General features: G+C 42.7%; 1 protein-coding gene and 1 long non-coding RNA gene across 2 annotated transcripts; one reads left to right on the forward strand and one right to left on the reverse strand.

The window, feature by feature from the left end:
• Window positions 1-48650: 48650 nt before the first annotated feature.
• Window positions 48651-55613, forward strand: Osr1 (odd-skipped related transcription factor 1). The gene is made up of 3 exons (XM_021179422.2): window positions 48651-48917; window positions 53251-53949; window positions 54632-55613. Exons 2-3 carry the CDS (start codon window positions 53285-53287, stop codon window positions 54765-54767), a joined length of 801 nt encoding a protein of 266 aa, XP_021035081.1. The 5' UTR covers window positions 48651-48917; window positions 53251-53284; the 3' UTR covers window positions 54768-55613.
• LOC110307155 (uncharacterized) lies at window positions 50808-54111 on the reverse strand. Its single transcript, XR_002379361.3, has 3 exons — window positions 54071-54111; window positions 51146-51289; window positions 50808-50966 (listed from the first exon to the last, which is right to left on the reverse strand). It is a non-coding gene; the product is annotated as an uncharacterized LOC110307155 (long non-coding RNA).
• Window positions 55614-72089: the final 16476 nt, after the last annotated feature.

The raw sequence follows: 72089 nt of genomic DNA on the forward strand, positions 1-72089 counted from the left end.
GCCACTCTACTGTCCTTCCTTCACAGATCAACTTCCCTTAGGCTCTAGGGGAGCTGAGCCTTAGTGTATGACTATGATTTTACTCTCTGCAAGGATTTTGCTATGATTTTATTTTTTCCAAAGAAAAAATATCTGCTCCCATGTCTGTATCTATGACAGCTTCTCTCTGTGCTCATAACTGCAGAACTGTCTAATCCACATGCACAGTTATGTCTGACCTTTGATTGCAGACTGCACACTCACATGACATTCCTTTGTTTCCTGGATTATAATAGTTTCTCATACCCATTGCATCGAATTGACTGTGAGTTTTTCCCACAGCCAACAAATTGTTCTTACAGAAAAATTTTTTCAGGTTCTACTTGAGGTTGTATAGTTCACCAATAGTCCCCATTTTCAATGATTTGCACTTATAAATGAGACAACTCCTTTATTTTTCTTTTGCATGAGTTCTATGCACCATAGGAAATATTTGATTGCATTCAGAATCAGAGATGAACCTGACCTCCATTTATGTCTGTGACTTTCTAGTATCTTTGGCATTAACATTCTTATAAAAAGGCTTCAAATGTTTCTTCTAGTGAAGTCATATTAAGAAGAACAAGCTGTTTTGAAATTTCATTAGGGCAAGGTAGGACATAAGCTACCTTTCACTTCTAAGTCCAAATAAAATGTAGCACAAAACAAAATATAAATAAAGTATTTTATATAAAATATACCCAATGTCTGTATTATGATTTATTGGACTTTGAAATTTCTGCAAGTACTTTACTCTCTGAAAAGTCCCTTTGGGGTTCCAGTGACATTGCTGAAGACAGGTTGTGGCAAGTGTAGTGTTATCTGAGTTCTTTGGAGTTTATGAAACATGAAAATGGATTATAACATCAGATGTGATGCCTGGAGTCAGTCAACAACGTCCAGAGAAGGAAGAGAAGTACATGCTTCCTTCTCTGAGCTGGAGTCTCAGAGTGAAGTGACTTGAAATGTGGAATGGCTGTGGCAGTAGGGATACAGGGACACAAACTACTAACAGAATTGTAAAGGCAGACATGTGTACAGGGAAGGGTACAGGGAGGGGTGACATGTGAAGCAGGAAGGAGGTCAGACCTGCCACCACTTAGACACGCTGTCTTCTACTGAGTCCATTGGTCTAAACCACCAGGACAGTAGTCATCATGCAACACTCCTTAATGAGACAAAGCATTAGAATATTGAGCTGGAAAGTCCTAAGCTAACTAAAGGAGTATGGTGTTAAGAAAACTAGAGGATTATGATGTCTTAATTTAACTTTTCCTAACTGTTAAATTCTTGCTGGCTAGAGAGTGATGGTAGAAGTGAGTAAAGAACCTTGTCACAACAGCCTGGCCACCTGAGTTCAATTCTGGGAACCTATAGGAAGATGGAAGGAGACCACTCACTCCACAGAGTTATCCCCTGACATCAGTCCATGCTGTAGCATGCTTGCTGGCACATGTACATTCTCATGCATACTGCATAAGAAAAATAAATATGAATTTAAACATAAAGGAATAAAAAAGCTGATGAACACAGAAATACAATTCTGAAAATAATTATTAATAACTTTGATGGTATAGCCTGTGAGCATTCACTTCCCCACATCATCATCTATATTAACAGTGTTTGAGAACTTTTAATTCTGAAATTACTAAATGGACGGGTTGTTATATTTTTAAGTCAATAAGGGATGAAGTGTGCCTAATCCTTTTAAAGTGTTTTGGTATTAAGAAAAATTGAATAAGGAAAGATTTAGATGCCATAAGGGCAAAGCTTATAACATATTCTCTTTGATTCTGTTTGTGAACATACAAAGACCTGGACTAGAACAAACTAAGGGAAGACAATGCAGTAGATAGCTATAGAATCCTTTGTGAAAAATAAAAACCATAAATATAGTAGTAGATTGTAAACTACACATGCTAACAGTGGCCTTAAACTTCAACAGCAAGCATGTTACATGAGATTGCATGAATACATCCAAGAACATGGATCTAATTATTATTGCAAATTTAGAAATGGGTATGTTGGCAGACAGATTTTAAAACTCAAGTTGCATAATCGAGTAACAAAAGCTGAAGTCATATCATGTAATGGCCAACCTTTACTTTTAACTTTACTGGATTTATCACTACCTGGAGATGCCTCTAGGCATAAAGATTTAACTGAAGGGAAACCCCACCCTTAGCATCATCCAAGACTGAACAAAAGAAAAGATTGAGAATTTATAATCACCAAGTTCACCTCTTTCTGTTTTCTGACTGGATGCCGGCCACACTTCTGCTGCTGACCCTTCTCACTAAAATGGTGAAATATGTCCTTATTCCCTTAGATTGCTTCTGGTAGGTATATTCACACAGCAACACAAACACTAATGAATTCATTTAAATGTGGTTTTGGTGGCATGCTAGTCAGAATAGTTACTGGCATGTGGGCAGGAACGATATCGAACTCAAATATTGCAGTGTCATAAAAGATTAGATGAGTTCCTGAATTGCTAAAGGTGCAAAATCAAATTTAATCTTGCAATGTCGGCTAAAGCAATGTTAGTAAGGCAGAGTCTGTACTTACATGATCACAGGGTCACTTAGAATTAATAATAGGGCTAGTGACGATGTCTGTTACCCTGCTCAAATAATATGTGATAGTCTAATGTAGCCAGAAAATATAGTTTGTAAGAGCACAGATATTTTCTTTGCATATATATTGGTCCTGGATCTTTTGGCTTATCAATGATAGGATATTGATGTTAGATTTTCTACAAACAGACATTGAGTAAAACAAACATTGAGTTCTGACATTTGTTATTAAAAATAATCTACCTTCAGAACAAATATCAGAACTGAAGACATAAAGCACATATTGTCTCCCGAGTGCTAGGCACTGGGATGGGGTCCTGAGTGGGCTGCCCATCTTCCAGTGCTGATATAGGACTTCCTGGATGGTGTGCCCTTTTTCAGTTAGTGAAACCAGGGGTCAGTTTGAGTTATCAAATGATCATTATTATAAACACCATAAAGCTTCAAATTGTAAAACTGGTTTACAATTTGAAGTTCAATTATTCTTCATTTAAATAGGATATTGATACATCACCAGAAAATTGTCCTTCTGCTTTTTAAGTGGCAGAAGATTATAAGGAATGAATATTGAGTTCAGACTATGTGCTAGGCAACAGACGTGTCAGACTTTCAACTCACTTATTTCTTTTGTGACCTGAAACACTAGACACAAGGACAATTTATTTAATGTTGTAGATGAAGAAATGAAGGTCCTTCACCAAGTCACACAATAAGAATGGCCCAGGGCTCCAGAGCACACATATAGGTACATCAGTGGTTAGCCTTTCTCCCACTCTGCTGCATCCCTGTAACCATCTAAACCCTTGTCAGCTGTGCCCTCTAACACCCTGATATCATTGGAGGAAAGAAAAATAAAAATGTGGTAGACAGAACAGCAATTCTCCAAAGATGTCTGCAGTCTATTTTCTAGAACCTAAGATTGTACTACCTTGCATGGTAAAAGGAGTTTACATATGTGATTGCATTTAGGGTCTTGATTTGGGATATTTTGCTGGATGGCCTGTGTGAAAGTACAATATTCAATGAGGTTCATTTAATGAGAATAAGAACAAGGAAGCTGACCGTCCCCTCCCGCCCCACACTGCTTCCCCGACATGGAGACATAGAAACAGAACAAAATGCTAACATGATGCCTTTGAAGATGGAGGAAGAGGGCAGGAGTATCGGTGCCCCCAGAATCTGAAAAAGTGAAATATTTTCCTTTATAATATTTAAAATAGTTTCCTTTAAAATATCTAGAAAGCTTGCAGCCCCTAATACAGCTTGATCTTGTTCTATAAGACAGTGAATTTCTGACCTCCAGGATATATAAGAAAAATAATGTCATGGCTTTAAACTGCTTAGTCAGTACAATTAGCACTAGGAATAGGAAACAAATGCAGAAAAAAATACGAACTATACAGAACTCCATTGTTTATAATCTAGGAGAAATTTCTACTGGTGGTGTTTTTATGATGACACTCCAAGAAAGACAGGTCTTGAACTTTTCTGGCCAACTTCTTAGAAGTAGTTCAGACAATAAAATGTCCAGAAAAGATTTTGACTGAGCACTGTTCTGTGTTGCCTTGTAGGTATTAATCTAGCCAGAACAAATAAGCCACTGCTAAGTCAGCAAATGTCAGAGTCCTGTGAGCTAGCCTGGACTACTCTCTGTGTCTACATGTGTCTATTGTTTATTCTCCACAAGGGCTCACCTACAGTAATCACATACTCATGTGTCATGGGGGAATGGAGTGGAAGCTATGGGATTTGGGGAAATAATTAGTGTCGTGAACACAAATAATGACCAATTCCAAATACAATGGAAGAAGAACCACATTCACAATAAACAGAAAATGCAAAGAAATGCTGACCTCAGGAATAAGTAGGAGAAGACATTGCTGAAAGGCACAAGAGTAGATTTGAGTGGATGATACTGCTTGATTTTCCTCGGACTATGAGAACACCACCCCAGTGACAGTTCTTCCTCAATCAACTTGCCAAGTTATTGTGACATCAATGGCAAATACCAATAAGCTTTTCCTAAAGCTGGACAAGCACATGCTGAAAATGTATGGAGGGAAAACCATGGAAGAGGGGAATCCCCTCAGTGGACGTTACTGTGGGAGGCCAGTGCCCAGTTACCTAACCATGTTATGTGGCGTTAGTAATTCCAACACCTGGGTAATAGAGTGCGGATAGGTGGATGAACCAATGGCAGGAATATGAGCAGCAAAAGTTGCTGGAACCACATGACGATACAGAATATGACAATGGGTAGAATCTTGTGGGACTACAGGAACTGCTTGAAACATCCAGAAATGGAACTTCACAAAATGTTCTAGAATAGCGCGATAGCTCCCTAGACCACTGAAATGAAGATGTCTCTGTGTGCATGTGTGTTGCATGTGTGTATGTGGAAGACAGATGACAACTTCAGGTGTCACTTCTTGGGCAAGTTATTTACTATTTTCTTTTGAGACAGGGTCTCTCACTGTCTTGGAACACATCAAGTAATCTTAATTGCTGGCTAATGACTACAGGAATCTGCTCATCTCTGTTTTCTTCCTAGAATTGGGACTGGAGGTATGGACTATCATGACAAGTTTTTATTTTTATGTGAGTTCTGGTTGACACATTCAGGTGTTCTTGCAAGAAGAACACTTTACCAACTGAGCCATCATCTCCCAGCTCCAAAAATGAGATTTTAAAATGCTGCTGCTGGATAAACTGAAAACCATCTGGGAAAAGTTAGCATCAGATCCATTTCTCACAGGGACTACAGAAATAAGTTCTGAATCAGAGATCTAAATGTCAAAATAAAGCTATAAAACAAGATGAAATCCCAGGAGAATGTAGTGTGCACATGCTGTGTTTCTGTCCTTGCACTGGTCTTCCATGCTTCACTCATTTATAGCTTCTTTTGTGTTTGAGTATAGTGTTTCTGATCTAATCTATTAAAAAAACCTTTTAATTAATTAGTTTGTCTTATTTATATTTATCAGTATTACAAATAATGCTAGTGTATGGAAATATGTGCCAGTGATATATTAGTACTATACCCATACAAACATGGGCATGCATTTTTACATTTTGCCAAACAACCTTAGGTGGTTGTAGAGCCATCTCAGTTGTTCTGCGCCTCTACGAATTTTGAAGATGGAGCAACTTTTTACTTTTTTAATTTTAAAATTAAAATACAAATGCATCAATTTCCTCTTTATCCTTTCCCTCCTTTGACTCCTCCCTTCTATATTCCAGCTGGTTTTCTCTCAAATTTATGTTCTCTGGACTCTTTTTCTTCTGTTGTTCTATGTTATACATTCATAAATATATAAGTACAATCTGTTCAATCCCTATAGTATTAAGTGCATGTACATGAATGCAGGGCAAATCCTTTGGTATTGGATAACCAATTCTGGAGAAAAAAAATTTTCTTCACATTGCTGTAGTTTATTATCTGAAGGTGGGACCCCATGATATTTTCCCCTTTCATGTTAGAATGTCTGTTGGTGATACCTTGTTCAGGTCATGTTTAGGGAGCCTTGTTGTTGAGACTTCATGGGTATAGCTTCCCTGGCACATTTAGGGGACACAATCTCACAGCAGACATCCTGTTCCTTTAGTTTTTACTGTTGAGATTTGGTCCTGCTGTCTATTGTAATACTAAATGAGGGTCCCCAAGACTTGGAGCCTGTGTGTAGATCTATGACCCTGCCTCCAAGTTATTTTTGATTGGTAAGTAAAGATGCCAACAGCTAATAGCCGGGCAGAAGAGACATAGCTGGGGTTTAAGTTTCCCCATCCTTGGGACCTGAAAGAACCCTGAGGAGAAGGTAGAGGAGAAAGGAGAAACCACTATGGGTCTCTAGGATGAAAACATGGCTCTAAGGGCTGGCCAACTAGAGTTAAGAACAGCCCAAATAAAACATAGTAAGTCATATCTTGAGCTTATCATTAGAAAAGTAAATTCTGCCCTTCTGGTCAGTGCTAGCACTGGGTCACCTTGGGCGCAGAGTCGGCGGACACCCCCAAAGTCCCTAGAGGATTCTCCACGAGATCTTAGGACCACCAGTGAGTGGAAAACAACTTCTGTTCCATTCGAATCTCGAGGGACCGGAGACAGCATTAGGGAAGCGGAAAACCCAGCCTGACCAGGGTCACAAGTCCCTTCCAGTGGACACCAGCACCTGGTCACATGGGGAGCAGAGTCAGCAGACACCCCCAAGATCCCTAGAGGACAGCTTCTGAGGCAGACACCATTTCCGGCTCCAGACATCCAGGCACCTTCCCTGCCAGAGGAGAGGTGTACGACCTGCCCGGGAGGGCTTTGCCAGAGCACCTGGGGGAGCCATCTTTGTTCCTGGATCCCTCTGAGACTAGTCTGCACAGGTGAGAGTGTGGACTACAGAAGCTAACACCATCTGGGACAGGCAGTAGCCACACAGCTTCTGAGGCAGACCCGTTTCGGGCTCCAGATATACGGGCATCTTCCCTGCCAGAGGAGAGGTGACTGCCCCACCCAGGAGGGCTTTGCTGGAGCACCTGGGGGAGTCATCTTGGTTCCAAGATCCCTCTAAGACTTGTTTGCACAGGTGAGAGTGTGGACTAAAGAAGCCAACAGCTTCTGAAACAGGCCAAAGCGATATAGCTTCTGGGACAGGCCTTGTTTCAGGCCTTCAACTTCTGCCAGGAGGCAGGTCTGAACAGCAGATATTTTTGCACCTTCCATGCAAGAAGAGTGCTTACCTGCAGAGAGTGCTCTAACCACTGAAACTCAGGAGAGAGCTAGTCCCCCAGGTCTGCTGATAGAGGCTAACAGAATCATGGGAGGAACAAGCTCTAACCAGAGACAACTATAACAGATTACCAGAGATTACCAGATGGCAAAAGGCAAACTTAAGAATCTTACTAACAGAAACCAAGACCACTCGCAATCATCAGAATGCAGCACTCCCACCTCACCCAGTTCTGAGCACCCCAACACACCCAAAAAGCTAGTCCCGGATTTAAAAGCATATCTCATGATGATGGTAGAGGACATCAAGAAGGACTTTAATAACTCACTTAAAGAAATACAGGAGAACACTGCTAAAGAGTTACAAGTCCTTAAAAAAAACAGGAAAACATATCCAAACAGGTGATAGAAATGAACAAAACCATACTAGACCTAAAAAGGGAAGTAGACACAATAAAGAAAACCCAAACTAAGGCAAGGCTAGAGATAGAAACTCTAGGAAAGAAATCTGGAACCATAGGTTCGAGCATCAGCAACAGAATACAAGAGATATAAGAGAGAATCTCAGGTGCAGAAGATTCCATAGAGAACATCGGCACAACAATCAAAGCAAATACAAAACGCAAAAAGATCCTAACTCAAAACATCCAGGAAATCCAGGACACAATGAGAAGACCATTGTCATCTAGGAGTAGATGACAATGAAGATTTACAACTTAAAGGGCCAGCAAATATCTTCAACAAAATTTTAGAAGAAAACTTCCCAAACGTAAAGAAAGAGATGCCCATGAACATACAAGAAGCCCACAGAACTCCAAATAGACTGGATCAGAAAAGAAATTCTTCCTGACACATAACAATCAGAACAACAAATGCACTAAATAAAGATAGAATATTAAAAGCAGTAAGGGATAAAGGTCAAGTAGCATATAAAGGCAGGCCTATCAGAATTATACCAAACGTTTCACCAGAGACTATGAAAGCCAGAAGATCCTGAACAAATGTTATACAGACCGTAAGAGAACAAAAATGCCAGCACAGGCTACTATACCCAGCCAAACTTTCAATTACCATAGATGGAGAAACCAAAATTTTCCACGACAAAACCAAATTCACACAATATTTTTCCACTAATCTAGCCCTTCAAAGGATAATAACAGAAAAAAAAAACAATAGAAGGACAGAAACCACACCCTAGAAAAAGCAAGAAAGTAATCCTTCAACAAACCTAAAAGAAGATAGCCACAAGAACAGAATGCCATCTCTAACAACAAAAATAATAGGAAGCAACAATTACTTTTCCTTAATATCTCTTAATATCAATGGACTCAATTCCCCAATAAAAAGACATAGACTAACAGAATGAATACAAAAACAGGACCCAACATTTTGCTACTTACAGGAAACCCATCTCAGGGAAAAAGACAGACACTACCTCAGAATGAAAGGCTGGAAAACAATTTTCCAAGCAAATGGTCTGAAGAAACAAGCTGGAGTACCCATTCTCATAGCGAATAAAATCGACTTCCAACCCAAAGTTATCAAAAAAGACAAGGAGAGGCACTTCATATTCATCAAAGGTAAAATCTTCCAAGAGGAACTCTCAATTCTGAATATCTATGCTCCAAATGCAAGGGCAGCCAGATTCATTAAAGAAACTTTAGTAAAGCTCAAAGCACACATTGCACCTCACACAATAATAGTGGGAGACTTCAACACATCACTTTCGTCAATGGACAGATCATGAAAACAGAAACTAAACAGGGGCACAGTGAAACTAACAGAAGTTATGAAACAAATGGATCTAACAGATATCTACAGAACATTTTATCCTAAAACAAAAGGATATACCTTCTTCTCAGCATCTCATGGTACCTTCTCCAAAATTGACCATATAATTGGTCACAAAACAGGCCTCAACAGATACAAAAATATTGAAATTGTCCTATGCATTCTATCAGATCACCATGGACTAAGGCTGATCTTCAATAAAAACATAAATAATAGAAAGTCAACATTCACATGGAAACTGAACAACACTCTTCTCAATGATACCTTGGTCAAGGAAGGAATAAAGAAAGAAATTATAGACTTTAGAGTTTAATGAAAATGAAGCCACAACATACCCAAACTAATGGAACACAATGAAAGCATTTGTAAGAGGAAAACTCATAGCTCTGAGTGCCTCCATAAAGAAAGTAGAAAGAGTACACACTAGCAACTGGACAACACACCTGAAAGCTTTGAACAAAAGGAAGCAAATTCACCCAAGAGGAGTAGACGGCAGGAAATAGTCAAACTCAAGGGTGAAATCAACCAAGTGGAAACAAGAAGAACTATTCAAAGAATCAACCAATCAAGGAGCTGGTTCTTTGAGAAAATCAACAAGATAGATAAACCCTTAGCCAGTCTCACTAGAGGGCACAGGGAAAGTATCCTAATTAACAAAATCAGAAATGAAAAGGGAGACATAACAACAGATCCTGAAGAAATCCAAAACACCATGAGATCCTTCTAAAACAGGCTACACTCAACAAAACTGGAAAACCTGGATGAAATGAACAAATTTCTAGACAGATACCAGATGCCAAAGTTAAATCAGGATCAGGTTAATGATGTAAACAGTCCTATATCCCCTAAAGAAATAGAAGCAGTCATTAATAGTCTCCCAACCAAAAAAAAAACAACAAACAAACAAACAAACAAAAAACAGGACCTGATGGGTTTAGTGCAGAGTTTTATCACACCTTCAAAGAAGATCTAATTCCAGTTCTTCACAAACTATTCCACAAAATAGAAGCAGAAGGTACTCTACAGAATTCATTCTATGAAGCCACAATTACTCTGATACCTAAACTACAGAGAACTTCAGATCAATTTCCCTTATGAATATCGATGCAAAAATACTCAATAAAATTCTAGCTAACCAATTCCAAGAACACATCAAAACAATCATCCATCCTGACCAAGTATGTTTCATTCCAGGGATGCAGGGATGGTTTAATATACGGAAATCCATTAATGTAATCCATTATATAAACAAACTCAAAGACAAAAAGCACATGATCATCTTGTTAGATGCGGAGAAAGCATTGACAAAATCCAACACCCATTCATGATAAGTCTTGGAATGATCAGGAATTCCAGGCCCATACCTAAACATGATAAAAAGCAATCTACAGCAAACCAGTAGCCAACATCAAAGTAAATGGTGAGAACCTGGAAGCAATCCCACTAAAATCAGGGAAGAGACAAGGCTGCCCACTTTCTTCATACCTATTCAACATAGTATTTGAAGTCCTAGCCAGAGGATTTCAACAACAAAAGGAGATCAATGGGATACAAATTGGAAAGGAAGAAGTCAAAATATTACTTTTTGCAGATGATATGATAGTATTTATAAGTGACCCTAAAATTTTCACCAGAGAACTCCTAAACCTGATAAACATCATCAGTGAAGTAGTTGCATATAAAATTAACTCAAACAAGTCAATGGCCTTTCTCTACACAAAGGATAAACAGGCTGAGAAAGATATTAGGGAAACAACACCTTTCACAATAGTCAGGAATATCATAAAATTCCTTGGCATGACTCTACATAAGGAAGTGAAAGATCAGTATGATAAGAACTTCAAGTCTCTGAAGATAAAAATTAAAGAAGATCTCAGAAGATGGCAAGCTCTCCCAAGCTCATGGATTGGCAGGATCAATATAGTAAAAATGGCTGACTTGCCAAAAGCAATCTACAGATTCAATGCATTCCCCATAAAAATTCCAACTCAAATCTCCAACGAATTAGAAAGGGCAATCTGCAAATTCATCTGGAATAACTAAAAACCTATGATAGCAAAAACTCTACTCAATGATAAAAGAACTTCTGGTGGAATCACCATGCTTGACCTAAAGCTGTACTGCAGAGCAATAATAATCAGCTTCCAAAAGCTGACACCAGTGCATACACTAGTAAGATTTTGCTGAAAGGGCCCAGATACAGCTGTCTCTTGTGAGGCTATGCCGGGCCTAGCAAACACAGAAGTGGATGCTCACAGTCAGCTATTGGATGGATCACAGGGCCCCCAATGGAGGAGCTAGAGAACGTACCCAAAGAGCTAAAAGGGTCTGCAACCCTATAGGTGGAACAACAATATGAAGTAACCAGTACCCCCCACTCCAGAGCTATGTCTCTAGATGCATATGTATCAGAAGATGGCCTAGTCGGCCATCAGCGGAAAGAGAGGCCCATTGGTCTTGCAAACTTTATATGCCTCAGTACGGGGGAATGCCAGGGCCAAGAAGTGGGAGTGGGTGGGTAGGGGAGTGGGGGGGCAGGGTATGGGGGACTGTTGGGATAGCATTGGAAATGTAAATGAAGACAATACCTAATTAAAAAAAAGAAAAGTAAATTCTAATAGCATAGAGGATAGGTATCTGTCCAGCTACTCAAGACTTATTGTAAATATAAAGGTTATGTGTGTCTTTTACCAGGACAGACTATTTTGGAAGAGATGCATTTGTGTTAACAGGAAAGAAAAAAAAGGCTTTAGACTCCTTCCAAAATAATAAAGAAACCTAAGAGGATGAACTATATCTTGGGTCTATAGATAAACAATTACTTTCCACTTCCACTCTTTTGTCCCTGCACCTAAGTCTTAGGAATCATTGTAGAAAAATTCTTCTGTTTGGATTTTCAACAGATGTTGTGTTTCCTTTTCTGGGTACCTTTTCCCAGAGACTCACGACCACTGTATGTTGGTGGGCGACTCCCTGCTCTGGACACATTAAGGTTCTGATCTTTTTCTCCATCTCAATTTTGAGTATTTACAGTCTTTCCTACTTGTCATTAATTCCATTTTAAACTGTGCGTATGCCTAGCCATTCTGCCTTTAATTAATTATATTTTTTTGTAGCGTGATACTATAATCCTTGGCTTTCTTTTTGAAATTCTAAGTGTCCTAACACTTGGTACTGTATTCTGTTGTGTTTCTTTGGTACGGTTTGGTTGTTTTTTAATTAATTATTTTATTTGTTTACATCCCAAATGTTGCTCCCTTCCTAGTCTCCCTCTCTAGAGTTCTTCACCCCTTCTCCCCTCCCCTTTACCCCTGAGAGGGTGCCCACCCTCAGCATTCTCCCTCCATGGACATCAAGTCTCTACAGAATTAGGCATATCCTCTCCCATTGAGGCCAGACAAGGCAGTCCTCTGCTACGTATGTGCAGGGGGCCATGGACCATGTATACTCTGGTTGGTGGCTTTGTCTCTGGGTGCTCTGAGGGGTCCAGATAGTTGAGACTGTTGTCATTTCTTTGGAGTTGACATCCCCTTCAGCTCCTTCAATCCTTCCGTTAACTCTTCCATACGGTTCTCTGACCTCAGTCCAATGGTTGGATGTAAATGTCTGCATTAGTCTCAGAAAGCTGCTGGTAGAACCTCTCAGAGGAAAGCCATGCTAGGCTCCTGTCTGCAATATAGCAGACAGTAATACAGCATCAGTAACAGTATCAGAATTTTGTGACCACCCATGGGATGGGCTGGTCACTAGAATGCCTTTCCTTCAGTTTCTGTTCTGGTTTTGTCCATGCATTTCTTTTATACTGCAATAATTCTGGATCAAAAATTTTGAAGGTGGGTTGGTGTCCTCATCCCTCCACTGGGGACCCTGTCTAACTACTAAAGTGGAAACAATGCAGATGTCCCTCAACCAAAGAATGGATATGGAAAATGTAGTTTATTTTTAAACACAGTGGAATACTATTTAGCTATTAAAAATAAATACATCATCAAATCTTCAGGCAAATGGATGGAACTAGAAAATATCATCCTGAGTGAGGTAATCCAGACCCAGAAGAACATCTATGATATGTGATATGTACTCACTGATAAGTGACTACTAGCCAAAAAAATACAGAGTACCCATGATACACCCCACAGATCCTAAGAAGTTAAACAAGAAGGAAGGTCCAAGTGAGGATGCTTCAATCCCACTTAGAAGGGGAAACAAAATAATCACAGGAGGCAGAGGGAGGAGGGACTTGTGTGGCTGAGGAGAGGGGAGGGGAAATGGGGTCAGGACCAGGTATGGGGGTCAGAGAGACAGGAGAGTAACCCAGAAGGCCAGCAGAATGCACAGACATATATGGCCAGGAGTCAGGGGGAACACAGTGGGGGAATCTCTAGAAAGTCCCAGAGATCTGGGATATGATAGGCTCCCGGACTCAATGGGGGTGACCTCAGCAGAAATGTCTAACAGTGGGGAGACAGAACCTGAAGAGGTGTTCTGTTTTTTAAATATCTTATATATAAGGTCCTGCCTGAGGCCTGACTTCATTTTCTCTGTCACTGACATGTGGTGTCTCCTTGATCTCTTGTCATATTTTTGTTTGTCTCTGTTACTTTCAGTTAGTCTCATTATCACCACCACACCACCACTACCACCACCACCACCATCATCATCATCATTTCCTTCTATGATCTATTTGCAAAGGTTTGCTCCAAGCATATTTCATGCTAATGGTAAAAGTATTCTACCCATCCTTTGCTGTGCATTGTTGAGGGCATATTTTGTTTACATCTTTCCCCATCTTGATCTGGAATTGTCTTTCCTTTAGAATGCAGTTCAGATAAGATTTTCTACAGCCCAGAGACTAGCTAGAGGAGCCTTCTGCTAGAGTAAAACTTAAGCCGTGGCCCTATACAACTATAGTTTATGGCTACATTCTGTCCCCTCATCTCATATTTTATTATATTTATTCCACCAATAAACTGTGCAGATAACTTAGTATAGGAGTAGAATATAGAAAATATAATTAATTACCCATTAAATTTTTGATACTTCATACAGGACTGAAGCGTAAAATGACTGCCTAAAGGCCAAAGTAGAAAAAGACACAAGTCATGACTTGTTAGTGGATGAAATCTGTGCCTTTTGTATTCTGAACTTTGTATGTTTGTCTTGTCTGGAAGAATTTCAGGGTGCAGAAAAGACACAAACATCTGCAATAATGGCAGAAGCATTAGCAACAACAGACTTGAAACAGGTCTATGGATACCTTAGAGTATCTGGGCATAAATGGGGTCCTCTTGTGAGAAGTTCAGTGAGGTTGAGTTCTGTTATTGCAGACTGCATGGTAACTGTGGCTTTTCCTCTTTTTTTTAAGATTATTTTATTTACTTACATTTCAAATGTTGTCCCTCTTCTTGGTCCCCCATCTACAAGCTCTCATTCCCTGCCGTTCCCCTTCACCTCTAAGAAGGTGGCCCCACCCATCCTCCCACTTCTACCTCACTGCTCTAACATTCTTCTTCTCTGGGACATTAAACCTCCACAGGACCAAACACATTGTCTCCCTCTGAGGCCAGACAAGGAAGTCTTCTGCAACATATGTAGCAGGGACCTCAGAACAGTCCAGGTGTGCTTTTTGTTTGGTGGCTTTTCCTTTATAACACAACTTTGTACTTACTGCAGCCAGTGTGTCTGGTTGTTCTAAGGTCTCAGCTGCTATGATAAGCACCCCCAGTATGGCTTTAGCTCCTTTGAGTCAAAAAAGGGACAGGCATCATAACTGCTAACAACTACTAAACAACCTCCTTTAGAGTAAAAGAAAATGTTCTAAATGTAGACAGGGCTGATACATGACTGAGCATGGACTAAAAATCATTGAAATGCACACTTTAGCTGATTTATATAAGTTCATACTATGGTAATTGCAGCCAAAGATACAAAATTTAAAGAACATTTAGTTCAATTGTTTTACAGATAAAAAATAAATTTTACTATGTTACCTCGTTGTGGAATTTATTTATCCAAATGACTATCTTTTGTTTATCTAAAATTAAATTTACCCGAGTCTTCTACATTTTCTCTGATAATTGACTCAAGATGTTTGTGATATGCTTATTTCTCCTTCACATTTCTCTTCAAGCAAAAATCTCCAGGATATGTAAGCTCTATTTATTTTTTATTTTTATTTTTCAAATGTCAAGCTTTTGGCAGCACCAAATGATACCATGCGGATTTTTTGAAATGCATGTCTTAGTCTTTATCACTGTCTACCAACCAGTCTTGTCTTGCATAATTGTTGCTATAATTTGGTGAATATATATATATACATATATATACACATATATATCCATATATATGTATATATATATACATATATATCCCCTTATTCATCTCCCTTTTGACTGACTCTTCTCATCATTGTTGGTGAATGCTAACATGCGAGGTTATATTAGAGAAATATTTCATTAATGCACATAATGGCTAATTACTAACCATCAAGATACAGTATTATGAAAATTCCTGCCCATAATATTAGGAATCTTTATGTACAAGGTGGGGAACAATGACAATGATACTTCAAGCACAGGGTGAAAATTATAACATGAAAATGAATGACATGAGTGCCAAGATATCCTCAGGCCTAAGAGAGAGGAAGGCAAACTCCATTCATAGCCCTATTGTCACTTCACCCCAAAATAAGAGTGTTGGAATGGTACTATTCTGGCTATCTTTAAAGAATTCACTTTCTTTGATTGGTGTATCATTTTTTTTTCTATCATGCCTTCTATACCTGAGATCCTCTCTTTTATCTCTTCTATTCTGTTGGTGATGTTTGTTTCTGTTGTTCCCGTTCTTTCCCCTAGGTTTCCTATCTCCAGGATTTCCTTAGTTTGTTTTCTTTATTGCTTCTATTTCCATTTCCAGGTCTTGAACAGTTTTATTCATTTCCTTTACCTGTTTAATTGTATTTACCTGTATTTCTTTAAGGGATTTACTCATTTTCTCTTTAAAGACATCTAATACCTTTATAAGATTGGATGTAAGGTCATTTTCTTATGCTTGAGTTATGTTAGTATATCCAGGGCTTGCTGTAGTAGGATAGCCATGCTCTAAAGGTACCCTATTGCCCTGGCTCTTGTTGATTGTGTTCTTATGCTGGCCTTTAGCCATGTGGTTATCCCTGATTATTCCTGATGTATCAGGTATTGGGAAGGTGGATCTAACCTGAGTGTTCCTGGTAAATCAAGCCTCTGGTGAGTAGACTTGAGCTACACAATGGAAATCAGAGAGCAGTTGGATATGGTCAGGTGGAGCTCAGGAAGTCTTGTGGAAGAGTAACAGATAGAACTGAGCTAGCCAAAGAGGTCAAGGACACTACAAAAAGACCTACAGAGTCAACTAACCTATACCCATGGGGCTCACTGAGACTGAACTACCAACCAAAGAGCATGCATGTTCTGGATCTAGGTCCCCTACACATTTGTAGCAGATGTACAGCTTGGTCTTTATGTGGATCCCTTAAGAATTGGAGCCGAGGCTGTCTATTACCATGTTCCCTGTTATTGAATCCCCCTCCCTTAACTGGACTGCCTGGTTGGGCCTCAGTGAGATAAGATGCACTTATTCCTGCTGTGACTGAATGTCCCAGGGCAGCGTGGTACCCAAGGGGGCCTTCCCCTTCTCTGAGGAGAAAGCAAAGGGGTAATGGGGGGAAGGTTTATAAGGGCGGGACAGGGAGGAGAGAAGGACAGGGCTGGGGGCATGATTGGGATGTAAAGTGATTAATGGAAAAATAGTTACAATGTAATTCAGATGGTAGTGGCACATGCCTTTAATTCCATCACTCAGGAGGCAAAGGCAGGTGGATCTTCCAGTTTGAGGTCAGCCTAGTCTACAGAGTGAGTGCCAGGACAGCCAAGGCTACACAGAGAAACCCTTAAAAGATTCCAATGTAAAAATAAATTTACTCATCAACTTTCCAATATAAAGCAAGGTCACTTAGTTAGATAGGGCTTGATTGATTAATGTGACTTCATTTTGTGTCTTCTACATAAACCAATCTGAAATATGGCCTAATCTTTATGAATTCTTAAAATAGATTGGGAATCTAAAGTTGTCTCATAAATAATTCCTGTTTATAACCATTTGAGTGGGTTTATTTTAACTCTTAATTTATCCTTTCATAATTTCACACTTATATATGCTTTGATCATATTTGCTCCCCATAACCCTTGGGCTCCCTCTGCACTCCATATAGACACCTTCTTCATCCCAATAAGTTCTTTGTCTACTTTCATGATCCATGTATATTTAATGACCCACTAGACTTTATTAGGGCTAGTGGGTCATTACTTACATGAGCATCAGTGTGGGGCTATTTACTAGAGCACAGAAACTTAGCAGTGGTCACACCCCTGTAGCAGAATAACTCTCCCTTTGCAGCCATTGGCTTCCCATAGCTCCTCAGGAAGAGTGGGAGCCCTGACTTTCTCTCCTATCCATGCTACTATGTTAATGGGCTTCATCTTGTGCAGGTCTAACGGAAGTGCATTCATGAGTGCTATGGCTGAGCCCTATCCAGAAAATAAGAAGTCTTCCTCCCCATAATCTAGCTTTTATATTTTTTCTGCTCCTTTTCTCTGTTGTTCCCTTAGCCTTCAAGCGACTGCTATAGATGTCCTGTTTAGTGATGAGAAATCAACAGTCACTTAGTCTCATCACTTTGATCAGTATTAAGTCTCTGCTTTAACACTGCTCACCACAAAACACTGCTGACTGACCTAGGGTGATACCATCACTTACCTGTGAAAATAAAAAATATTTAGAAGGCAACTTGAAAGTACGTCCACTTAGCAAAACAATACTGTGGCCTGGTTGTCTATGACATCCCTAGCCATGAACTTGTTTGCAATGCCAGGCTTAAATTCAGTCATAATATTGGTTATCCCAATAATATCCATGCTACAATTTCACCACTGGATATTCCTTGCATAAAAGATCAGCATGTATTCACTTTCACAATTTTTAAAAAATTTTATTCATTAGTATACATATGTACACTGTAGGTGACTTCAGACACACCAGAAGAGGACATCAGATCTCATTATGGGTGGTTGTGAGCCACCATGTGGTTGCTGGAATTTGAACTTAAGGACCTTTGGAAGAGCAGTCATTGCTCTTACCCTCTGAGCCATCTCGCCAGCCCCCACTTTTATCGAAGATTTTTGTTTGTATTATATGAGATGATCAGTCCCAGCATCCAGCCAGATAAATAAAAATAATATAATATACATGTATCTATATAAAATATTGTATTTCATATGTATATATGCTATATGTAACATTGTATAAATTCATATATGACATAATATTAGTATTTATAATAAATATTTATAACATGATATATGTGATATATTTAGAAAATATATATGACATGTTATACTACATAGAAATATACCTCTGAATAAGTATATAAAAGTATATAATTACAAGATTAGGGATTTTAATTTGTATTTCAAATACAGAAGTCTTGCTGGATGATAAGACATATCACACCAAAAATTAGTAAATATAGAACTACAGAGATGTACACAGAAATGAAAATATTTTATATTCAAAACTGTTAACTTAATAAACTTAAGTTTCAATATTCTTAGCCTTGTGGATTCTAAGAACATAAAAATAAGTTCCAAGCCCAAGTTGGTAGATCTGATAACAGATTCTTCACCATTAAGTTAAAAGTTCCAAGTGCTAAGTGTTACATTCATTATGGAAGGATGAACCCCAAATATATTTGCCTCCAATCTCATAGATCTTCCAGGAATGTTTTCTTTGGTATAGAGACAAGAACCATGGGTCCTGAAACTCTTAACACTAATCGAGGAACTGGTTTGTACCCAAATCTCTACGATGGGATAATGTAAACCATCCATTCTCTTTAACGTGCTCCACAAATAAGCCTTCAACCAAAGGAGATTCCAATCAACCATTGAATTATTTGATTTTATGTGAGGGTTAATTTTGGATGTCAAGTTGACTAGCCCACACACTACATTCAGCCAGATGTTATTCTGAGTACTGCCAGAAGCTACTTAGGGTGGTGCTGATATTGGAATGGATGGACCAGCTAAAGCAAATTGTGTTTCCTAGTGTTGGTGGACTACACCTAGGTCACTGAAGGACAGATTATCACAAAAAGGCAAATTATCCACTTTTTAGTGTCCTTGAACCATGTTATGGGCTTTTTCTTAGTTTTCCAGTTTGTTGGTATTCAGATTTGAACTATACCCCAAGCTCTCTCAAGTCTCCACTTGCTAGTTCATCTTCTAGATATTTGTTTGGGTTTGCGAACCTCCGGAAATGCACAAGTCAATGTATTATTACTCAATCAGTGAACCAATCAATATTCATTGTATTGTTTCTGTTTCTTTAGAGAAGCCTGACTAATATGGCCTACAATTCAACAAAACAAACATAACCCTTGCATACACACACACACACACACACACACACACACACACACTACCAGCAGTAACATAAGCAATGAGATTAGAAACATGTCTAAATAGACTACATTCATGGAAATTATTACACTGGAGTATAAAAGGACTGCAGCTATTTTGCTGATAATGTTTAGAGAAAATGGGGGGCAGATTAAATGGTAAAAATCCTGTCTGAAATCATGAAAAGTCACCCTGGGTTGAATGCCCACAGTCTCAGAAAGAAGTTCACAGACATTCTGTATTAGTCAGGGGTCTCTAGAGCAACAATGTCTAAGCAACAAATACATACTATTAAGGGTGCTTTATTACATTAGTTTCCATGATAGAATGGTAGAGGTTGTCTATGAACAGAAAGGCTGAGAGTCCGTTAGTCTGGAAGCCTCAGAATTCTCATTCTGGCACTTGGGGCCTGAAGGATTGCTGGAGCACTACTGGTCTTTAGTTCGTGTTGGAAGTCTGAAGAAGCTGGATTCTCATGTTGGTAAAGGCTGGGAGAATGATCAGCAGTGAGAAGCACTAAGCTTCATTAAGCACCAAGAATTCACTAGCAAGAATCAACTCGTGGGCAAGCAATAGTGCTTTTTCCTCTGATGTCTTTGTACCCGAGTCACTGCTGCACGTGTTGAACACTGTGGAGAAGAGTCTTCCCTCACTTAATCCTTCTGTTGATGCTTCTGAAGATGTCCTTTTGTTTTGTTTTTTGTTTTATTAAATTATTTCATTTGTTTGCATTCCAAATGTTGCTACCCTTCCCAGTCCCCCTCCCAGAGTTCTTTACCCTCTCCCCTCTCCCCTTTGCCTTGGAGAGGGTGCTACCCCACCCACCTGCCTACCCTCCCCCCATCTCACCCCCCCCACCGGTGGGGCATCAAGTTTCTACTGGATTAGGTACATCCTCTCCCAGTGAGGCCAAACCAGGCAGTCCTTTGCCAAATATGTGCCAGGGACCATGGACCACCCCATGAATGCTCTTTGGTTGGTGGCTCAGTCTCTGGAGCTCCCAGGGATCCAGGTTAGTTGATAATCTTTGTCTTCCTTTGGGGTTACTATCCCCTTCAGTTCTTTCAATTCTTCCCCTAACTCTTCCATAGAGGTCCCTGACCTCCACATGCATGACAGGAGCCTAGCACGGCTGTCCTCTGAGGAGCAATACCAGACTGAGACAGATGCAGATACTTAGAGCCCACCATTGGACCGAGGCATTTGTTTTAATGGATTCCAAATCTAACCTGGTTGATAAGCAAGCTTAATACCACAAATAAACCTACTGCTTCATGTGCGTGTAGTTGTTAACTTTTAGATCCATGTATTTTATTTTATGTGTGAGGTTTTTTTTGCCTACATGTATATGTACAGCCAATGGAAGTGAGAAGGGGGTTCTGGATTTCCCTGGAACTGGAACTACAAATGGCCGTGAGCCACCATGCAGTGCTTGAAATAGAACCAGGCTCCTCTGCACGTGCAACAAGTTCTTTTACCACCTCTTCCAAACCCAGGTACTGAGTAGCCTGCTAAAAAGTAGAGAATGTAAAAGAACTTCTGCAATCTCACAAGTCATAAAGACAAAAATTAGAGTCTAAGTCCTTGAGAGTATCAAGAACTTTAAAAAACTAAGTTCCTAAAGAGAATTAGGTTCCCTGGACCCTAATACCCAGTGACTTTCCTTGGCAAGTACTTGTTATATGGTGAAGATATTCTATTATATGGAGGATAATGAAAGCAACGGGTGTTCTGCCTTCATCCAGGGAGGATGAATTAACTGCTAGGGGAATTGTCATAAACTAGGAGATCAGGCAAAACATATGCAAGTCATACATGTCAGTCCATCAGGTAATGAAATAAAGTTTCCAAAAACAACATAAGAGAGTAACTGCATGACCTTTAAGTAAGAAAAGATTTCTTAAATGGAGCACAAAATGGAACAATAAAAGATATTAGACTCCATTATAGTTAAGAACTATTTATTGAGAGATGCCATTAATAACTCCCCAAAGCAAGCCACATCAGGGGAGAATGTATTTTCAACAAATGTATCTGAAAAAGGACTTGTATTCAAAGTATGTGTGTAATAAATACCTCATACAGTATAAGAGAAATATAGCCAATTAGAAAAAAATGGTCTTGAAAGTTGGATAGGAATGTCATAAAGGAAACCTTCCAAATGGCTAGTTAATGTGCAAGACACTTCTTAGTCATAGTAATTGTCAGAGAGTGCAAGCTAAATCTACAGGGAGATACTACTTATACTAAGTCAAAATAATTAAAAAGACACACAATGCTTTACAGGTTACCATTTAGCAACTCCTGTTCTATGGTAAAAATCTGGGGGTCATTTTAGTGATTTTATGCTGTGCCCAGCTAACTAGTTACAAAGAGTTAAACCACACCTTCCAATGTGTCTTCCTCTGAATGGTTCTGAAAGAAGACTGGGCAAAAGAGACACTTGGTCAAAACTGAAAGGCAGCAAAAGTGTTAAATAGCATGTGTACACATGAGAGATCTGTGGTTCAGGGCTTACAAACGATGACTGTTCTGCTGGCTTACTTTATGATTGTGGCAGTGGGTGGACCCCTAGTATCTTCAGCTCCAATGTGTTCCTTTCTCTAATTTTTCTAAGCCTTATGTCAGATACATGGACATCTGTATAGAAAAGTGACCACATATCCCAAATCACTTGCATCACCATCTGAATGTAGGAAGAAACAGGATCCCAACTTACCATGGCTTTCCCCCATTTATATTCATGTCTTGGTCCTACTGACTTGTGGGTTAAAACTATATCCAGAGACAAAAGTCTTAAGAACATGTAATACCAACCCCCAGGATAGCATAAAATCTGGTTTCTGGAGTAGACCTATGATTCTATACTATTTGTTGTTATTTTGCCTCTCTGATGAAGCCCTAACTAATAGCCCTCTTTCAATGTTGTTGAATAATTTTGTCAGGGACATTCTAAGTGATGGAAATAAGTAGGGAGAGAAAGGAACAAATATCACCCCCATGAAGTCCTTCCACTTATCATGCATGGAAATAATCATGTTTAATGAAGCATCATTTCCAAGTAGTGCTAAATGCCTTCCTAGCTTTCTTCATTTAAGTGTGTGTGTGCAAAAATATTAACCAAAGATTTTAGCAAGTTCTTCTCTTAATATATCTGGAAGGGGAAAGTACAGGGACCTTTGGAATGGTCAAAAATATATGGATAGCTGTGTTGCTAACAACATAGGTCATATCCTTTTAGTGGTCACTAGTGGGTTAAAATGTGTTAAAGTTTCCAATCAGTGGGCCTGACTTCCCTTTATTCTAAGGAAGACTCATTCCAGGTAACTGATCTTGTGTCCTACATCTGAGTTTCAGGAGGTCAGAGAACTTCAAAAGAGAGCCCCTCCTTTCTATGAGTAGTAGTGGGCTAGTTCAGCTTTGGTGGATCTCTTCTCCATAGTGAAAAATAAAGCACTGTTGAGTTAATCTCATGAGTTGGCCTTTCTAAGTAGGGATCTAGTAGGTTGACTGATCTGGGTAGCCCATGATGTGTGAATCAAAAATTTCCTGTGCATCTTACAGAGGCAAAGACCAAATGGAAGCTTTATAAATCCACACTTGCTCATTCTGATCTGACTCAAAACAATTGCAATTTGTGTTCAGATCTGAAAACAGAAGTAAGTTCACTAACAGAAAATACGGGGGAAAGCACACTTGTGTGTTGCTGTTCTATGAGCAAGCTTCTGAGACTGTGAAGAAATCTGGGCCCCCATTCCCTCATCTATAATACGAAGGGTTTGGTGAAGATGACATCGAGGGTTGTTTCCAAGAGTAACAGCTGTGAATTCCATGAAGCTACATCTCTGGAGACCTGGCCTCACATGCATTAGCAGTTGGTGGCTACAGCAAAGGGGGACTGAAAGGAATGCAGAGACAATGTTTGGTAACAACATGCTGTCCCCATCCAGCATCCAGTTAGTGCTCTGAACAGCTCCCATAGTCTTTGAGAGCTTAGATCTGCTCAGCCTTTCTTTTTATGAAGACCATTTGAGTGTTTCTGTTATACATCTTGGTTGCCATGCAAACTTGGCTCACAGAGGCCTGCAACAAACCCCAAACACCTCCTTACATACTTGCTTTATGACATTTTATTTGAATGCCAATATAACAAGTTTATAGTAAATGGAGGATATGGCGGGAGACTAAAATAACACCATAGGCTTTGAACACTCTAATCTGAGCTTAATAATTTTAAGATTTTTAGACATTTGTAACTCAACCTATGGGCATAATCTAGTAGTAATGGTACTTGGTTAAAGATGTACTGGATCAAATAACACAGTGGTTCCAAAGGAAACTAAATCTTTTTAAAACCCTCAAACATCAGTTTAAACTGTTAACTTTAATTTTATTTTAAATTCATGTTAAAGTAATTGCATCAAGCTGGGATTAGGTACTGTCTCTTAACTCTCCTTCTACAGAGTTAACTATTTAAAGCATCAGAAGTACGAGTTAAAGAAGGCTTTGTTTCTCCTCCTGTGTCTTTTCACAAGGATAGATAACATTGGGTACTTTACCTCTAGATCGGGAGATATTCCTTCTCTCTCCATTTGCCAGAAGATCAGGTCAGAGCAAATAACTAAAGGGAGACTAGGAAAGCCTACTCAAGCCCCTAGATCTGTGAGTTGTGACCCCTTTGGCAAACCTGTATCTCCAAAAGTTCACTATCTCAAGCATTTACATTATGTTTGATAACAGCTGCAAAATTACAGTTATGGAGTAACAATGAAAATAATTTTAAGGGTCACCAGAACATAAGAAACTGTATTAAAGGGTGGCAACATTAGACAGGTTGAGAATCACTGCCTTAGATAAGGTAATATTTTGGCTCATGCTTTGTTTATCAAGAATATGTTTTCAAAGTTGACCTGATGGTGTCCTTAAGACAGGAACACTTGCAACAGAACGCATGAGGCAAGAACAAGAGCCCTGCACAGGGGCTCCCTCAGAACTGCAACGTATGCTGACATTATCTACTCTCTCCACATATGGGAAGCATCTCAGAAGTGCTTCCAGTATCCTAAGCTATGAAGCAGAGGATGATAAGTTCCCCAGGGTCCCAACGAAGCCTGATGTTCTAGAAGCGTTCATTTCCCACTATTCCTGAAGAGCATCTAGTAAGGGAGCCGTGCCCCATTATTTCTTCTGTTTTCCCCTCCGAGTGTGGTCAGGAGGTACCCACATATGATGACCTCGGTAGGCTTCGGCTGTTGTGCCATTATGTAGGAAAATCAAAGCCAAACGGGAAAGTCTATGACTTTACTTTCCTCCATTGCTGTCTACAAGGGCACTGCGTTACCAGGAGCACTCAGGATTCTCCAAGGAAAGGGCTGCTGCCAGTGGGTCTGCTGAATTCTGTATGGGAATGGCACAGAAAAGTATAGTAGGGTGGTCAGGGCTGAATTACTAAAGAAAAGGTCAACTTATACGTGAGGGTCAGTTCCAGGCCTTGGCCATTTGAGAGCAGCCCCAATTTAGAAGCTTTAATTAAAGGGCCAGAATCACTGTTCCTTGTATACCCTTCCTGTTGGGTTTGGCAAATCTGAGTAAATGAATGAGCTATCAATGCAGAGATTAGAACACCTGCTACACTTTGTCCTTCCAATTCCAAGTGTGTAATCTACATACCCTATTCCAGTCAGAGAAATCCCCATGTAATATTTTTTTGCATTCTTAAAATTTAAGTCCCTGGATGTGATTTTAGAGCAACTTGGCTTCTGATTCCCCTGCTCCATGCACGACCCAAAGTCTTTAGTTTTCTTTTCAAGAAAAACAATGTCTTGAAGTTAGCTTTTCCCATGCTGCAGACTTCAAGTCCATCATCCCAAATAATCTTTCTTCTGCTAAATAGAAAGTGAAGTCAACTGTTCAGTCATTTCAATTAAAAAATTAGTTATATATGAAATGAACTTAAAAATTATCTCAATTTCTTTGTTGTAAGTAGAGATTACAAAACACATAAGAAAAAATGATGGATGATTATGATTTTTTGGTTTTTTGTTTTTATTTTAATTAGATATTTTCTTCATTTACATTTCAAATGTTATTCTGAAAGTCCCCTATACCCTCTCCCCGCCCTGCTCCCCAACCCACCCACTCACGTTTCCTGGCCCTGGAATTCCCCTGTATTAGGGCATATAATTTTCGCAAGACCAAGGGCCTCTCCTCCCAATGATGGCAGACTAGGCCGTCCCCTGCTACATATGCAGCTAGAGACACAGCTCTGGGGGTACTGGTTAGTTCATATTGTTGTTCCACCTATAGGGTTGCAGACCCCTTTAGCTCCTTGGGTACTTTTTCTAGCTCTTTCATTAGGGGCCCTGTGTTCCATCCAATAGATGACTGTGAGCATCCACTTCTGTATTTGCCAGGCACTGGAGTTGCCTCAAAAAAGACAGCTATATCAGGGTCCTTTCAGCAAAATCTTGCTGGCATATGCAACAGGGTCTGGGTTTGCTGGTTGTTTATGGGATGGATCCACGGGTGGGATAGTCTCTGGGTAGTCATTCCTTCAGGCTCTGCTCTGAAATTTTTCTCTGTAACTCCTTCCATGGGTATTTTGTCCCCCATTCTAAGAAGGAATGGAGTATCCATACTTTGCTCTTCCTTCATCATGAGTTTCATGTGTTTTGCAAATTGTATATTGGGTATTCTAAATTTCTGGGCTAATATCCACTTATCAGTGAGTACATATCATGTGTGTTCTTTTGTGATTGGGTTACCTCACTCAGGATGATATCCTCAAGACCCTTACATTTACCTAAGAATTTCATAAATTCATTGCTTTTAATAGCTGAGTGTAATGTTACTCATTGTGTAAATGTACCACATTTTCTGTATCCATTCCTCTGTTGAAGGACATCTGGGTTCTTTCCAGCTTCTGGCTATCATAAATAAGGCTGATACTATGAACACAGTGGAGCATGTGTCCTTATTACAAGTTGGAACATCATCTGGGTATATGCCCAGGAGAGGTATTGCTGGATCTTCCCGTAGTAATATGTCCAATTTTCTGAGGAACCGCCAGACTGATTCCCACAGTGGTTGTACCAGCTTGTAATCCCACCAGCAATGGAGGAGTGTTCCTTTTTCTCCACATCCTCGCCAGCATCTGCTGTCACCTGAATTTTTTATCTTAGCCACTCTGACTGGTGTGAGGTGGAATCTCAGTGTTGTTTTGATTTGCATTTCTCTGATGATTAAGGATGTTGGACATTTTTTCAGGTGCTTCTCTGCCATTCGGTATTCCTCAGTTGAGAATTCTTTGTTTAGCCCTGTATCCCATTTTTTTTCAGTAGGTATATATATTTTTATTAGGTATTTTATTCATTTACATTTTCAATGCTATTCCAAAAGTCCCCCATACCCTGCCCCCCCACTCCCCTACCCACCTTCTCCCACTTCTTGGCCCTGGCATTCAACTGTACTGAGGCATATAAAGTTTGCACGACCAATGGGCCTCTCTTTCCACTGATGGCCGACTAGGCCGTCTTCTGATACATATGCAGCTAGAGACACGAGCTCTGGGGGGGTACTGGTTAGTTCATATTGTTGTTTTACCTATAGGGTTGCAGACCCCTTTAGCTCCTTGGGTACTTTCTCTAGCTCCTCCATTGGGGGCCCTGTGATTAATCCAATAGCTGACTGTGAGCATCCACTTCTGTGTTTGCTAGGCCCCAGCATAGCCTCACAAGAGATAGTTATATCTGGGTCCTTTCAGCAAAATCTTGTTAGTGTATGCAATGGTGTCAGTGTTTGGAGGCTGATTATGGAATGCATCCCCAGGTATGGCAGTTTCTAGATGGTCAATCCTTTCATCTCAGCTCCAAACTTTGTCTCTGTAACTCCTTCCATGGGTGTTTTGTTCCCAGTTCTAAGAAGGGGCAAAGTGTCCACATTTTGGTATTAGTTCTTCTTGAGCTTTATGTATTTTGCAGATTGTTTCTTGAATCTTGGGTATTCTAAGTTTCTGGGCTAATATCCGCTTATCAGTGAGTACATATCATGTGAGTTCTTTTGTGATTGGGTTACCTCACTCAGGATGATGCCCTCCAGGTCCATCCATTTGCCTAGGAATTTCATAAATTCATTGTTTTTTAATAGCTGAGTAGTACTCCATTGTGTAAATGTATCACATTTTCTGTATCCATTCATCTGTTGAGGGACATCTGGTTTTTTTCCAGCTTCTGGCCATTATAAATAAGGCTGCTATGAACATAATGGAGCATGTGTCCTTCTTATAAAGAACTCAAGAAGGTGGACTCCAGAAAATTAAATAACCCCATTAAAATATGGGGCTCAGAGCTAAACAAAGAATTCTCACTTGAGGAATACGGAATGGCTGAGAAGCACCTAAAAAAATTTTCAGCATCCTTAATCATCAGGGAAATGCAAATCAAAGCAACCCTGAGATTCCACCTCACACCAGTCAGAATGGCTAAGATCCAAAACTCAGATGACAGCAGATGCTGGTGAGGATGTGGAGAAAGAGGAACACTCCTCCATTGTTGGTGGGATTGCAAGCTTGTACAACCACTGTGGGAATCAATCTGGCGGTTCCTCAGAAAATTGGACATAGTACTACTGGAGGATCCAGCAATACCTCTCCTGGGCATATATCCAGAAGATGTATCCCATTTTTTAATAGGGTTATTTGATTTTCTGGAGTCCAGCTTCTTGAGTTCTTTGTATTAAGGAAAAGTAATTGTTGTTTCCTGTTATTTTTGTTGTTAGAGTTGGGATTCTGTTCTTGCATCTATCTTCTTTTACGTTTGTTTAAGGATTGCTTTCTTGCTTTTTCTAGTGCATAATTTCCCTCCCAGATAATAAAGGAAGGTTTCCCTTTATTATCCTTTGAAGGGCTGGATTTGTGGAAAGAGATTGTGTAAATTTGGTTTTGTCATGGAATACTTTAGTTTCTCCATCTATGGTAATTGAGAGTTTTGCTGGGTATAGTAGCCTGAGCTGGCATTTGTGTTCTCTTAGGGTCTGTATAACATCTGTACAGGATCTTCTGGTTTTCATAATCTCTGGTGAAAATCTGGTGTAATTCTTATAGGTCTGCCTTTATATGTTACTTGACATTTTTCCCTTACTGCTTTTAATATTCTATCCTTATCTAGTGCATTTGTTGTTCTGATTATTATGTGTCAGAAGGAATTTCTTTTCTGGTCCAGTCTATTTGGAGTTCTGTAGGCTTCTTGTATGTTCATGGGCAACTCTTTCTTTAGGTTAGGGAAGTTCTTCTATAATTTTGTTGAAGATATTTGCTGGCCCTTTAAGTTGAAAATCTTCATTCTCGTCTATACCTATTATCCGTAGGTCTTCTCATTGTGTCCTGGATTTCCTGGATGTTTTGAGTTAGGATCTTTTTGCATTTTCTTTAATTGTTGTGTCCATGTTTTCTATGGAATCTTCTGCACCTGAGATTCTCTCTTCCATCTCTTTCTTGTATTCTGTTGCTGATGGTTCCTGATTTCTTCCTTAGGATTTCTATCTCCAGAGTTGTCTCCCTATGGATTTCTATATTGTTTCTACTTCCATTTTTAGATCTTGGATGGTTTTGTTCAATTCCATCATCTGTTTGGTTGTGTTTTCTTGTAATTCTTTGAGGGATTTTTGTGCTTCTTTTTTGAGGGCTTCTACCTGTTTAGCAGTTTTCTCCTGTATTTCTTTAAGTGAGTTATTAATGCCCTTCTTAAAATCCTCTACCAGCATCATGAGCTATAATTTTAAATCTGAATCTTGCCTTTTGGGTGTGTTGGGTATCCAGGACTCACTGTGTTGGGCGTACTGGGTTCCGATGATGCCAAGTGGTCTTGGTTTCTTTTGCCATCTTGAAATCTCTGGTGTTAGATGTTCTAGCTTTCTCTGGCTGGAGGTTGTTCCTCCTGCTATTCTGTTAACCTCTGTCAGCACTCCTGGGAGTCCAACTCTGTCCTGATTCCCAGTGGTCAGAGCACTCTCTACAGGCAAGCTCTCCTCTGGCTCGGAAGGTGTGCAGAGGTCTGGGTCTCAATTCTGCCTCCTGGCTGAGGATGAAGGGCCAAAGTGCCCCTGTCCTAGAAGCTTTGTTGCTTCTGAGGCCTGCATGCTCTCCTGGGGTTACTGGTCTCTAAGAAACCTGGGATACAAGATTGATTATGATATTTTTAAAACTGGTATATTTCATTTGTCTACATAAAACATTACTAGTGACAAAAAAGTACTTTCTTGAAAGAAATTCTATAAGGAAGATACTGCCAGACACCAATTATGATATTAATTACTGTCAGTCATGAATTTGTGTATTTATCTATATTTTTCCTCACTGTAGAAACTAATTGTTTTGAGGGTTGTTAAACATTTTAGATCTCCTCTACAGGAGGAGGCTGTTTTTCTGTATAGAACACAACAAAACTTCAGGGCTTGACTGTAAATTACGTAGGGTTTTATAAGCTCAGCCTTTGGTCAATGGTATATATGAGAGGTGCATTTCTTGTCCTTGAGAACTTCAAGTTTATTTATGAATTTAAGGTGCAACCAAGAAACCATGCAAACAACAAGTAGAAGGACAAGTCATAGCAGAAGGCAATGAGGCTAAGAGTGGCCTGTGGCTTGGGGGTAAGAACAGCATCTTAGGTTTTCTTCATTTGAAGCTTTTGAATTTGGACTTAAATGGCAGCCTTAGTTTCCTGGAACTCCAGCTTGGTGACTGCAGGTCTTGGGAGTTTCCAGGCTCTTTAATTTGTGTGAGTCACCCCCTTATTATGAGAAGATGTGTTCTGTTTCTCTCAAAAAAAAAAACCAAAACAAAACAAAACAAAAAAAACCCAAACAAACATGGTCTAAATCTAAAATCTTTGTCTTTCATTAATCAATGCCCAAAGCATATTTTTAGCACTTGTCCAAAAATTTAAAAATGAAATGTGTTAGACATAAAAGCATCTGTGTTTGTAAACAGGCACCCAGTATTGTTATGGACTGAACCTTCCCAACCTTGTATAATAACTCCCACAAACGTTTCTTAAGTGGTACTTCCTAGGTCCAGCTTTTAAGGGTTAGAGGATGTAACCATTCTTCCACACTGTAAGCCCATGCTTGGCATCAGGCAAGATCTCAGGTTCCACTAAGTGCAGCTTATAGCCACTTCCAAGCCATCTGGAGGTGGTTTGGAGCTGTTCAAAAGGTTCCCTCTGTCTAGTTGTGACAAGCTTCCCCCTCACTTCTTCTGTCCCCTTGAGGTCATATACTGTCCACACACCAGTCCTGGGCTTCTCCTTACATTCTGAACCTTACTTGAAGCATGTCACCCCAAACCTCATGAAGCACAATACTGTGGTTTGAATATTTGTGTCCCCTCCAAATTTCAGGTTGAAACTTAATGCAATGGTATTAAGATGAAGGGCTTTTAGAGGCTAATTATGTCATGAGAACTCCTCTTATAAAAGGCCTAGAAGGAACCAGAAAAGCACATTTTTTGCTTCCTGTTACTTCCACTATTTTGAGGACATAATGTTTGGCCCTTCCAAAAGATACAGCCCTGATCACTTTGCAGAGAAAGCAGACTTTCCCCAAACACAAATTTTGTCAGTACCTTCTTCATTCTGGACTTCCCGTAACTGTGAGAAATACGTTTCTATTGTTTATAAAGTACTTCTCCGTGCTATTTTGTTATAAGCACAAATGGATGAAGAAGGAGCATACAGAGGTGGGCAGCCCCAATTCTCATGCACACAAGCTGCCAACATATCAGGCTGCTTATATTTGCATCATCAGATTCTTTAGAGGAGACAGGCATCTACCAGGGAGCAATCTGGGTCCCTCAAGACCTCAAGCATCATTCCTCCTCAAATGCCAATGACTCTGCTTCTGGTCATAAGCCCCATCACTGCATTTACACACGAATCAAGAGTGCAGCCGTTTACGAAGAAATGGGTTGTTGCATGATAGATTAATCCCAGGATAAACACCAAGTTTAGAAGGACTTATTTGTAAAGTCTTCTTTACAAATACAAAACAAAATAACAAAATAAACATTACTCAAAATTGCAAACAAAATTAGCTATGAATTAAGATTGAGGGGGGAAAACATACAAAAAGTACATAATATTCAAAGATGGCAAATATCATATACATCACAAGACAGGAAAAAATACTATTTAAATCATTAATCACCTGATACATCTCCATAACAGACTTCCCCCTATTGCCCGCCGCTTTTGTGTCCCCCTGGTAAGAACACGCTCAGGGCAACCGGAATCTTCTGCAGCACAAGCTTTATTGCTTACCCCATCAGGAGCCAGTGGAGAAGAGAGCCAGAGAGAGCGAGATATGGCGGAGCCCCCTCCCTTTTATGGAGGACTGTCCTCCGCCTCGGACGTGTCACTCCCTGATTGGCTACAGCCCATCAGCCAGAGTTGTCGTCACGGGAAAGGCAGAGCACATGGTGTGGAAAGCTACCCCGGCACATGCGCAGCTTGCTTGTTTACTACTTAGAACACGGGTGTCAGTGCCATCAGCGCCATCTTGTAATGGCAAATGTGAAGGCGGCTCCTTACATCCCCCTACACTCCCAGATGCACATTCTTTGATAAAAAAACTTTTTATTCAAAGAAAAGTAACTTTGTCTTTTTCTGAACATAACTGACTAATTTTTTCATATTTTATTTATAGTTTTGGTAATTTTATTTCATCCTTATACTTGCTATTACTAGTCCTGCAGTTCTTTTTGAGATTTTGAAAACAGCTTCAACAGAAGGTATTTCCTGTTAGAGCTATAAGCTTTGAAAGCATTTTCCATAGAAGAGCTTCTAGTTCCCTAGATGCCACCTCTTCTTTCGTTTACACACTTCCGTTCTCTAGATGCCACCTCTTCCTCTATTTACATACTTCCATTTGTGAGGGCTGAAAACATATTCATATCCCAGTAGCTCCTCTGGTCCTTCCATGCTGTGCTACCTGGCTGCTGTGCAAAGCGGATGTAGGGGTTTTCTAGAAAGCTTAACTCTCTCCCGAAGGATAATTTGGCCCTAGAAAGTAGGAAGAGGTAATGGACTTAACTGATCAGGATAGAATTCTTTTGTTTGTTTGTTAATTTGGTTGTCTTTTGGGGGTTTTGTTTGTTTGTTTCTCCAAGTTTCTTTTTTATTGGATATTTTCGTTATTTATATTTCAAATGTTTTCTCCTTCTCAGGACTCCCCTTCAGAAACCCCCAATCCCATCCCCCCCCCCCCCGCCTGAGTGAAGGTGCTCCCCCACCCACCCATCCACTCCTCTACCCTAGGGCATCAACCCCCATAGGCCCAGAGGCCTCTCCTCCCACTGATGTCCAACAAGGTCATCCTCTGTTACATATGCAGCTGGATCCTTGGGTCTCTCCATGTGTACTCTTTGGTTGGTTGTCCAGTCCCAGGGAGCTCCAGGGATCTGGTTTGTTGACACTGTTGTTCCCCCATGGGGCTGCAAACTCCCTCAGCTCCTTCAATCCCTTCTCCAACTCCTCCATCAGGGACCCTACATTCAGTCCAATGGTTGGCTGCAAGCATATGCCTCTGTATTTGTCAGGCTCTGGCAGAGTCTCTCAGGAGACAGCCATATCAGGCTCCTGTCAGCAAGCACTTTCTGCCATCTGCAATAGCCTCCAGGTTTGGTGACTGCATATGGGATGGATCCCCAGGTGGGGCAGTATAATTCGGTCTAAAATACATGGTATCTGATATTCATACTAATTGTTAACTGTAAATTGAATTGTAATGAACAAATGTTCTGATTATACCTAGAGTTTAGTCATTCCCACTTACTCTTCCTTTGTATTCAGGCAATTGCAATAACTACTCATTTAATTAAAATTTAATTTCTATCTCGGGAGTTTGTTCTTCCCAAATCTCTTAATGTTTTAGTAGCTGCTCCCTGCCTTCTGCTGCCACCACATCTTGAAGGCAGGCAGAGGCGATGGAATAAGGCTTTCTGTTCTACACAGCTTTCTGTCTAACCAAGACCTTTGCTAAGATCTGCTTTATAGTCCTCACAGTATTTTCCCATATATGTCATTTGATCTTTCCCATAAAATTTGACATGAAGCATTAGAGCAGTATTTTGTACAATATAATAGTGGGAGAGACATGCATAAGAGGAGAAGAAAGGGGAGAAGAAAAAGAAGAGAAAGGAGAAAAATCCATTAACTGAAAATTATTTAGCAAATGTCACAAAAAGCCTGAGTAAAGTATGTGAACTTTCAAATCACAGCTGATGGTTTTCCACACTGACCTATCCCTTTAAGGCAAGACAATGGGATGCTACAATGGGCACTGTTGAATCTAATCTTCATTCTCAACTTGTCTAGATATAGACAAGACCTAGGACACATGTCTCTGGGGTTGTCTGGGAGGGTGTTCCCAGAGAAGTTTAACCAAATCACACTAAATGTGATTGGTGCCATCCCATGGGCTAGGTTCCCACACTGAGCGAGAGGGAAAATAAGGTAAGCTGAGTGCCACCGTGGACTGACCTATTTGCTTCCTGATGGGATCATCTGCCTGATGTGTCTGTTACTACTAATAGATTCACACTTTCCCATGTACTTTTTTTTTTATTACAATGGGACATACCCTAAAGTTGAGTTGCAATAAACTTATCCTCCTTAAAGTTGCCTTTGTACTTTTGTTGGGTATTTTATTACAGCAATGAGGAAAGCAAGGAATATAGCCATCATTTGTTTTCAGAATGTCAAGACAAAGGCTTAGAAATTGAAATGTCTGGTGAAGCTTTTTAGAGGAGGTAGGATTAGTTGAGCCTGAAGGTTTAGGCGGGATTTGGGTTTAGACAGGATTTTAGACAGGACACATTCCCTAGACAACAGGGAGAATCAAATCCTTGAAGGATTTTGGAATGCATGGTAAATAAGTATACATGATCTGCCCCCTATACCTCACCTTTCCTCATAGAGGAACTCACAAACATGCCAAATTAGGAAACGACTCCAAGCAAACCATGTACTTTCAAGTGAACAGATGTTCTAACCATCTCTTTGTCTTGTCTTTGCCCCTAAAGGGCAAGTCCATGGTACACTGCATTCTTGTTGTTTTGTGTATATTCACAAATGGGGGAAGAGTAGACTGCTTACTCCCTATCAGAGCACAGCTGTGGCCTGCTCACATTCAAAAGGGATGGAGCAATACAATCTGTAAGAATAGCTGAGGATCCCAGTGGAGCTAAGAATTGCCTTGATGTCAAGGAGCATTTCCACCCCTTTGGGAAATCCTTCTAAACCCCTGCCTCCCTGGTTTCCTGGTACAAGGTCTAATAAATCTGTACACTTGGCTGAAACTTAGTGCCAGGCCTCATAATGGAATGATTACATGTGCTTTGTGTGTCAGAGACCTGACAGTAAGATTATACAGCACAGTGAAGCAATCTTTGGGGTTTTGGCAGGGGAAGAAGGAGATAAATATGTGTTCAGGGGAGAAAAAAATGGCAGCTCACGGAATGTCACTCAGTCATTCAGCACAAACATATTAAGTTTAGATCAACAAACATTTATCAAGGGCTTCTGCTGTGGCAGGCATTGTGCAAGGTACAGTGAGTACTGAGGCACACGAGACACATTATTTATCCTTGGTGCTTAGGAGAAGCCCACTAGAAAGGATGGCCGCATAAGGGATGGTCTCAGCATAATTTGACAAGGGCAATGATAGGGTTTGTGACAGAGGACAATAGTGGTACAAAAGAAGGGTACTTGCCTCAGCCTTGTATCTTAAAAGAGGCATAAGAAGGATGATGTAGAGGAACACTTAGGGTCAACAGGGAGAAGTGAACTCCAAGATGAGAAAACAGCATGAACAATGTAAAGAAGTAGAAAATGTCTCTGCTTGAGTGAGCTTGGGTGGTAAGGAAGGGAAGAGGAGGGCATGGGCGTGAACTCCATGCAGCATGGAAACGTGAGTGAAAAAGAACATTGATGTATTCTGAGAGGCATGCATCATTTGATAGTGTCTAGCAAGGACACTATCAAATAGGCGAATTCAGGCTGCCTTCAAAGGGACTGTAATATAAACCTTCTTTTGAAGACCCTAATAAGTGACAGGTGTCAAAATGAGCTGGGGAAATACCCAGTCTCCTTGGACGTGAGGGGTGGAAGCCAGCTTGTGACAGAGGCAAGTGATGCCTGAGCAGAAGATGGCACAGTGTGAGAAACTAAGAAAAGCACAGAGTATTCTGTCAGTCAAAGAGAACTCTTTGATCAATGGCTCAGTGAGGGTATGGACTCCAGTCACTTTCAGATTGTACAGGAACTAAGACTAACCCACGTATGAAATTACCTTTTTACATATTTTAAAGTATTATAAAAATGCCCGAAATAAAAACTGGAGTCTTTGTACACGATATAATCTAGATTGAAGATGTATTTCCCTCAAAGGTCCATCTGGGACAGGAACATGAATGCGGTAGTCACCTAATGACTGACTGAAAAATTATGAGGAAGATGTGATAGGCGATGTTCCTGCAACCCCAGCAGCAAGCCACTGTCAATGACCTGCCCTTCAAAAAAGGAGAGAAAACAACTGTGGCTCTGAATCCAAGAGGAACTATAGAAAATTACAACAAGAAACCTAGTCTCTTGCACATCAAAGGTCAATGCAGCACCATTTGTAACAGCTACATGTGGAACCAACCTAGATGTCCAACAACAGAGAATGGAGAAAGAAAACATAACTTTTATATACAACAGAAAATTCTCCAGCCATAAAGAAAACTGGAGCCATATCATTTACTGAAAAGTGGATGCAACTGGAGATAATTACATTAAGTAAATTAAACCAGTCTCAGTAAGACAAATATTGTATGTGTTCTTTCATATGTGGTTTCTAGACTATATATATAAAATATTTTATATACATATATGTCAGATATATGTATGTAATTATATATATGACATGAAAGTAGAAATAAAACTGTCTGGAAGAGCAGAGAAGAGACAGAATAGGGGAGAATGGAGAGGGTCCAGGAGCATGGGGGGACTGTGTTCGGTGTCTTTGGAAAAGTCTTTCGGAAGCCCAGTGCCCATTTATAATGGAATTACTCAGTGAAGACTAAAATTTATAAAAGAAAACAATACAATTGAACACGTGTATGAAAATGTCACAGTGACACCCATTATGTTCTATGACAACAGCTAATTTAAAATATGTAAAAAGAAGCCTACTATGCGCAGGCACATAAAGTTCAGCTTCCATAGCCTATTGATTGGGAACAATACACCTCGAGTGGCTTTACAATTGATCATCAAAATCAGGACAGTTTTGTCTGGGACAAATGCTAAATTAGACAAGATGCCAGGAAAACAAGGGTGAATGAGGACAATCACAGCAAACTGGGACATACAGTCCCTGTGACAGTCAGGATATTGCCAGGAAACAAGCCACACTGGGCATCTCAACAGAGAGAAATTGATCTACAAATTGGCTTGTTCAGATGATAGAGTTGTAGCACTGGGAGAGGGGCATGGAGGGCACCAATGTCAGAGTGAGGAACCAACGGTGTGGCTTGGTGTTATCAGAGCCTAAAAGCTCAGAAGGTAGATACTGCAGAAAGCATTAGACTGAGCCTTGAGAGAGGAGGCTTCCAGCACTCAGAGTAAGAAGTCTAGAGTGTCTGGGACTAGGCATTGACCACTAAGTGACAGTAACGTAATGGGGCAAAGAAGTTGCAGACTGGAGCATGTTGGTGATGTTGGGTAAAGGCCCATTGCTATAGCAACCTGGACAGAAATGGGAGCAAACTGCCTTCTAGTCTCCTCCTCATGCCCCCCTCCTGCATGTCTAGGAGTTTCCAGGACTCCAGTTACCAGAGAGCATAACTGATCAGCATTGGTGTGTGTATATATGTGTGTACAATATTAAGATCTGTCTGTCTGTCTATCTATCTATCTATCTATCTATCTATCTATCTATCTATCTATCTATCTATCTATCATCTATCAATCAGTCTATCTACCTATCTGTCTATCTAATAGTATCGGCCTTAAAAACAGTCCTGAATTTGAGAATGGATTCTTCCCTAAACACTGGTTGAAGATGTGAAGAAACTGGCATTGGAAGAGGCAGTTAATCTCTTTATGCCAGAGGCTACAAATGCCAGCACATCAGTCACAAAACCATAGAACATGTGCACTTCCCATTTTACAGATGGGAAATGGAAGTTTCAAGTGGATAAGCAGCTTGTCCAAGACTGAGCAGCAGAAAAAGACAAAGTCAGGATGAGAAACTGTCCTACATGGTCTCAAAACCCAATGTTTTCTGCCATGTGTTGGTCTACAGGGAGGACGTTGCTTCCTCCCTGTGAGGAGACTCTGGACAGAGTGACTATATCTGGGCTAACCCTGGAAGTCCAGGGCTAGTGACTGCTGCTGAGTAGTGGCCTCCTGAAGTGAACACTTAGGTCTAGGAAGACATCCATCCTTTGTTTCCATGCAGCCAGATTCAGCACCTAGTGATTTATTCCTGTTGGAAATGACTTCACTCCCATGGGATGGAACCAGGACTTAGTCTGAATGAACTCGCCATCTCTTGGAGGAAGCATCTTGCTATAGCAACCCACAGCTCCATTGTTTGATGTGAAGGGTGTGTTTGTGTCTGTTTGCTCTTCCATGACTTTTGGTGTCTTATAAAGTCAACCTTTCTTGACAAGGTGACAATTTTTGGATAATGGGCCATTCCAAAAAACTGCAAAGGCAAAATTACTTTTTGGCTGAATCAAGTCTCTGGGTTTAGCTGGCGATGGAAGCAAAATGTACTTGTATTTTCTGGAAATGCTGACACTGAGATAGGACCTTACTGAGGAATTCTTCAAGGCCCAAGGGAGCTGAGAAGATAAATGCTACCAGGCGGCTTTGAGTTGAGTAAAATTCAAAAACAATACAATGTCAACTTGAGATCATAGGAGGCTGCGTTGAGTGTGACAGAATGCAAGGGCAGCGACTTGGTCTCCAGACAAATGAGGATGTGGGTAATGGGTGATGGCACTACAAATGCTTTGAACGAAGCCTGAAGGGAAGGAGTTGGCTCTCCCTGGCCTGCATCCCCAGCTCATCACCAAGGAAGAAGGAAACACAGGCCTGGGTTTGGCAGCATGCCCTCCCCAAACCCCCTATACCAGACTTCACAAGGTTTCCCAAGAAGCTTGGGAGGGCCAGGTATGGGTTTCTTCTGCCATGTCAGTGTTCTTGAACAGACAGCTCTGGGGCCCTTTTGGTAAGTGACTTGGCTGAAGCCACACTCTTGCCAGCATGGCAGCTGTTACCACTTATACCAAGAACATCTGGCCTGAAGATTGCAGTAAAAGCGACACTTGTCTACAGAAGAAAAATGTTGAAGTATACATTTTGGACATGAAGAAATAAGTAATGACATTTAATGTTTTCATAAAGCTGCTACAATGAACAGCAATCATCCAACCCCCAGGCGCAGGCATACTTGCATCTGTGCATCTTTGTGTGCCTACAAGGAGCTCCTCACCAGAAGCATCATTGCAGAATGTGGTCTTGTCCTATTCAAACAGAGTAAACAGAGGCCATTGGTGAGCCAGCCCTCCCTTCAAGATTTAAATCACAAAACTGGGGAGTGTATAGTGAATTCAAAGACCAATCAACCAATTCCAGGGAAAGCTGGTTTCCAGTTGCAGCTTTGTTGCTGGATGAGTCATATTTTGGGCATCAAAATTCTCAACTTTGAAATGGGAATGTCAAAGATGATAAGTGTAAGTCTCCCCCCAGCATTTTATATACAGAGTTTTAATAGTGGGAATTCTACCATTTCTCTGCTTAAACATGATTCTTTCCAGATACGCCTCTTAAAATGCGCAATCCCCTGATGTGTTGATGGCTGCCATCCCCACCTCCCTCAAACTCCAAATAAGAAGGATGGTTAGAGAGATGCAGCTGAATACACCAGGCTCTTAGATGAGAAGATACACCCAGGGAAAGAGAGACAATGCCTTCTGGACCCTACCCAGACCACAATACCCTCAGATGCTTTTCATAGCAAGGCTCTCAGTTCTTTGCCCCAGTTTAGGCACCTTCTACATTTGATTGTAAAAATATGAGGTGAAAGAGATGGAATGCACTCACTGTAACTGACTTCCTTTTTGTTGGTAGAGCATCAACTGGCAATGATATAATAAACACTTTGAGTTTGACAGAGATCTGGAGGATCCAAGAGACAGCACATTTACAAACATGATTTCCAAGGCATCAATCCTTTGCATAATCGTAACACTGCTAATTAGCAATGCCTCTTAAATTTAAAAATGATACTGTGCCAAGATTAGTATGATAGTCTTAACAATGCACAGACATCAATGTCTTACATGTAACTGTGTTAAGTGGGTGCCTCCACCAAGAATCTATGAGCCAGTATGCTAGGATGCCGGAGGGAGTGTGGAGCAGGTCTCGTTACACAATTCCCATTGGGCTCTGGCTCATCTCTGGCTCCTACAAGTTTAGAAGCCTACCATTTCTCACATAGAAGTTTCTGGTCTTTCTCAGGGACTCTTTGCTCCAGCAGCCTGAATTCCAGGTACCAGGGATGGGGGGAGGCCCCTTGGGAGAGAGCCAGTCAGGTTGATGGTCACGTGGCATTGACTTACTGTAGGACAAAGTAGAAGTGTGAGCAGGTTTAGGATACATACTTCTCCAAGAATCTCTGTGTTGGTTTTTTTCCTAAGTGTTAGTATTTTGCTTGATTTCTCCTTCCTATTATACTCTAGAAATGGACAATGAAGCAGGACTAATGCCTGAGCCAAGGGATTGGAACGATGTGTACAGTAATGTCCGTGCGCCTACCTATGGCTTCAACGCTTGTATTAGCATTCAGATTCTGGAAAAGTAGGTCTGAGACAGCACCCATGCTTATGCATCCCTATCATTTTCCAGATAATGCTGAAGTTCCTAACAGACCACTATGAGTCCAGGGTGTTGCCATTAGGAACTTGGCTTTGGTATCAAACATATCTGGTTTGAGTCCTAACTACAGATTTTCCTAGCTATGTAACTTCAGGAAAAGCTGTATACTATTTCTTCTTAGATCCAAAGGGAGAAGAACCACCATGCTGGATTTCTTAATTTGCTTGCTCACCAAGCTCATGTGGGAGTGGAGCGCCTGCCCACCTCCATAGAGAAGAGAGTCCGTGATAGTTCTGTGTCGTTACTGCCCACTGGGGCTCCACCACAGCCACAGCAGGGCCCTGGTTCTCACTTGTTTGCCAGTAAGAAGGGTGACCTCCTGCTGCAAGCAGCACACAGAGCAAACCTGTTTCCTCCAGGGACCTTGTCTCCAAGCTTCATGACCAAAGTCACTCAGCTGGTGTTAGCGACTGGGCTCACAGGCGCGTTTTCTGTCTTACTGGGGTTCCTGGACTGCTGTACCAAAGCCATTCTTATAAACAGTTCCATAACTACTGTGTGTGTGTGTTGTTGTTGTTGTTGTTGTTGTTGCTGCTGCGGCTGCTGCTGCTACTGCTGCTGTTGTTATCTATATATACAACAGTTAACTAAAACAAAAGTTATAGAACAATTTATACTACTTGTAGAATCATAGACATGAAAACTGGGATTTTATTAAAACAAAATTGGAAAGTACTGTCAAAAGAAATGAAAAAAAAAACCCAAACATTTTAAAAGGAAATCAATCTTTTGTTTAGTGCCTGCTATCCTGACCCCTGTTAACACAAGAGTAATTAGCTAGCCTAATGTTTCCATTTGGCTGTCTAGACTGTCTCTGTGTGGAGAACTTTCTACCTTGGAGAAAGTCTAAATTGTGAAGCATGAATGGACATACCTATGGCTCCTCATTCCGCTGGCTGAAATTCTTCCATGCAGCTTCTGGGGATACACAGCAAGCTGCAATGAAAGGGGTGTGGGGGGCAAAATACCTTTTGGATGATTTTAGAGATCAGAGTTTCTCTTGCAAACTGGACACACTTTCTGCTCAGAAAACATGTATCTTCTCTTAGGCAACTATATTTACTGCTAGTCTCCTGATTCTCTGGAATTCTAAGGGAGCTATCTTACTCCTAGGAAAATGACTATTCTATTTTGAACAGAGATATGTATTTCTCTAAGACCTAAGAGAATTATGCATCCAGATAAAGCCTACGTGTTGGTCACCAGAGAGCCTTCTTAGGATGTGGCTAGAAACAAACCTGGGTGACCTGCCTCTAAACAAACACTCTTCCACTAGTAGGCAGTGGAGTTTTCGAGGTGAGGAACTTAAAAACCTTTTTAAGAAATTCATGTTCAACCTTTTTCTTTTATAGTGACAAGATAGTTGGCAAGAGGTATAAGATGTTGCCAGAGACAGCCGTACTTTTGAATGGAGTTAACTTTTCAATACTCAGGACATTCTTTGGGAAGACCTGTGTGCCTGCAGGACTGTGGAGGACCCATTCCAGGAACATCGATGCTTGCTAGTGGACAAAGCTGTGCTTGTGTGCTTGGTGGGCAGACTCTGGGGCCCACTTCTGGCTGCTTGAATCCAAAGTGCTGAAGATGTGACCTGGTGATTGCATTCTGACAAACTCCAAGTGAGTTAGCCACAGGAGATTTTGAGAAGCATCTTCCTAAGTCTTTAACATTAGCTCTCAGAACTCTCACCTCATTGAACTGCTCTTGGCTCAATGGCCAGGTGTTAGCCCATCACTACTTATCCTTAGCTCATGTCTTTGGTGCCAAGCTACTGACGACTGGCATCTCCTGTGTTAGACAGCCTGTGCTGCGGACACCCCCAAACAGTAAGTCTTTGCCACCAGTGCAGCGTGAGCTCTTCTGTCATCCCTGTGAGCCTCGTGGTCTTTTACAACTGTCCCTGACTACCAGAAACTTAACATGAACACTTCCCATTACAAGGCATGGCTCTTTTCCTTTATGTAAATCCCCTAGGACATGTGTTACAGTCTGACTATCTAGAAAATGAAATTGAGACTCCTGTAGCTCTCTTATCTATAAATACCAGTTACAATAGTTAGTTTTAAGGTTTTATTCTCATTTCCTTATTGCTAATTTATCAAGTGCAAACTAATACTTAAATACACCCAAAAGAGCACAACGCATCCTTTTGGATAACACACACACACACACACACACACAATAACATATTATCTTTCTTATATTTTGTATTTGCTCAAAGTGTTTGAGCAGTGGTTTGCTCTCTAGTGAAAAGATTCTCTGTAGGAAACTGGGTTTGCTATAAGCAAATGGATTTTCCTGGAGTCATCAGAGGAAATGTGGCTGTTTGGAGCTGGTACTCTGATACCAGTTTAGACCATAGAGAAGGGATGCTTGGTCTTTGTGGATGGTTAACATACTGAGCTGAGTTTTCTTTATTCAGTGTTCTCAGTTCTAACCTGATGCCCACATCTACCCAAAGTTGGTGTTCAAGTTCAAGTTTCTTGATGGAGGAACACCATACGTAAAACACTGCACCAGAGAGGATGATTTTCAAGTTTCAGAGGGCAGCAGCTTCTCTTTGACCTGGGTCACCACTCTGGTGGCCTGGCACCTCCCGGAATATGGCAGCATGGCCTACAGAGGTCTCCCTGACATAAACACAAAGGAGACCCAGGCACGTGGCCCCCTTCCACTGGATAGGTAATATTGTTGAAGCATCAAGATTAAGCACTTTGAGGTTTTGAGTGACTGAGGCAAGAGATGCACATATGATAGTGTCCTGAATCATCTAGCTGAGGTCAAATCCCTTGGCACCCTTTCCTGAAAGTTGAAGATGAGGAAGACATGGCTACACTCTACTCCTTAGTGGCGAAAAGGTAAGGCTAGATGCCAGGAAGGATGGAATCTTCTTGATCTGGAGCAGGGCAGAGCATTGATCTTTTCCTTTCCAGGGCTTGTCCAGCTCTGCAGTGTTGCTGTTGTTGTTTCTGTTGGTAGTGGTGTGTGTGTGTGTGTGTGTGTGTGTGTGTGTGTGTGTGTGTGTGTGTGTGTGTGTGACTTTCTCAATAATTTGCTCCAAGGAGTAAAGTACCATGATCTTTTAGACCTTATGTTTCTTTTGTAGCTTGGGGACTGTCTAGAGACTTGTTTTCATAGAGAATCTTAGGGTTTCTGCGTCCAGATCTCTGTCAGAGAGCCTGTGTATGGATAACAAGAAAAAGAGAGGGTTCAATTAAAACACTTTTGGAGAACTCAACAATGAAAAGGGATGCAAATAGGAGAGAATAAAGCACAAGTAGCTTCGAGAATATAGGGAAATGGTTCACGGAAACTGATTCTCTTCCAGTTCCTATGCTTCCTCGGAGTCCAAAACAGACCTGTGAGGAGGATAATGTGCTCCAGGGAGTACTGAGCCATGGTGAGAGAGTAAGAGAGAGGTAGCCTCACCTCAGGCTGCCTGGACAGAAGATACACACCCCAGTCCATCCCTGAGAACCACAAATCTTCCCCCAGATCTTGTTCATAGTGGTTCCCAAGATGAGAAGGCACTGGTGGCAGAAAATGCTAAAGACTTCAGATTATTAAAATAAATACAATCAGAAATGTCTGATTTGATGCAAAAAAGCACAAACCGGTGGGGAAGAATTCTCCCTTCTTCTAGAAGAGTAAGAGTGCACATGATTTTAAAAGACTAATGGGAAATTCCGTGAAAACCACTCTGGTAAAATAAAAAAAAAGGGATAGCTGAGTTTTTGACTTTTCTAGGAAAGGAAACTGAGAGATGTCGCTTCCTCGCCAGCAGGGGGAGCGTTTTCTTCATGATTGCGTCGGGGAACTTGGTTTAAAAATTTCGCAGCCAGACGTTGTTTTCAGAGCCCCCCCCCCTCCCCAAGCCGGAAATCGTTGTGCAGGTAACAGCCCTCCAGTGTCTGGAAATGTTTAATTACCTCGATCACTCCTCCCTTCGATGCCCCTTGCAGGTCCAGTATGCAGCGCTGCGGGTGTGGTAGGTGATTCTAATCCAGAGTTCCATCCCAACTGCACACAGCTCACTGAAACAACTTTTCTCCATCTTCTCTTGCTTTGTAAGACACTGGGTCTTTTCTGATGTGCTCACTTCCCACCTTGGAGGAAAGAACATTTCAGTTCCACTAGAGCACAGGTGGTTGTGTGTCAAAAATTATTCTCACCACTCAGTTTTAAAAGCTCTACTATGCCCTTCGCCCATATTTTGTACAAGTCATCATCTTTTCATTTTACCGAAGAGAGTAATGTCAGAGTTCGTGCAATCTCTTGTGAATATTCGTGTTTCCTTTAAAAAGAAACAAAGACAAAGGTATATACCCACGTAGATGTCCTGTTGTGACGTTTAATAATTAGAAGATGCTTACATGTTCACACGGAACTTAGGATGCGGGGAAAGTCTGGGAAAAGGGTGTTCACTTTCCCTTTCAGTTTGGGTATCGTAACTTGCCTGTCGCTGTCACAATAAACATCTACCATAGCCAAGGGCTTCTGTTCTCTGAATCCTGGCTAGCTTGTAGATTTTCAGAGGCTACCGTAAGGTCTCAGACTTGTACATAAGCTGCATTGCCTACCTCCGAAATTTAACCCCTCCTCCTCCGAGCTGGATTTTGACCTGATTGACTATAATGGTTTCAGAGGAACTATTGAGCCATTACAGTTCATCATCTCAATGAACACACCGGTAACGCTAAATCCCCTCCACTAGAGATTTAAAGGTTCCAATCTTGCATATGGGGAGGGGGGTGATGAGAAGACTTCCCTCAAGATGTCCACAAAGTAGTTGCAGAAAAGTTTGCTGTAAAAGCGACACTTCGCAAATATTAAGTAAATTCCACTTAGCAGAATGAGGTCACTTTTGTGTATCTGTGGAGAGATACTGGGTTCAGAAACAAGCGGAGACCACCCAAATCAGTTTTAACTCCAAGACAGGTTGTATCTTTTCTTTCCTAATTGGCAAAAGGGGACGGGTTAGGACAGGAGGGCAAGTAGAGGTCACTATCACCTGGGCTAAGCCTGCGGGGTGCGGGGGAGGGAGCCAGGACTGGCAGCCGCAGTAGTGTCTGCAGGGCTGAAAGGCTGCACTCCCTGTGGTTAAAGTTTGAGAGGAGTTTCCTGCAGAGCTGGGGGTCCCGCTTTGGCTGCACTCTACCAGGACAAGGATGCATCTGGAAGCAAGCACGCAAGGGGCCCAGGGCTAGAACACTTCTTTCTGGAGTAGGGACCCTTTCTCCAGGTGATCAACTCCTGCTGAATCTGGAACTTTTGGGGCGTTCCTCCTGGAGCCAAGCAGCAGGCAGTGGCCAAGGGAGAGACTCAGAGAGGAGCGGTAACCGCTGAATCTGGTTACCCTCTGCAGGCTCTTTGCGAGTCTAAACTATAGTCTCAGTCAGTGGAAGTTCTGAGAGACGGAGTTTGTGGACCCCAGGGATGAGGCGTGGGAGAGATAGGAGTTTCCTCTTCTTCACTGGGCTCTTGGACTGATGTGACCAACAGCACCTCTGGGTACAGGCCGTCTACGTCATGAAATAGGTTCGAAACATGACATCCTGAAGAATTTTAAACGAATCTAACTTCTTCAAAAATGCCCATGTCTTCCTGGGTACTCTGAACCCTGTCCTCCATCCACTAGTTTCTGTCCAACCTAGTCTGGCCAATTTCTCTTAAACAGTTGGGAGAAAGATGCCAGCAGTTGCTCTCCTTAGCACAAAGTACAGAATGGTTGGCAGCTTCCGGGGCTACTGGGGCTTCTTTCCCCAAGTAACACCTAGAAGAAAACAGGACCTTGGATGGCCTCCAGGACATCTGGGAGCCATGCTTTGCAGTTGGGGGTCGCTCACCAAGGGACTCACAGTGGGAGGGAGCACTTCTAGAGGCTGACCCGAGAAGCAACCCCTTAGTAACCAGGGATCCAAGCCCACTGAGGTGACCTCAGTCTTCGGGTACACAGTCATGCACAGTCCTGTCCTGCTTTGTTAACCAACTCCCTGGAAAGATCTGAGAGCCAAAGCCTGAGCTCCCAACCTTGCTTCCTGTGCCTTCTGAGTCCTCTCATTTCCAGGGCTTGCTTGAAGGCCAGGTCAGTTTTTCCAGGTAAAAGCAGAATTAAAATACCTGCTTACACACACACACACACACACACACACACACACACACACACACCTGGTGGAGGAGATGGGAGATGGTAAGGCTCCTTTTTTGAGAAAACCAAAAAGAATGATGAAATAGAGGGCTGTGTTGCATGGACTCCTCGCGGGACAAGGGGATAGTGCATATATGTCTCAGGAGAGTCTGTACTTTTGATGTAGAGCTGTTGCTCTTCTCAAGTGTATATTAGCTAATAAGCAGAGGTTTTATTTTGTTTAACTCCTTTGGGAAATTTTGGCCCTTAGTATGGAAATTATCCAAGCTTTGCCTACTATGGGAACACATTAAGCCGAAGTGGAAGGAAGTCTGTGAAGTCCTGGGATGCCTGACTGGATTTTGTTGGTATGTTGTCCCCAGCTATTGGAATGGGGGTGATCTCAGCTCCCTCTGCTTCCAGGGTCAGCACTCTGGTAAGGATCCTGCTAGTCTGACAGCTGCTAAGATTCCAGGCACATAGGCACACTTATGTGGGTCTCTTACTTGAACAGTAACCAGTGGGGTGCTGGAGGTGGGAGTGGGGCTCCTGAGTAAACTATAGCCCTTTCTCTTGTTCCTTCCCTGCTGTAGCCAAAGTTAGCCAGAGTCTGGAAGCTATGTTCTGTTCTAAAAGTTTGCGAATACCAAGTCTGTTTCAATATGCAGGTGGGAGGAGGGATGTGGCCCATCCTCCATCATCACACCCTATATTAGGAATCAAACTCCTGCTACCTCAAGAGATCACATGGGATCAGTCTTGCACAGTAAAGGTGAGGAGTAGGTGACTCTTCCAAAAGGACTGTTTCAATGTGTGAGAGTGGTACCTAGTCCCCAGGAAGTGTGTGTGTGTGTGTGTGTGTGTGTGTGTGTGTGACACGAGCCACTCTGCAGTAGTAACTTTGGGGCAAAGTCAGGAAGTCAGAAAACCTCACCATCTTCCATGAAAAAGCCAGGTAAGGCATTCCAGAAAGGTGGTAGGGAGGAATGACAGCTGACTGGGGTCAGCAGTAGGTCAGTTCCAGGGTTCAATAGTAAAGAGGTGGTTGGGGCTTGGAGGTGTGTACATAAGAAGCAGACAGCAAGGATGTAGTTGTTCTAGGTCCCAACTCCCTTTACAAACTCCACCCAAACCAGCCCCGCAGGCCCAGGGGTCCCAGTGCCTCTAGCTGCTCTTTAAAACTCCCATCCACTCTAAAAGGAATACGTGACTGGAGCTTTAGAATGGAATTCCGGGGAGATCTGCGGTTCAAGTAACTAGCTCTTCTTCTCCTCATATGCTCTGGCATGGACGTTTCTGTGGAACTCCACACCCCAGAGTCTGTGGTCAGCCATAGGCACTCGGATGTTACGGCTCACGCAGTCAGTAATCTCTGTCCTTCCGCACCAGGAACCAGCCAGCTCTGCTAGAATCGCTGCCCAGGTCTCAAGCACTATTTGGTGTCAGAGCGCTGCTCCACACCAGGAGTCTGTCACTTCTAGGAGGAAATCTTAAGAAGAGCAGCGACTTTGTCAGATTACAAATTGAGTGTATGCCTAAAGTGCTGGTGTGGGGACACCCTAGGCTCCTCTCCGCTTTCATTGGTGCCACCATAGGTCCCAAAGCTCCACAACAGAACTCCGAAATGCTCGGTTCTAGTCCTCTCTTATCCGGTAGGATATGTTTCTTCTATTGCTTGATCTTATGTGTCTTAAAAAAATATATACAGAAAGTGTCCAGTGGGATTATCAGGGAGGGGACACCGGTCAGGAGAAGCAGAAGGCAGGCTAGCACAGCTGCCAAAGTCCGCTGCCCGGGTCAGCAAAACTTTGTTTCCCAATGCGCAGGCGCAGGCAGAGTTGGGGGGCAGGGGAGGGAGGGGAGAAATCGCACGGCAAAGGGAGGGGGGCTAGGGGGAGGTGGATTAAAATAAGTAGGCGGCTCGGTGCTAAGGGATGAGTGAGACGTAACTCGGCCTCTCCCCAGCAAGTTCTCACCGGCACTGGTTCAGATTCAGAAAGGGAGCCAGGAGCGAAGCTCACCAGACCCCGGCGGGTAGAACTCCGGGGCTGTGGAGCGCTCCCGCGTGTCCGACTCTTGGAGTCACCGCAGCTAGTGAAGCGTCAGAAGTCTAGTTCGCCAGGGGTGCCAATCGGCTCCAGAGTCTCTGGTCACTCAAGTCCAGCGCAGCGACCCTCACAGACGCGCTCTGCCCTGGGACCGCGGCGGAACAAGGTAACTGCAGCCCTGGGGCGCCTGGGCTCAGCAAGGCGAAAGCCGGCAAGATTCACTTCTGGTTCCTTGTTGTGGCTGGTGCCTCCTCTTTTCAGTGTCCTCAAAGGCCGTTCTTTTGGCCAAAGGAAGGCTGCAAGATCTCCGTGAAAGTGAGAGCAGTTGCAACATAGAGTTGATGGGGATGCTGGTTCAAAGACTTGTAACTCTGGGTCCTTGTTGGCCTCTGACCTCGGGAGGAAGGAAGGAGACAGAAGGGCCTGAGCCATTGAGTGCAGCCCTGTTTGGCTAGCTAGAATTCCAGTATTCTAGTAAGGTGCCCACAGATTTTATAAGGCACTCTGCAGGCTTCCCTTAAGAAACTAGAGCAACTTCAGCGAACACAAACTTTTTTTTTCTGCAGGGTGCCTTTTAATTCAGACTTATCCCTCCTTAGCTGAGGAAGAGGGGAGAAAGTGTGGATGGTCATAACCTAAGCTTTCAGCATCCTGCACAGGTGCATTGCCCCGACTCTGTTGGGCTTTAAAACGAATTCTTCTTTTGCAGAGTTGTACTTTAGACTCGAAGCCTTCAAACCCCAGGACCACAAGGCTGCTGCGAGTCTGACATCAGCCTCACAATTGGACTCTTTTGGGGATGGTCTTTATTAGAGGGTTTCAGTGTGTCCCCAGGCCTGCAAATCATAACCTTCGATTGTCTCTGGGGTAGGGAGAGCTATGCTGGGGTTGGGGGACACAAGCGAACATTGTTTTCTAACTAGAGAACCGGATGCCCCAGAAGCAGAATAACCAGGAGGCTGCAGATACCTCTAGCGTGGGGATTCTATTTTGCTCCTTTGGTAGTCCAGGTTTAAGGGGGAAAAGATGGGAAGTCAAAATGAGAGAGAAGAGGGCGGCTGCTTGCTGAAGGAATCTTGCCTTCCACCAGCAGTATCCTTGATTAAAAACAAAAAACAAACAAACAAAAATCTCCCGCGTCCTCCCTCAACAGCCCCTGCTGCACAAGCCGGGTGGGCTCCGGAGCAGAGGTTAGCAGCAAAGGTTTCTTTGTCGCAATAATTCGATGAATTTCATTCGGGATGGGACTTGCAAGTTGGCTCTTTGAAAGAGAACCACGTGTAAAGCTATTTTCCTAGTTTCACAGCCTCCCAGGGAAAGAGTGTGCTCGCTGGGAGGGAAGGGGAACCAAAGAGGACTGGTGGGTAGAAGGTCTATCACAGGCTCTCTCGAAAGTAATTGTGGTTTCATTAAGATTGGGAAGCCGGCTCCTGGGGACACAGCGGGCATCCCAGTATAGCAGAATGGCGAAGGAAAGAGGGTTCCTTCGATCTCGTTTGTTGGAAAAAAGGGCAGCTAACATATGTGGTGTTGGTCAGTCCTCTGGACCTGGATTGGGAAATCTGTCATCATTCGAATGGGGATTCTATGTCAAGGATGATATTTGGGTGGGGTGGGGATGCTGCTGAGCTCCTTCAGGCGCAAGCTCGTGGGGCTCGCTCTGTCCTCATTAATGCAAGCAGTTAACTCACTCACGCTCAATTAGCCCCGAATAAACCACTTTAATAGGCTGCACACTTCATTAATGCCCTCCATAGGGAGGGCGGCAGAGGCAGGACGGGCATTCTACTGCAAGAGGGACTCGAATGACTGTGCCGCGCATGGACCCCTGCTCTGAGGCAGGAATTGAGTTCACTGCAGCGAGTCAGGACATTTACTAGTGCTTACCAAGTCTCCAGGCCCGGAGTTCCACGTGGAGTAGATACTGGACCTTAGAAGAAGTAGTAGTCTCTACCAGATTAAATGGTGAAAAGGCTCAGGGTGGAGTGGGGGCGGGAGGTGGCACTGCAGCTGGAGAGGCCCCATGTTCCTCTCTTCTCCTCGGGCCGCAGTGGCTTATCTGCATTGTGTTTTCCTCTTAGTTGGTCGTCTGAAACCAGATTTTGCATGAGGTCCGTTTTTTAGTACTGATGTAAAGATCCACATTTCCAACGAAATTCGTCTGCGGGGAAGGTCGGTGGCATGACCCTTGGAATCCCACGCACGCCTAAGAAAGCTACAGAAAATAAACGGCTTGGTCCACTGAGAAAAAGAAATGGTGTGTTGGAGGAAATAAGATCAGGCAGGGAGGTTGCAAGTATCTCCCCTCCAGGGTCCCAAGGCCTCTCCATACTTTTTGGCTTGGGGGTGGGGGGAGGAGGCAAAGAAGAGTCAGGAGAAGTTTGTGGCTTATACCCAGCCTAGCAGTCCAGCCAGAGTCCTGCTGCCACCATCACTGGTTGACATCCCATAGGCCTAGTAGAAGAGCTGCTAGTGTGGCCTCACCATTGCCCAGGCTGGCTCTAATAGAGCTTAAAATGAGGATATAATTTCCAGTGCCTGGAAGAGAGAGAAACAGGGGTGGCAAATCAAAGGGCGTTCAACTAGCCTATGTCCTGCATAGCTTTGAAGTTGGAGGCCTTCTTTTCTCCCTCCCCATTCCAAAGAGGTTCCCACTTCCTCTTCAGCCCAAGCCCAACTGCACTTTGCTTTTCCTAGTCCCAGAAATCTGAGATGACCCTCATTTGTCTGGCCCAGGTTTTGTGAATTGAGTAGTAGAGAAGGCTGGTGTGTGATGGCTATCCTGCTAGCTAGGCAGGTTGGATCGCAACAGATTTTTGTGCTCCTTATCTGGGAGGCTAAATTAATTGCAGGCACATTTCAGCCAGCCTGCTCTTGTGTTTGTGCAACTAGTCACCCCTTTGGATCAGCAGTATCACCAGCCACCTTCTTACTGGCTGCTAAAGAGGTTTTTCTCAGTAGTGCCCCCAGTTTCTCCCCTCCAAACTTGCACTATGCATCTCTGGGCCAGCCAGACATCTTAGAGCCTCAGGTAGAGAAAAGAAACTGAGCCCATGCTCTCTGCCTTGCCTTTAGCGAGGAGGGTGTTTAGACCTGCTGGGGCTGAGCTGTGAAGACAGAGTCAGAAAAGTAGCTTGTACCAGGGAACACTCTAGACAGAGGAGAGATGTGAGGAAGAGAGGCAGTGGCTGAACGGAATCAGAAGCCAGATACGTCCCCTGGAAAAGGGGAAGGACTCTACAAAGATCCTGCTTTGACAATGACCCCAGCATTGCTAGTGAAGCCCAAGCTTAGAGGCTTCCTAGGGGTCCCTAGTGTTTTTTGGCTTTCCAACCTTTTCCCCTCTACCACTCTATAGACCCAAATTAGAAAAGTCTGGAGGGACAGAGCACCCCCCCTCCCCAATTTCCCATGCATCCTGAGGAACTTAACCAAAGTAGCCAGAAGATGCTGGTTCTGGTGGCCCTGGTTACTTGGGCATGGCAGCTCTTTGATCTTATTCAAGAACCCTGATCTTCTAGTTAGAGAGTAAACAGAGTGCAGCAGTGGAGGCCTGGTGTTGGTGCTACGCATTGACCTTGCCCAAAGTTCTCTTCCTACATAAGAAGACTAACAGCCGGCTCCTCTGCTATGAGCACATGAATTCCTGTCTATGGAATTGTGGTTGTGTGACAGAGCAAATGAAGTGAGCATAGGTGTCAGTACCTTTCTTGAAAGGAAACCCCCAAAAGCTAGGGACTCAGTCAGCAAGCAGCTACAAAGAGGACAAACTCCACAGGATTCACCAATCAGTCTTAAGGTACTTTGCAAACTTAGGTCCAAGTGAGAGTTTTAAAGATGATGACCTGATTCTTTTGGCTTCTGGAAACCAAACCAGTTACCCGATGAAATAGGAATTTCTGGTTTCATTGGCTTAGCATTCAGGAACTGGGCGGTATATATATTTGAAGCCTCCTGCATTTCGTACAGGGTTGTCCCATAAAAACACTGGCTTTTCTTTGTCTCTGGACCTTCTTGTTGAATTTCTGCTTCAGAACAAGATAATCCGAACGTGTAATTGTTCTTCCTCAGGTTCTGATATTGTTGTAGGACAGTGTAATTCTGTGTGGCTCCAGGTTTGTCTGAATGTGGATATCCGGTGTCTGCATGCATGCCATGTTTGCATCGTTCACAGCTGACAGCAGGCTTTTGTTTTAAGTTGGTTGTATCTGTCTTTAAGGACTTAGTTTCCTACTGATTGCTCTGTCAACATGTATGTCTTTGCCAGACACCATTTGGATGGAGTCTAACCATCATGGAGAGTTCTGGTCAGACAGCTTTCCTACATCTTATACTCTCTATGTTGAGAGGGCAGTAGGTTCATGGGTGGAGTCTTTGAGTCTTACCTCCTGCCTGTCCTAAGGGAGGGAGAGGGTAGAACTAGACTGGAATTCTGGAGGAAGGTGACCTACTCTGAACATCTCTTTGGTTCTGTCCCCACCCTCTTCCTGTCTTTGCAGATATTTGAAATCATTGCGGTTCCCAGCGACAGAAATGGGCAGCAAAACCTTGCCAGCACCGGTGCCCATTCACCCGTCCCTGCAGCTTACCAATTACTCTTTCCTTCAGGCAGTGAATGGCCTGCCCACAGTGCCTTCGGACCACCTGCCCAACCTGTATGGTTTCAGCGCTCTTCATGCGGTGCATCTGCACCAATGGACGCTGGGCTACCCAGCCATGCACTTGCCTCGATCCTCTTTTTCTAAAGTGCCAGGTGCGGTGTCCAGCCTGATGGACGCTCGCTTCCAGCTACCAGCCTTCCCCTGGTTTCCCCACGTCATTCACCCTAAGCCAGAGATCACCGCGGGAGGCAGCGGCGCAGCGCTTAAGACCAAGCCTCGCTTTGATTTCGCTAACCTGGCCTTGGCTGCCACACAAGAGGATCCCACCAAGCTTGGCCGAGGGGAGGGCCCTGGCTCCCCTGCTGGTGGGCTGGGCGCCCTCCTGGACGTGACCAAGCTATCCCCAGAAAAGAAGCCAACAAGAGGACGCCTGCCTTCCAAGACCAAGAAGGAATTCGTTTGCAAATTCTGTGGCCGCCACTTCACTAAGTCCTATAACCTACTTATCCACGAGCGGACGCACACTGATGAGCGACCTTACACCTGTGACATCTGCCACAAAGCTTTCCGGAGGCAAGACCACCTACGGGACCACAGGTGCGACACTACAGCACTGCGGGTGGCCCCAGAGAAATCTGTTTCTGCTGCTTTGGCTTGATGCTTCCCCCTCCCCTTTTAGGTTCCCAAGAGTCTCTAGTGGCTGTAAGCATTCCCATACCTCTGGGGAGTCTCTAAAACCATAAATGAACTCCCTTGCCCTGTCCCCCGCTTCAGGAACGGTTTTAAAACGCGGGTGAGCGAAATTCGGTGATGGCGTCTTCACAGGGTCGGGTCTCCTTGCCCCGTTCTCAGTCCCCCGGAAACTGTCCAATAACTGCCCAATAAACTGTTCCTGCAAAGAGTGAGAGATTTAGGAGTGGGCACTTGAAATAGGAACTCAGAAACGTTTTCGTTTTAGTTAATTTCATGCAGTTTTTGGTTTTTAAGAATTTCTTGGGCAGTGCAGATCTAGAAACTGTGTGAAGCCTGGTCTGTTGATGACCTCCAATGTTGACTCAGCCTTTAGGAGGAGGCGCTTGCTACTTCTCCCCAGGAAGGCTGGTGGTCTCTTTGCCCTCTCCTCCCTCCTCTCCCCACTCCCACCCACATCCTCTGCACTTTGCTCGATTGTGCTTGCTTTGCCTGTACCCACAAACACCTTAACAGCAAGGGGGGTGGTGAGATATCGGACAGCCATTCATAAACAACATTGCATTATGTTGTCTGTCTCTACCCTTAGATATATTCACTCCAAAGAGAAGCCTTTCAAGTGTCAAGAGTGTGGGAAAGGATTCTGCCAGTCCCGGACTCTCGCTGTCCACAAGACGCTACACTCACAAGTGAAGGAGCTCAAAACCTCCAAGATCAAATGCTAAATAAACAGAGACTGCGGGGCACCAGGAACCTGGGGCGTGCTGCCGCCTTCTCTACCAGAAGGACCCAAGCTGAAGGCTACTCTGCGGGCAGCGGGAGGGGCTTTCGGGATCTTCCTTCTACAGCAACAAAATCCCCTGGGTCCTTTGCGCTTGCGGCGCTCCTGAGCCTTGGCCCGGGCCGTGACTCCTACAGCCTGGGCGGCTCCCCTAGGACGCGGCTAAAACTCTTGGCCAAAAGGCGGTACTCAACTCACACGCCGGAAGGAAAACTGCATTAAAAAAAAAACAAAAACAACCAACCAACACACACACACACACACACACACACACACACACACACACACCCCGAAAACTCCGCTGAGCCGCAGCGGCGCCTCTCACAGAAGTATTACTTTTTCTATTGTTATTTTATACGTTTTCTTTATTCCCCCTCCCTCCCCTGACCATATAAGCTTGTAAAGTCTTGACTGCGGAGAGGGGGGAAGAAAAGATCTGCGCGCCCTGGCAATTTCCAGTCCCCCTTCCTTTCCCTATTCCTACACCAGGGACCTTGCGAAAATGTAATCCTTGTATCTGCTTCTGCCATCCGGCCCCAGGGGCCGCTGGCTCCGCGCGACTCCCGGGTGTTCCCGCTGACCTACAGCTTCGGGCGCGGAAACCAGGCTGAGAACCAGGCGCCCGGGGCTAAGGGGGCCGGGCCTCCGCTCCTCTGTTCCAACGCTGCGCGCGAGCCAGCAGCCGGCCAGGAGCCGGGCGTTGTATTGCGACTGGCACTTTATGCTGACCATCGGTAACGGACATTTATCACTGGAGTTCTTTTTTTTTAACTATCAAATAAACGGTTATTTTACAGGCACATTGGAATGGATATACCCTCTCGGGTCGCCAGAGAAAAGCTCTTTTATTGATAGAGGAACAGATTTCTCTGTTCAATTTCCACCTGTTAGCTTCTCTCACCTGGTCCTGTTAGGGTGACAGGGATGAGGTGGCAAAGGGAGCTCTGTGCCCCTTGGTGTTGGTAGGTCTCTGTACTTAATTCCTTACTTTCCAGTATCAGAAGTCCAGTCTCCTAACTCCCCAAATCTGGAAAGCTGTGATTTGCAAAGGACAGAGTCTGCTGCTATTACACTAAGTTGTGAGAAATCCCAGCCTCTCTGGGTTCAGGCGTCCTGTAAGGCCCTTGAGGGAACAGAGTACCTCTCCCAGGCTCCACCCCACCCCCCACACTAGCAGCTTTCCCAGACCAGCCTGTTTCTTTCCTTCCTTCCTTCTTTCTTTTCTTTTCTTTTCTTTTCTTTTCTTTTCTTTTCTTTTCTTTTCTTTTCTTTTCTTTTCTTTTCTTTTCTTTTCTCTTTTCTTTTCTTTTCTTTTCCTTTCCTTTCCTTTCTTTCCTTTCCTTTCTTTTCTTTTCTTTTTTCTCTTTCTTCTTTCTGTTGTTGTTGGGTTTTGTTTGTTTCTTTGCTTTTGTTTTGGAGTGTGATCTGCCTTCACAGGGCCTCTAAGCCATATACACTGTCCTCTGTCCCTGCCCCTCAGCAGACATTCACAATATGCAATCAGTCTTCGCAAAGTTCCCCAATCTACATCCATCTAGTCTGTTTTCTTTGGGAACCCCTTACCCCCAATTCTTCTCTTGGAGCTTGTTCTCCAGCTGAATCGCAGCTCCAAACCACTAAGATTCTTCACAATTTGAAAACCTCTAGAGGGATGGAAGTGGATGCCTTGGGGTCTACCCTCCCCTCACCCCCTCAGGCTTAGAAAGAGAAATAGTTCACCTCTGGCAAACTGAACCTACCCTTGGGCTTATAGTTTTCCCACAATTAGAGATCTGGCTGTCCTGGCTCTTCTGTTCGGGGGCGGGGCTGGGCTCCCCCAGCTCCAGCGCTTAGACAGCAAGACTGCGCAGATGGTGGCGCCCTTGGCTTTTTTCAAATTAAGCTTAGCTTTTCTGGCTTCAGCGCCTGACACTACATATAGGTGGGGACCACTGGATTGCGCTTCCCTGCATCAATGACCCAAAATCCAGCTTCAAGCAGTGTCTTGTGGACTGAGAAACCAAGTTCAGGGTGCAGTAGTTAAAACGCTCTCTTCTTTCAGGGCCTGTCTTGCCTCATCTCTTCCTGGAAATGATACCAAGCCTGGTGGAGATGAGCCCCAGGAACACAATTTAAAGGGGACCTAGGTCTGGCCCAGGGCAGATGGGCTCCATTTACAAAGTTAGAGACCATGTTGTCCCCTGCTGGATAAACCTGTATGTGCTACTCAAGACTGGGGAACTTGTAAGGTGTGTTTCCACAGCCTTAAGAAACGTTGCCACAGAGGCTGTCCACCTGTCCATTATTCATCAGCTTATAAGGTGTCTCCCACTCAAAAACTTCTTGACTGGTTTCAGTACCCACAAGCTAATGGATAGTGTGCCAGGTCAAGGGTCCTGGTCTGTGGGATCTCCCCTTGACTGGCAAGTACCCAATGCCTTCCACCAGGGTCTACAAATACAAGGTCCCAAAGCGAATGAAGCCCTTCTCTGAGAGCCTTAGGGCCTCTGGGCTCCTGGAAGGCTTCTTGAATTAAGGTTTGGAACCCAGGGTCGACCAGGTTGCAGTCATAGGAGGTTCCTTTATATGGAACAGTTAAGAGGATAGTCTTATTTAGAGGATGATAATGAGCTAATGAGCAGTATACACTTGGGGGTGGGGGAGAGAGAGAGAGAGAGAGAGAGAGAGAGAGAGAGAGAGAGAGAGAGAGAGAGAGCCATTTTCACTTCTTTCTGGGAGTCTGTCCTCCCAGAGGCTGACTACCACAGCTGTCCCCTTACTCTTTGTTGCAGGACACTAGGACACTCAGAACCTCTGCAGTTAGCCAGGCCCTCGGGACATCATTAATGCTGTGGAATGTTCCAGAGGTTTGCTTGGGATGTTTTCCTTTTTGGCACACTTCACTTCTGGCATGGTGAATCCCAAGCCCCACCCCGGGTCCAGAGGCCTTGATCCTTTCAATATCAAACATCCATCCTCAGAAGAATGGACTCCCTGGGGCAGATGCTTTTTGACATGGCCTAAGGGAATGGGGCACCAGTCTAGACAATAATATCCAGACTACTGAGGGTACCACGTGTTGCTTTCATGGGGTGAAACCAGAGCCCAAGCTTTAGTAGCATTTGCTCCAAAAAAAAAAAAATGACAAGACTATGCAGCAGCAGAGATTGCAGGTGATCCCTCAACTGTCTACAAGCCAGGAGCTATGTGATGGGGGTCAGTTTCCCCTCTGGCGCGCGCGCACACACACACACACACACACACACACACACACAATTAGAGATGCAAAGACAGATTTTTGTCCTCTTCAACTTTTCCCCTACACTTCTATAAAACCCCAGCTCCCTCCCCTCTCCCCACCAAAGTAAGCTTTTCTAGGTTCCTGTGCGCTCTAGCTCTCTCTCTCTCTCTCTCTCTCTCTCTCTCTCTCTCTCTCTCTCCCTCTCCCTCCTTGTCCCCTTTCCCCTCTCCCTCTCCCCCTCCCCACTCTGTGTGTGTGTGTGTGTGTGTGTGTGTGTGTGTGTGTGTGTGTGTGCATGTTGTGTGCCTGTAGAGGTGGGGGTTCTGGGACCAGTCTGAGAGCTGGAAGAATTGAAGGTCTCCTGTGGGAGATAGAGGACCTACTTGGCCTCCGGTGATCACTTCAGTGGGTTGAAACCTTGGGGGCATTTGGCGCGGCTGCTTAGAGTTCCTAACTGGGAAGAGATCAGAAGCATACTGGGAGACAGAACGGCTTTCAAGGACTCTTAGGAGGAAGAAGTTCAGGACCTTATAGTTTCCAGAACTTCGGGGTTTGCAGCACCATAGAAAGCCTTTTTTAAGCCATTTGGTTCATGGCTCACAGGGAAGAGGAAAGGACTGGCCAGAAGATACAGGGATTCTTGTTGTTAGTTTCAAGAATGCTAGACCTGACTCATTATACATCCCCTTGAATCTGTCTCAAAGATATTCTCTTCCCACCGGCCAAGAATGTGACGTCACTATCTTTTCTTTTAGGTACAGTGACATCACACTGGCCTCTGGTCGGAGCCCAAAGGCACCATAACATCTATGGCTGCAAACGTAGCTTTATGAAATCACAGATCAGTTCTGCTTGTAGCTGTGATGCCCACTCATCTTAGCCCTGCCCCGAGAATAGTGCTCTTGGAGGCTTCACGGATAGCTCCGACTCCACCAACAGGATCCGCAGACCCAAGACTGGCAGGTGCCCTGTGCGAGGAGCCATGGCTGCTGCATTCTCTTAGCAATTCCATGGTGGTGGTTTAAGCGGCTTCAGACCACGCCAGTTCCAGCGCCAGCTACCGCTGCGCACTTGCCCAGCCTACGCAGACCCCGCCCACATCGTCAGCCCTCTCCTCCCACCGAGCAAGCTCTGCCTGCGCAGGCGCAGGAGCAACTCTCCAGCCACGCCGGGCTGTGCAGATGAGCTGAGCAAAGGGAGGTTGGGGTAGTTGCATTTTTTGGTTTCCACCTTTAGAGATGGCACAAGATCTTGCATCAGTATCCCGCTGTAGTCCTGCGCAATAGAGGTGCAGATTTAGTTCGCCGTTAATGCAGCTTGCAGACTCTTGAGACACTGGGACTTCCTCAGTCCAATTCATCGCTTAAGGAAGTGCTACAGATCCAAGCCTCAGGGAGGGTGTGGCAGGGCTGCTGTACATCAGAAAGTGCATTGCGGTTCCAGCCCATCCGGGTAGGGTGTCTGAGACAGAGAGCTCTTCTACCAGAACCCTGGGAGACTTTTAGAAGTAAGGCCAGGCCTGCCTAGGTCTTCTAGCTACTCAGCCAAGTCTTTCTTTACAGCCAAACAGGCCCAGTTTTAACATTTCATATGAAAAATTCACTAGGGACACTAAGTATTAGTTGGGGTCAAACCTCATGTCAGTGCAGAGGAAGAATTAGAAGCTCTGTTCTCTTTGAGACACTGGGCCAGGAGACTTTTCTTAAACTACAGAAGCTGGGGGAAGTTCCTGCAAACCTGGGCTTCAGTTTTACTCTAACAGCAGGGGTAATGCTCTCCTATTGCCCCTATTCAGTTGATATACAGATAAAAGTTCTACATATTTAATAGCAAGGTTATTGCTTTAACTAAAAATTGTGCCCTAATATGATGCAGATCAACTCCAGCAAGCCAAGGAGATGTAGTGCTAGAAATACTTTGTCAGTCCCTTGTACTTGCTTTCCTTTAAGCTACATCACTCCTAGGAGAGCTTGCCCTCTGCCCCTGTCACACTCAGGGTTTCTATTCCTGCACAAACATCATGACCAAGAAGCAGTTTGGGGAGGAAAGGGTTTATTCAGCTTACACTTCCATACTGCTGTTCATCACCAAAGGAAGTCAGGACTGGAACTCAGGCAGGTCAGGGAGCAGGAGCTGATGCAGAGACCATGGAGGGATGTTCCTTACTGGCTTGCTTCCTCTGGCTTGCTCAGCCTGCTCTCTTATAGAACCCAAGACTACCAGCCCAGAGATGGTGCCACCCATAAGGGGCCTTTCCCCCTTGATCACTAATTGAGAAAATGCCTTACAGTTGGATCTCATGGAGGCATTTCCCCAACTGAAGCTCCTTTCTCTGTGATAACTCCAGCTTTGTCAAGTTGGCACAAAACCAGCCAGTACAGCCCCCCTTTTCACTTTAATGAGGAAGTTTCAGAACCTTGTCTGTGAGGTGAGAGAAGACAGCTTGGATTGGTGGCCTTCTTTGGTGTGTGTGTGTGTCCATGTGCACTTATGTGTGTGTTCACGTGAGTGCACACGGGCACATGTGCAATGTGTGTGCCCCTGGGCCTCCACTTGGGAGGTGAGAGAAGAGTGGTTCCCTTGTAATGCACTCTTTAGTGTTTGAGACAGGATTTCTCACTGAACTTGAACCTCGCTGTTTCTGCTGGACCAGGCTCACTCCTGAATGCGTGCAGGAGAAAAGGGAGCTCCTGGGATGCTCTCCCAGCAGCATGGTAATATCAGCATGTGTCTTCATTCCTTATTCATCAACCCTAGTCCTAGCTATTCACTATCATTCTAGGACAGTGCTAATTTTAGGCCCAGAGGTAAGAAGAGAGGATGGACCTATGGATGGATGAAGAGTTGAGAGGGGTGGGTGTGTGTGCCCGTGCGTGAGTGTGTGCGTACTTGCCTGTGGTGTGTGTGTTTTATACTGTACTAGCTCTCAGCAGCTCAGCTATCATTGAGACTATATAAAGTACAGTTAATTCATTTTGAATGACAGGCTTCATTGAACTGACATAAGTTTTTGTTGTCTGTTCTTTTCTTTCTTTCATGAAATAGTATGGATGCATTGCTTTCTGTCACTTGTAGGAATGGGTACCTTTGGAAGGAAGAGTGCCTAACCTTTTTGCTTCTCTGGGCCACACTGGGTAAAGAATTAACCTGGGCTACACATTGTAGGTGTTTCCAATCTGCATTTATGTGTTGTGGAAACATACAATTTTATTTTGCTTTACATCATGAAAGGACATTGTCGTTTATAAAATTTATACTCTAGAACCATGCAATTACATTACAAAAATAATCACAAGGTCTCATGTTTTAAATAAGCTTAGACTTTTTATATTGGGCCACATTCATAGACATCCTGGGACACTTTTGGTTCCATAGCCTTTGGGATTAGACACCCCTGACTGAGAGCTTGCAGGTATGTGGTGGCATGGATTTGACATTATGGGGACTTGGGTGGGAAGGATGGCTAGACTTTACTTCTAAAATGACCAAAGAGGTAAAGGAATTCCAGAGAATATAATCCTTAAATAAGTAAATTTACTTGGGTGGTTGTGTCTCATCCTGGTAACCTGAATAGAGAGCCAAATGTATCTATAAGATACATATGTTTTAAAGATAAATATAAGAATATGTACCTGCATATATGTATGTGCCCCAAATACACACTAATATTCATGTAGGCAAAGAGAGGCCATTTAATCCCCTGGAACTGGAGTTACAGGGGGTATAAGCTGCCGTTGCTTGGAACTGAACCCAGGTCCTCTGCAAGAGCAGCAAGTGCCCTTAACTGCTGAGCCATTTCTTTAACCAGTATTTATACTTTTTGTTAGGTACCTTTCTTTCATACAGTACATAATTTTTAAATTTTCCTTTATTCCTTTATACTTTAACCACCACACACACACGCACACACACACACACACACACACACACAAGCCACCGTGTCACCATAGGAAAGCTACTTGGATGCCCTTTCCTTGAGTTCTTAAAATCATGCACTTCAGCATCTGCAGTGCCCACTTTCAATGCCTTAAGTGAATTCATGATGTCATTTGCCTGTGGAACGCCATAATGAGTCCTTTAATGTTTGACAAAGTTCCAATTGAGGTTCCCTGAGACATGTTTGCTCCTGCTTTCTTCACCAGTCCTTGTCCAGGGGTGCTCAGAAGAGGGCCATATGCACTTTGTCATTTAGATGACTGTTACAGAAAGGGGCTTGTCCATCAGGGTAGCTCAGGTTTGCCTCCCCTTTGACAGTAGTACTCATGGGGACTCTTTGGTGTGGTGGCTGGGATAATGACATGTTTTCCTGTGGGAAAACCATGAAGCAGTGGTAGGGTGACTGTCTAAGGGGTCATGCAAGTTTCTAACCTGTAGAAGTGGGTAATTTTAATTTTTTTATTGTCGTAACTAGGCATTTAACTGTGATAGCTGGAACTGAAGGGCTGGGAGAGGCACCGTAGCGACATATTTTTTCCAGCATCGTTCACCCTGTAATTTAATTTAAGCATTTCTAAACACAGAGAAATTGAATTTCATAGTGAATACCCAATTACCCACCACTTAGGCTTTACAATCAACATTTTCCTATACTTGATTTATTACACGCATCTACCAATCTACCCTTCAAACCATTAAGGTAAAAACTTGGGCTGCTCAGATGGCTTGGTGGTACAGGTGTTTGCCCGATACCATGAGTTCCATCCCTAGGGTGCACATGGCAGGAAGAGAGAACTAACTCCCATAAGTTGTCCTCTGACCTCCACTCACACACTGTGGCACATTCCAACGCACACACGCACTCTCACACGCAAGATAAACAATAATAATAAAAACGTATAAGCTGGAGAGATGGCTCCCTAGTTAAGAGTGTATTGCTTGCACAGGAGAGTTGGATTCTCAGCACCCAGCCTGGACCGCTCACAAGGGCCTGTAACTACAGCTCCTGGGGATCCACAGCTGATGACCTCTATAAGCACCTGGACTCAAGTTCTTATGCCTCCCTCCACCTACGGTAATAAAATAAATTTGAAACATTTAAAGTGAAACCATACCAATGTACCATGATAGCTAATCTTGGATGTTACTTGGACACCCTGCGAGGGAGGCTCCCCCCTCCATTGAGGAATTGCTTCTATTATACTAGGCTGAGGGCATGTCTGTGGAACATTTTTTAAAACTGAGAGTGGATGTGGGAGAGTTCAGCCACAGTGAGTAGTAACATCCCTGGATAGGTATTCTTGGGTAGTATAGGAAAGGTAGCTGAACCTGAACCTGGAAGCAAGTCAGTGAGCAGCAAACTTCCGTTGTTTCTTCTTAGGCTCCTGCTTCTAAGTTTTTGCCCTGGCTTTTCTTGATGATGGACTATAACCTGTAAGCCAACTAAACTCTTTTCTCCCCAGCTTGTTTTTGACCTTGGTGGTTTTCATAGCAACAGAGAAACAGACTAGGGCAGAAATTGGTACCAAGATGGGTATTGTTGGGATAAACTGGTGTTGCAGTGTGGAAGATTTATGGAAGTGTTTGGAACTTTGGTCTGAAAAAGCCACTGTGTGCTTAATGGGATGTTCCATGGGAGCTTGGAAGTTAAATCTATTGAGAGAAGTGCAGAAAATAGAGGTGTGGCTTGTGAAGTTTCAGAGGGAAGTTGAGAGGCCCTCAAAGATGCTATCAGGACTGTTCGTGTGATTATATTTGAATTAAGAGTCTGTGGTTTATGGTGAGCTGTGGCTGACGAGTCAACTGTGATTAACAAGAGACCAGCATCACTGAAGGGAAAAATGTGGTTTTCTTGGACAACTGATTTTAGTTGTCCAAGTGGGGCTGAAATATCAGCTGTGATTAATAAATGCCCAGCATCGTTGAGGTGATGTCTTCTCGGAAGCGTTTCTTCAGGGTTAGCACACAGAAGCCGTGGTCGACTGGGAGAGAAATAGGCTGCATATGACACTGGTAGCAGAACCTGGCAGACAGTGTGTAAGTCTCCCATCTGGCACTTGTTCTGAAGACATGAAGAGGTCACGGGGAGCAACTGAGGCTTGGCACTTTGTGGCAGGATCTGGGTCTCCCTGAAGACAGGCAAGGAGAGGGCCACTGGTGAAGATGCAGCCTCAGATGCATCAGAAGCCTGGAGACAGAAAGCATCATTGAGAGACATTGATCTTATGTAATAATTTCAAAGTCCCTGAAGAGGGACTGGGAAGGCAACCAGTGAGGAACAGCATCAGTTGCAATGGAGACCCCAGTGTATTTGAGATGGTTCCTGCTTTCTTTTCACACAATGACCCAGCCTATGGATCCCTGCACCAAAACAAAACGAATAGGATTGCATGACCTTGGCTTCAGAATGGTGCATGACCTTAGCTTCAGAATGGTGGCCAAATAAAACTCTTTTTTTTTTTTTTTGTAAAATAGTCAGCTTTCAACATTTTGTTTTGACAGTGTAATGCAGACCAACACAATTGAGCATTAAAGATTTTATCAAATTGTATTGTTACCCCAAGTAAAATCAATACATTTTCTATCACCTATCATGATAACTATTCATTCACCTTCAAGTTTCCCAGAATTTGGAATTTTTCACATCATTGCATTGAAGTGTTTGATATAGACTAATTATGAAGCAAGGATAGATTTATCATTGCTCACATTTCTGAGGGATGACAGTTGCTGGAATCGATATTATGGTAACATAATCATTTGTATTTATGTCCCCGAACAACCAAAGGACCTTTCCTTAACCCCCATACATTAGAGATTCGTACCGCCTCTCAGTACCGCTGCCATGGGGTAACCAGGCATTTACACAGGTTCCACTGAGTGACGTCATCACAATCTATACTACATTACATCTTGGGTTATTACACAATGTCATAATCAGAAAGGTGATATTGATATAGCATGCATGCATGTGTTTATATACTCGATCATGCAAAATTACCATAATTATAACCATGTTCAAAACTTCAAATTATTTCATCAACATTTAAAGATATTAACATTCTATCATTTTGGTTATGACAATTATGTCTGTTTAAGACTCTTTATCCTGCTTCTGGCATCGTTATCTTAATGATTTCCTATGCCTGTTTGAGATCCACCCATGTAAAATAACGCTTTATGTTTGGCCTTAGCACTGAAGTATAATTTAGACAGCCACAGGTCAGGAAATCTTCCCTGTGGTTGGGCATGATTTTTCTTTTTCCCTTGTTCATTGGTCCCTGGTGTTCTAAATTTCCTCATTTCATTTCCGTTCTAGCTGAGATTCTTTAAAGTTAATTTATTGGGACAGGTCCTGCTGGCATAAAATTTAATTTTCCTTCATCTCTCTGTCATCTCTGCAGGATAATGTCGCCAGGTGCAAAATTCTGGGCTGATGGATGGTTATTTTATTTCAGCACTTGGAAAACAATGCTGCGTCCTTTAAAGTCACATGGTTTCTAATGAGAAACCCACTGTGGCTTAAATTATTCTTCCCCACTATATATAAAATGTACTTTCATCGGTTGGGGAGTTGGCTCATAGGGTGAAAGTATTTGGCATGCAGGCTCAATGACCTGAGTTCTGATTCCTGGAACTCAGTCCTTAATATGTTGACATAAATCATTCTGGAATGATCGCATAACGTAAAAGGTTTACCGGTTCACAATTATTGGTATTTAAAGTCTTGTGAATAAAAGCAAAAATTGATGTAATTTTTTATTAAAAAAACTTTTCAATACATCCCAATCATAGTCTCCCCTCCCTCCATGCCTCCCCTCATCCTCCCCTCTCCTCTGTTCCTGGTCCACTTCTCTGCTTTTGTTCAGAAATAAGCAGGCCTCCCAGAAAAAGCCACCACACATGGAGTAACAAGACTGGATAAGACTAGACATAAACCATCATATCAAGGCTGGGTGAGGTAACCCAGGAGAAGGAAAAGGGTCTTTAGAGCAGACAAAAGAGTCAGTGATATTCCCACTGTCACTATTAGGGGACACACACACACACACACAAGCTAACAACCATCACATATATGCAAAGACCCAGGGCAGACCCATGCAGGCTCTGTGATGGCTGCTTCAGTCACTGGGAGGCCCTAGGAGCCCTGCTTAGTTGATTCTGTGGGCTGTGTGTTTTCCTGGTGTCCTTGACCCCTCAGGTTCCTTCATTTCTTCTTCAATATTTTCAGGTTAGCCATAACCTCTCTAGGTATAAGTCATTAAGTGTGTTGTCTACTATTTTCTTTATAAAAAGAGAATCTAACCCATTGGCAGGAAGAGTGGCTCTTTTATAACCTGGTCCATTGTCTCTTACTCAGATATAATTTTAAACATAAATTTGTGTATAGAATTTTAAGCCTCATTACATGTTTGGCAATGGGACGTTTTAGGAATCACTTCAAAGTTGTCTAGAGTATTAGATTAGTTTTCTTTAGCATCAAAATATCTCCTAAAGGGATAAATTCTTTCCTAAAATTATGCCATATGTATTTCTCAGCATTGCTTTTCTTAGGAAGAGAAAAAGTTATTGAAGCAAAGCTTCCCTTCACTCAATATTATTTACTGGTTAAGATCTGCTAGTGGAAGAAGTGCCTGGCTTCTCCATACACAAGTTTATGTGGCATAGAGTATTCCTCAGACTGTTCATGCATACTGAAGTGCACAGCAGGAGAGAAAGTGGAGAGTAGCAATCCTTTACTTAGGGCAAATGTCATCACAGAACATTGTGGGACCATCTTAGCCAAACTCTGTCCTGTCTCAAAGTTGCTGCTGTCCTCACCTGTCAATGAAAATTAAAAATACCTGTCTTTTAATTCCAATACTTTCCTTTTCCATAAAGTTAAGTTTGTAGCATAAATGTAGGTAATATTACTAAATCTATATCTACTTCTTTGTATTTAGCTACCCTTGAACATGCCAAGCTTTGAAGGTGATTTTGACTTCAGAACTTGAAGTAAGTATAAAATTATTTCAGAGCTAATTTCTAAGATTGACTAAGTTCATTTTTTTGTTAACAGTAATGTACTGGCTAGTTTTGTGTCAACTTGACACAGCTGGAGTTATCACAGAGAAAGGAGCTTCAGTTGAGGAAATGCCTCCATGAAATCCAACTGTAAGGCATTTTCTCAATTAGTGATCAAGGGCAAAGGCCCCTTGTGGGTGGAACCATCTCTGGCCTGGTAGTCTTGGGTCTATAAGAGAGCAGGCTGAGCAAGCCAGTAAAGAACATCCCTCCATGGCCTCTGCATCAGCTCCTGCTCCCTGACCTGCTTGAGTTCCAGTCCTGACTTCTTTCTGTGATGAACAGCAGTGTGGAAATGTAAGCCGAATAAACCCTTTCCTCCCCAACTTGCTTCTTGGTCATGATGTTTGTGCAGGAATAGAAACCCTGACTAAGACAAGTAATAAACAAAGTTATTTTCCCTAGGCACTTCAGTTTGGAGACTGGTGATGTAGTGAATGACTATAATCCCAGAACTCAGGAGACAGAGGTAGAAAATCACAGTGTGCTCAAAGCCAGTAGGCTACACAGAGACTTCTATTCCAGTCAGAATGACAAGCATGCATAAAACAAACGCACAAACAAAAAATCCCAAACAAACCAAGAAAGGAAAACCAAACAAATGCAAATTAACATCATTCAAACACCCAACTGATTTTTTAATATAATTTATTTTTATTTTATGTGCATTGGTGTTGTGCCTGCCTGTATGTCTGTGTGAGGGTGTCAGAACTTGGAGTTACAGACAGTTTTGAGCTGGCATGGCTGTGCTGAGAATTGAACCCAGGCCCTCTGGAAGAACATCATTGCTCCTAACTGATGAACCATGTCTCCAGCCCCTTTCCCCCAACTCTGATTCTTTAAGTCTCTTGGGAATAGATACAACACTCCTGTGGATATATGGATTCAGGAAGAAAGAAAGAAGCCTTTACATGGACTGTGTGCCAGACAGACACGGATTAAAATAGCTGTAATGAGTAAATCAATTTCATATTTCGGTAACATGCAGAAGCATGTTTCTCTTTTCACTGGTCTCCTAAGCACAGGAAAGCCAAAGCAACTGCTTTCAAAGCAAGAACAATGACAAAAAAATGGAAATAATTAGCATAAAGGTTTGAGTTGTAAATATTTATTTCTAGAGAAACAGATGAAGTCAAACTCATTTCAGATTTCAAAGGCTCCTGGTTGTTAGGCCAGGCTGACCATACTGCTGTGTTGAAATGGAAATGCTTTCAGGCACCCCAAATACATTCCCAGGGTGGGTAGGGACTCTCCCTTTGACTCTAGACTGGATCTTAGATGTGGTAAGGGACTCTCCAGGAATGCATGTATAGTTTGACTCCTATTTATACTCTTCAAATTGTGAAATTAGAGATGAGCCAGAGCCAAATATTATGTGGCTTCCAGCCATGGATATTGGAGACATCTCATTAGTTACCAGATGGACTTCTGACTGAAAACTAAAGGTAATGTCTAGAGTTCTTGTGTGTAATGTGGCTATCTGTTGGCCACAAAGAAAAAAGGTATCTATCTCTAGAGCTGTCCAAGTAGTCATCAGGGAACTAAGGAAAAAGCCCATTGACTCCCACTGGCTTGTTGATTTCACTGTTTCCCACAATGGGTGTTTATTTTTACCCTGCCAGGTGGATATCAGGCTCTCTGAAGTGCAAGAGCCATCCTAGCAAGCACACAGCCAGAAACATGGCTACACAGCTGATCATGTATCTCAGACAGCCTCTCAATCATGTGCTTCTCTGAACCACAAAGGTATCTCAGATCAGGACCAGAAATGTCTTATTTTAGTGTCTTGTTGGCAAGATGATATCACAAATACTGTGAGATTCTTCTTCTCTTTGAAAGTCAACTAACCAATGAACTGACCAAGCCACTCTCTTGGCACTTAGAACTCTTGCCTTTCAAATGAGTCTTTCCTCTTTTAGTAAGATACACTGCCGAGAATGGGAAGTTATAGAGAGGGAATATTTTATGTAGCTCTTACCACATCCAAAATATGCTATGATATTTACAACCACAATCTGCATTTCCTTTTATTTTAATGAGTGTACAGAAGCTCAGGAGTGCATGCTTTCCTCCAAGGTGACAAACTTAGCTGCTTTGGGTTAAATAGTATGTTGGTTTTTCCAGTACAGTCCGATAACATGAATACAGTGTGCATTACGTTCATTTTACCGTATGTTTAAGATGAGGCATTTCAAATACTCCTGTTGAAAATTGGCAAGACAAATAAGAACAATCCAGCTAATAAGCAAAGATGGACTGTAGCCATGGCTTCCACAGAATGCCAGCCACTCACTTAGGAACTGGGTAGAAATGGAACCATTTCCGGGGGAGGAGTACCTAAATCAGCAGTCCTCAACTCTAGGGCTGTGACCCCCACAAGAGTCACGCATCAGATTCCCTGCATATCAGATATTTATATTATAACTCACAACAGTAGCAAAATTACACTTATGAGGCAGTAACAAAACTAATTTTATGTTTGGGGAGGATGTCACCATAACATGAATTGTATTAAAGGGTTGCAAAAATTAGGAAGGTTGAGAATCCCTGACATTTTCTCAGAGTAGTCAAGAACCTTTTCATTGTCTAGAGATAAATTAGGGTTTTCAGAGGAGAGGGGACTCTGCTATGAGGAAATAACCCCCAAGCCACCAGCCCTGCAGATTTCTCTCTTAACTTGCTTGCTTTTTCACGGTGAGATTGGAAGAGTGGCCTGACCCACCCTTGTGGTGGGTGGCCTTCTCCCTCTGTTACCTCTATGCCAAGAGGGTGGTGTTAAGGACAAGCGTCTGCTGGTGCCCTCTGTGGTATGCAGCATATCTGTGAAGCTGGAGTAGGGAGGGCTCAGTCCTCCTAGGCGTCCTTTCAGTAATCCTCCCATCACAGTCACCTCTCAAGGCTTTTGACCCGACACAGCGATATGATGGGCAACCTGTCAAGGAGACTGTGAGTGCATTAGTAGGATTAACACAGAAGGCTAATATTGTAGTGGTTCCAGAGTTCATCTGCTGTGGCAGGGAACGGGGCTGTTTGCCTGCCAGATTGGGCAGGCATAGGTTTCAGAATTGATGTCACACCTGGAACTGGCCCCATAGCGGTCAGAGGCATAATGGCCCCATTGTGTTTGACTAGTGTTTATGTATTTTTCTCCCTTAACGGAGTTTATTACAAAATTTTAGTCTGAAGATGATAAGTGTTCTTTCCTATCATATTGATGAAGTAACTGACATACATTAACAGTCCTCAAAGCTGGATTCTTATCTTGGTGGTTGTACAAATATGGCCAGTCTTGTTTCTAGTTGTTAATTTTGGAAACGAGTGGATCAGAAAAACAGGTGAGTTTAAATATCCAAACTTTTTGTCTGATATTACATCTGAGGCCATTTTGATGTATTTCCATGCTTTCTTTCATGTAGCATACCTATTTAACAAAATTGTGGTCATACATATATTTGGTTTTGTTTCTTTTTAAAATATTATATTTTAAACATTCATCAATTTTCTTTCAGTGTAATGAAAATATAATTTTTAATCACCAGTAACTTTTATGTGACTGTATTTACATTAGTGTATTACTGATGTTCAATAAGTTGCTACAGAATGTGGCACTTTAGGAGTATGTCTGGTTAGGGTTTCATTGCTGTGAAGGGACAATATGATCAAGGCAACCCTTATAAAGGTAAACCTCTAATTGGGGCTGTCTTACAGTTTTAGATGTTCAACCCATTATCATCATGGTGAGAAACATAACATCATGCAGGCAGACTTAGTGCTGGAGGAGCCAAGAATTTTACATCTTGATCCAAAGGCAGCCAGGAAGGGACTGGAATTCCACACAGGACAGAGCTTGAGCACAGAGACCTCAAAGCCCACAGTGACACACTTCATCCAACAAGGCCATACCTCCTAATAGTGCCAGTCCTATGGGCTAAGCATGGAGGCTAAATCTATTCAAACCACTGCAGGGTACTTCTCCCAGTAGCTGAACATCAGCTATATTTCTTGCAATGTGTCCTCTTTCTCCTCACACCAGCGATGGTGCACTGAGTATTGGATTTTTGGCTTCCACCTCTAATCTGCACATATGAACTTTCTGCTTTAAAGAGCACATATGATTAGGTCAGGTTCAGAGAAGAGTCTCCAGCTTAGTGTAAGCTGAGGCTGTGGGAGATGAAACCACATATTCAGGAAAGTTAAAAGCTACCACAGAGATAGTCCCCAGAATTCCATAAGGCATGTATATGAGGTACAAGACATCATGAAAATTATCCTATATATTTGTGTATCACAATATTATCATTTCTTTGACAGGTTTTAGATTTTAAATTCTGAGTTTTATTAATAGTATAATTCTGAGTATTTTTATTAGTAGTATAAGAAGTGATCTCAGATGGGTATGTAATCTGTATTAATTTGATAGATGAACATAATGTGATAATTTATTCTTTATTTTTAATGAATTACATCATAGATTTTTATAATTGAATGGCAATTAGAATATTATCTCATACGAGTGGTTCCTTGCTACCTATTTTGTAAGTATATTTTTCTGTATTTTTCATGTTTGTACAGTACCGAGAACATGTTATCTTGAATCATTTTGACCACAATGTTTGTGAAAACAAAGTAAGCAGGATTTATTTTGGCTCATGGGTCCAGAGGGCTTAGTAAATGGTTACTTGGCCGAATGTTTTGGGCCTGTATTGAGGCAGCATATCATGAGGGCAAGAGTCTATGGAGGAAGAACTTCTTTAGTTCAGGGCAACAGGAAGTAGAAAACAAGACAGGAAGGGTCCAGAGAAAGAGATATCCTTCAAAGAAATCCCCAGTGACTTACTTTTCCAGCCACTCCCCCAATTCTGTTACACCATCACATAATACTCAATTTCCATTTTCAATCTAAACAGTGCGTTGAAGTATGTATTATGTCAGAGTTGTCATTAGCTAAGTATCTCTAGAAACACCTATGTAGACACATTGGAAGAGGGCTTTACCAATCTCCTAGGTATTTATCAGGGAATTTTTGAGTGTACAATCAAAATTAGT

This window comes from Mus caroli, unplaced genomic scaffold, assembly GCF_978045245.1.
Source record: "Mus caroli unplaced genomic scaffold, Mus_caroli_1 scaffold_14, whole genome shotgun sequence".
Classification (NCBI taxonomy): domain Eukaryota; kingdom Metazoa; phylum Chordata; class Mammalia; order Rodentia; family Muridae; genus Mus; species Mus caroli.

Excerpts from the sequence above, each read along its gene's own strand:
- Osr1 (XM_021179422.2), top strand. The coding sequence starts at position 53,285 with ATGGGCAGCAAAACCTTGCCAGCACCGGTGCCCATTCACCCGTCCCTG. Across the intron at positions 53,950-54,631 it reads GACCACCTACGGGACCACAG|ATATATTCACTCCAAAGAGA; the intron begins GTGCGACACTAC and ends CTCTACCCTTAG.